General features: G+C 39.7%; 2 protein-coding genes across 2 annotated transcripts; one reads left to right on the forward strand and one right to left on the reverse strand.

Annotated features, from left to right (window-relative positions):
- The first annotated feature begins 9,782 nt into the window (after positions 1 to 9,782).
- Positions 9,783 to 42,762, forward strand: COPB2 (COPI coat complex subunit beta 2). The gene is made up of 22 exons (XM_005904355.2): positions 9,783 to 9,899; positions 15,108 to 15,245; positions 20,714 to 20,800; positions 21,004 to 21,130; positions 22,337 to 22,485; positions 24,298 to 24,444; positions 25,389 to 25,488; positions 26,148 to 26,290; positions 26,535 to 26,734; positions 28,065 to 28,175; positions 30,172 to 30,260; positions 30,353 to 30,459; positions 31,727 to 31,870; positions 32,743 to 32,873; positions 33,131 to 33,338; positions 37,811 to 37,921; positions 38,903 to 39,117; positions 41,334 to 41,426; positions 41,512 to 41,692; positions 41,878 to 41,946; positions 42,089 to 42,160; positions 42,398 to 42,762. Exons 1-22 carry the CDS (start codon positions 9,897 to 9,899, stop codon positions 42,491 to 42,493), a joined length of 2,721 nt encoding a protein of 906 aa, XP_005904417.1. The 5' UTR covers positions 9,783 to 9,896; the 3' UTR covers positions 42,494 to 42,762.
- Positions 42,763 to 42,970: 208 nt separating this feature from the next.
- Positions 42,971 to 56,744, reverse strand: MRPS22 (mitochondrial ribosomal protein S22). The gene is made up of 8 exons (XM_005904357.3): positions 56,547 to 56,744; positions 52,359 to 52,523; positions 51,127 to 51,291; positions 48,685 to 48,828; positions 48,298 to 48,381; positions 46,939 to 47,084; positions 44,421 to 44,529; positions 42,971 to 43,442 (listed from the first exon to the last, which is right to left on the reverse strand). The coding sequence occupies exons 1-8, from the start codon at positions 56,676 to 56,678 to the stop codon at positions 43,347 to 43,349; spliced, it is 1,041 nt and encodes a 346-aa protein (XP_005904419.3). The 5' UTR covers positions 56,679 to 56,744; the 3' UTR covers positions 42,971 to 43,346.
- Between the last annotated feature and the right edge of the window lie 15,345 nt (positions 56,745 to 72,089).

Consider the following 72,089-nt stretch of genomic DNA (forward strand, 5'->3'; position numbering starts at 1 on the left):
AGTGACTCAAGAAAAACATGTATTATTCTTATGTTTTGATTTGTTCTGTAGATTCTTTTGGATTTTTTTCTTTTTTTCTTTTCTTTTTATTCCCCCCTCTATTGTAGTTGTCGATTTTATTGGCACTATGAAATCTAATTAAGCTTCTGAACTTTTTTTTTTCTCAGTCACAGTTTTTTTTGCTGTTGTTATAAACCTCTGCCTCTACATTGGGCTTTTGCAGTGCTGTGGAGTTTTCCTTTGTTTTCTTTTTTCATTTTAATTTTTTAAATTAAACCCAGCATTATTGTTTTTCATACTCAAAATCCCTTCATTAAGACCCAATTATAAAATCGCTCAAGGCTTCTGGTTTCTGTTAATATCAAGCTGGTATACTCAGATAAAAACTCTTGATGAGAAAAGAATAAATATCATATAGTAATGCCTACATATGGAATCTAGAAAAATGGTACTGATGAACCTATTTGCAGGGCAGGAATAGAGACACAGATGTAGAGAACAGACGTGTGCGCACAGTGGGGGAAAGAGAGGATGGGACAAATTAAGAGAGTAGCATTGGCGTGTATACACTACCACAGCCATGTGTGAAATAGATAGCTAGTGGCAACTTAAACACAGGGGAGTCAGCTTGGTGCTCTGTGACGACCAACAGGGGTGGGATGGTGGGGGGCAGTGGGAGGCAGGACCAACACGGAGGGGATATGTGTATACTTATGGCTGATCCATGTTGTTACATAGCAGAAACCAACAAATCATTGTTAAGCAATTATCCTCCAATTAAAAAAACAAACGAAAACAACCTTGGGTCAATATCTGAATGAAAACCTCTATCAAAATGGTAGGAAGGAAGACTTATGGGATGATCAGAACTCCTAAGATCATCTGCTATTACTGCTGTGACCAGTAGGAGCTAGATGGGCACATGTCAAAGCCTGAGACTCACCGAAACTGAAGTCTCACTTTCCCCAAATCAATACACATACAGACTGAGGATAAACCAGATATAAAGCTGCCTCCTCCTACCCATCAACCTCAGGGGACTGCAGGAAACCCTACCATGGCTATAAGCAAGGCAAAAGAATTCAAAAGAAAAGGAACTAAATGTCTTTAAGAAGGGATAGCCACAGAATACCCTGTTGTGGATTTGTACTGTGGGTACACTTGACCTGGGTGGGACAGAGGCATTTAAGTCATGAATTTGGTGTGAATAGATCTCAGTTGCTATCAGGTGCATGGCAAAACCAAATAAAGCCTCTTTGAAGGGCACGCATCTAAACCAGGCTTCAGATATCCCCCTAAATAATTTAAAGATGGGCTTGCCTGGTGGCTCACGGGTAAAGAACCTGCCTGCCAATACTGGAGATGAGGTTCAATCCGTGAGTTGAAAAGATCCCCTAGAGAAGGAAATGGAAACCCGCTCCAACTATTCTTGCCTGGAAAAATCACATGGACAGAAGAGCTTGGTGGGCTAGAGTCCATGGGATTACAAAAGAGTTTAACACAACTTAGCGACTAAACAACAACAATTTAAAGGCAATGACTAGTTATCCAATCAGAGATGACTAAGCATCAAGGAAACAAGAACCAGCAAAACAACAGAGAGAAGAAATAAACCCACACATACTTCTGCTATTAAAGCCAGATTTTAAAACCCAGGCTTCCATGTTCATGGAAATAAATAATAACCATGAAAATAACTATTCAGAGACTATGAAAAATTACATACTATATCTGAAAAAAAGAACCAAACTAAAAATAAAGATAATAATTGAAATTTTAAACTCAATGATCACATTGACAACATGGTGATACTATGAGGGAGAAATGAAGAACGGGAAGGTGGGGTCAGAAGACCTTATACAAAATGCAGGACTGAGAGAAGAAAATGGAAAAAATTCACACTGGCTAAAGAAGTGTGTAGAAGCCATGGGAAATGTGGTACAAGGTTGGTGCAAACATTGGCACGCTAGAAGATATAAAAGAGCGAAAAGCAGATGGGGTCAAGAAGTTTTCAGGACTGATAAAAGAGACCTATTCTCAGATTTAAGAGACTCAGTAGATTCCAGCAAAATAAAACCCATTCCTAAACAGCTCATACTAAAACTTCATAAAATCAAGACATAGAGAAAACCTTAAAACAATCAGAGGAAAAAAAGATTATCTTCAAAGAAGGAACTGACAATGGACTTTTAACAGCAAGAGGGAAGACTGATAGAGCTTTAATGTGCTCAGAGAAAATTAGTGCTAAACCTATAATTCTATACAAAACCACAAATGAATGAATTTGGGAAGAAAAGAAAAAAATGAATTTGGTCCCTTTCCCTAGAATGTGGTCCCCCATAAAATTCTTGACACTCTGAGAGGGGCCTGAAAAACCCATGTTGGTTGATTGCACTTTAATATGATGGGCTAGGTGATGAGTTTTGTTTGAGAAAGTCATAGAACAAGGCCCTGTAATGGCACACAGAGTTGGTGGGAAAGGGAGGAGAGGATACTTGAGAGGCTGAAGTTGCCAAAGACCAACCAGGCTTACCTTATAATTTAAAATACCTGCTTTCTCCTTTCATTGATTCCTCAAATAGATGCAGCAAGGACCAGCTCATTATCCTTACCTTACAGGCAGAGTTGATACTCAGAATACTAAGATATCAGCACTCATCAATTAGAAGAGATGCCTAATACCAGACTAGCTGCTGGCTATTGCATAAGTTCAGGGGAGTATGTTGTTACTCCTTTAGTGGCTACAATAGGGAAAAACCCAGGGGAGACACTTGATCAGCTTCAGCTAAGATGATAGAGACATTCAAGGTAGCAGCTATCTAATAATTGGTATATTAATACATTTGTTGGCATCCTAATACATACCTGCTAAATATAACCCTTCTAGCCCTTCCACCAGGCTCCTTAGTGGGTCTCATTCTTCCTCTCCTCCCTGATCACTGCCTCATCTTGCCCCACCCCTGCCCACAACTTCAAACATTTCAACAAAGCTGCTTCCCTGTATTCTATGAGGAATACACCTTAGCAAAAAAAACCTTTCTCAAAACCCTCAGACAGGTATTGCATATTCTGCTTTGGCAACTGCCTGGATATGACTATACCATTTTGCAACTCAAAAGTTGAGTTGCAACTCAAATGGACTTTATAAAATGAAAAGCAGGATTTATGCAGAAAATAAGATGTATTTATTTGCTTTATAGTCAGATTGAAACTAAGGTTCCTTCATATGACAAGCTCCTTTGCTACATTTTACATTTGCATAAAGTAATTTATTTTCTTTACTATACAGTTTACATTCATAAAAGTTAGAAAATATAAATAACCAAAAACACCTGTAATTTTTTCTAACTCCCTCAGATACTGACTTTACCTCTATATGTAAATACATCTGTATATATGTATGGATATATATATATATGATTCAATTAACATTCACTTTATATGTAAATCTTTTCAGGATAAAGTTATATCTGTATTCATTGTCAATGTCAGAGGCACCAAAGTATGGCCATATTTAGCAAAGAAAACACTTTCTTCTTCTATTTAGATTTTAGTGAACGGATCAAGCACTATCCATGTGAAGTTGCTTTGACATCAAATGCAAAGTCCTGAAACAGTGCGGCTCAACGTGATTTGGATTATCATCTTCAGGTACAAAAACATCATGAGCTCAGAGCCCAAGGACTCCATTTTTAAACCTTGGGGCTTGAACTGCATTTGAATTCAAATCAAGTAATGCCCTTAGATCAACTTGAGCTGACAAATTCTTTAGAAGAAAGTGGAATAAGGCAATTTGATGGAAATTTTACTGTGCAGTGCCTTGTCACTCCAGATATTTCACCTTTACATTAAATTTTTTTTCAATTAACTTAAAGGTAACTGCTATATGCCTGATATTCAGGCTATCTGTCATTATTATTCATTTATTTATAAGCAGAACTATCATTTACAAGGACCTAATTCTTAAGGAAACATAATTGTTCTAAACTGATCAATTTGCTTATATAAAACTTTGTAAAATCTTTCCTCTGGAAAGAAAGTTAAACATTGGTTGTCAAAGCATATTCCCTGGGGATCCTCAAGCGTATACAGCATTGTTCCAAGGATAATAAAGCTTCAACAAAAATTTGCTGACTTAAGTGACTTCCCGAAAAAAAAAAAAAGAGCAATGCATGCTATAAAATATGCAGAAAGAGCTACTTCACTGGCACCCGAATGAAAAAAAAAAAAAGTCTATTAATATATCCTGCACCCACTCCCTTCACCCATTTCATTTGAAAAGAATATAGAATCACAGACTTAAAATTCTAAAGAAACTAAATAGAAAGGGAGTTTAGAGTTCATTTTTCCAAAATAAATGTATTTTGTAGGTAACAAAATTGAGACCCAGAGAGTTCATTCCACAAGACCACCCTGAGCCAAAAAGAGTCTCCAGAACCTGCTGGTCATGACTTAACCATGGATAGTCTTAGCACCCCACATATGAAGAACTGATAGAAAGTCTAATGTGTGGACAGCTGTACAGGTCACTAAATGACAAACTCCCAAAACTCTGCTGCCATATTTTCAATGTCTAGCAATTCCCACCTATGAAATCACCCCCTTTATTCATTCAAATCTCACTTTAAACTCTGCCTCCTCTAAACATGTTTATTAAAAAGGTTTGAAAGTGAACTCGCTTGGTCGTGTCCAACTCTTTGCGACCCCATGGACTGTAGCCTACCAGGCTCCTTCGTCCATGGGATTTTCCAGACAAGAGTACTGGAGTGGATTGCCATTTCCTTCTCCAAGGGATCTGCCCAACCCAAGGATCAAACCTGGGTCTTCCACATTGCAGGCAGACACTTTACCATCTGAGCCACCAGGGAAATCTAAAAGATATGAGGCTAATGCAATTTTTAAAAAGGTAAAGCTATACTTGTATCAAAATCAAAACATGACTAACGATCTGGATATTTATGCTTTCAGGTAAACAAAAGAAATCATTCCATCTACCCCAAATCCCCCAACAAGCTGGCATGGAGTAAATTTAACAAGTTTTAAAATTTTGGAAGGTAATCATACTAAGTGTACAGCATATTGTAGTCGAACAATGCTTTTGCAATCAGTCAAAACTTTGCCTCTAGTGTCAGGCAACCGTAAGTTTCATTCTTCTTAGAAGACAAGTCAGTGGTTCTCCAACTCAATTTAGTCTCCTGCTGGTTAGTATGTGATTATGTGGTCAAGACCCATTCACTTCATGAAGAAATCCACCTGAGAACCTTAACATTTCCTTTAATAGGAAAAGTAACTGACATGCAATGATGAATCAGTAATAGAGCATGAAGATTACCCTACTTGACATTCTTCAATGGTTCCCTAGAGCCTTCAAGGTAAAGTCCTGACTTCTTACCCTGGCAGTCAGGGACTTTCAGGATCTGAGCTTCATCTATCTTCCTGTCCCATTTCTCAATCCTCTCCCTTCTTACTCTTTGGCCCAAGCATGCTTAACTACTTTTAGTTCTCTGGAAAAATCGAACTCTCAAGTCCTTCCACTTAAAATGCCCTACATATACCCTTTGACATTTGTCTTGCTAGCTCCTACTCAATACTGTAAAGGTTTACTCTATCCATGTGGAGTAGTTATCACTAGGTAATTAATGTCAACTACACCCCAAATACAGGAACAATCAATCCACTTTCAGTGAGACATCAACATTTGTCTTTTCATGACTAAACTTTTGGTAAAATATTTTATACTCACCACTTTCACTGCTTTATCATTCAATCATTTCTTAATCCTTTGCAAACCTATTCCCTCTAGCATTACTTGACTGAAAAAAAATTTTTTAAGGCTACTGCTGCTGCTGCTAAGTCACTTCAGTCGTGTCCGACTCTGTGGGACCCCATAGACGGCAGCCCACCAGGCTCCCCCATCCCTGGGATTCTCCAGGCAAGAACACTGGAGTGGGTTGCCATTTCCTTCTCCAATGCATGAAAGTGAAAGTGAAGTCGCTCAGTCATGTCTGACTCTTAGCGACCCCATGGATACTGACAATAGTTTTTCCCCCCCAAAACCAAGTTTCCTTAAATTCTCTAAAGCCATCTAGACTACTGTCAATGAATTGAATGATTATAAGTCACCCTATTCTATTCTATCTCCCTTTCCTTCTGTAGCATACAGTTTTTCTTGCTGTCTTATTCTAATTGTGCCTTTTCTGTATCATTTTCTGGCTCCACTTCTTCCTCTAAGTAAAGATATTCCTCTTGGTTCACGAGATTCAAAATATTAGCATTAGAATATCTCCCAATCCCTTAACTTCAAAACAAAGTCAAATCATTTGTGTATCTTGTTGATTCTAACTTCTTAGTGAAAAAGAAAAAACTCATAGTCCAGTAGAAAAAGCAGTCATTTTGGAAATAAACTTGGGTTCAGATCTCAAGTATGTCACCAGCTCTTGAGCAGTGTGGCACAGAGCTTATTATTTAACCCATTTGGGCTTCATCGTCTCATGTATTGGGGGCTACCCAGGTAGCATTAGTGGTAAAGAACTGCCTGCCAGACATAAGAGAATGGGTTCAATCCCTGGGCCGGGAAGATCCTCTGGAGGGCATGCTAACCCACTTCAGTCTCATCTATTGGGCTTCCCTGATGGCTCAGACAGTAAAGAATCTGCCTGTGAAGTTACAAATTGAAGAAAATAATGACTATATGTTAGTATTACTATATAAATTGTAGCATGCAAAGTGCATACTTCAATTAAAAAAGTAAGCACTCAATGAAATTTATTCAATATTACTGTTATTTCCATACCCACTTCCTCCAAACTTGTCTCACTGTTCCAATCCATTTCTTCATACACAACAATGAAAGATAAATCTTACAGAGTACATACATAAACATGTTAATTTTCTGGCTTAATTGTTACCAACTGCTTACTGAATCAAAGTCCAATTCCTATTTCAGTAAATTTTCGGATTTTAGCACCATCCTTTCTTTCTAGCCATCTGCTTCATGCACTTCTAAAGAATACCATTCTTCAAGCAAACTAGACTTTTTGTGGTCCAAAAGTCCAGCTCAAATTCTGCCTCCTTATAAAAATTATCTCCCCAGTTGGATATTTTATGCTGAGTATTTTCACTCGTACTTCTTATAAATTTGTAATCCCTTTTAGTTTGGCCACACAGCATGCAGGATATCTCAGTTCCCTGATCAGAATTCAAACCCTTCACCCCTGCATTGAAAGTGCAGAGTCTTAACTGCTGGACTTCCACAGAAGTTTCTTAAATTGTACTCCCTTTGAAGGGAGAAACTAGGCTCTTATTCTTCTACTCACCAGTTTGCTAAGTGATGAGACATGTATATATTTTAAAAATACCAACTAGATTTTTCCTCAAGGAATTATTCTCACTTCCTCAACTTTTAATGAAGGGGTGGGAACAGAAAAGGGAGGAAAGGATGTATGTAGGGTATTAATAGAAGCACAAGTGAGCTTCCACTTGGAAAAAGGAAGAGTTGAAAAGTCACCCCAGAAATCCAATTGTGTCCAATCTTTGGGAAACCATTTATCAATTTGCTAAGCTTGTTCCTATTTATTTTCTTCCCCAGAGTTATTTTCTAACCTTCTAGTCTTCTCTAAACCAAAGAGTAAATGGTTTTACTCTTTACTTTTAAACCCACAATTGAACATACAGGGATACACACACACATAATGTAATTTTATGTATTGGTTCATATTTGAGAATCTTATTCCTTTAAAATGAAATTTCTTTCAACCCAAATCCAAGAGGTATAATCTTCAGGCAGCATCTAGTATAGTGCTTTGGATATAGTACAAATTCAGTATGTACATTACATGAAATAATGTATAATGCACAACTACAGAACTTAATGGAAAATATATAGTCCAAGTGAGTATGATACTTGGGGCTAAGCCTCTCATCAATACCAACTAGGTAAACTCTTGGGTGCCTAGTGATGTACAAACATTTTTTTTTTTAAGGTGAGGAACACTAAGACCCACAAAGAAATTACATTAGCAATAAAGCTCCTGCTAAAAGCCAAATTACTTGATGCAGAGTCTATATGTCTCCCTCTGAATATTACTTTCTACACACACACACACACACACACACACACAAACTCTTTTCCTTTCTGATAATTTAAAGGTCTACAAAAGCTCCAAGGCTACTTTCAGGCCTTTGCTACACATTTACGTGTAGCAAAAGGTCAAAGTTATTTGGCCCACTGTGTTTAGAAAATTAAAAACTAAATTTATTTTAAAAAGTGGGAACTCAGAAGGTAGTGGTAGGCAAATGCTCTAGCAGTTCATTTTGCAATCCCTACGGCTCAGGTCCTTATGCTAGAGTTCAACTACCTTAATGAAGATGTATTTCAGTGGAGGAGAAAGAGCACAGGACTTTGAGGACATACCAAATCCTAACTCTACGATTTACTGTGTGGCCTTGGCTGGGACACTTCTTTGAACTTTAGTTTCCTCATTGGTTTCCTGAAATTCAAAGACGCTTGCTCCTTGGAAGACAAGCTATGACCAACCTAGATTAAAAAGCAGAGACATTACTTTGCCAACAAAGGTCCATAGAGTAAAAGCTATGGTTTTTCTAGTAGTTATGTATGGATGGAGGGTGGACCATAAAGAAAACTGAGCACCAAAAAACTGATGCTTTTGAACTGTGCTATTGGAGAAGACTCTTGAGAGTCCCTTGGACTGTAAGATCAAACCAGTCAATCCTAAAAGAAATCAGTCCTGAATATTCATTGGAAGGACGCATGCTGAGGCTGAAACTCCAATACTTTGGCCACCTGATGTGAAGAGCTGACTCATTGGAAAAGACCCTGATGCTGGAAAAGATAGAAGGCAGGAGGAGAAGGGGACAACAGAGGATGAGACGGTCGGACGGCATCACCGACTTGATGGACATGAGTTTGAGCAAGCTCCGGGAGTGGGTGATGGACAGGTAAGCCTGGTGTGCTGCCATCCATGGGATCAGAGACAGGACAGGGCAACTGAACTGACTGAACTGACTTCCTCATCAGTAATATGGAGGTAATTCAGATTTGATGTGAAGGTGAGAGGAAAGTATTCTGGCACATAGCCGAAGATTGATATATAATTATAAATGAATGAACAATGAGGTCGATGCTCGACAAAAGGAGATCCTGCAGGCCGTGATGATACTCCTATCTCCTCAGTCAGTTCAGTCGCTCAGTCGTGTCCGACTCTTCGCGACCCCATGAATCGCAGCCAGGTCTCTGGGGGAGCTCCAAAGCTGAAGACTCTTCGCTGCCCTTCGATCTCAGAAGTATGAAGCTCAGCCCTGAAAGCCGCCCACATCTTTCCAACAGAAATCGGTGCCCCGAGCAGGGCCGGGAAAGGACTACATGGGCCTCATTCTCAGGCCGACCAAGGTAAAAGTGGGCTGAGAGCCTCGCTTCATCTTCCCTTCTCTCCTCCGCCCTCTCCCTCTGACAGAACTTCTCAGCTCCTGTGACACAACTCCACTGTGGGGGAGTTTCTCCGGCCGTTAGCACTCGAAAGTAGCATTTCGCTTTTTCTTGTTTTTTTTTTTTTTTTAACTCTCAGTTTGTTTCTACTCCACTATGAGCTGCCCCAAGGCACTGCAAAGGATTCTAGAGGCCACACCCCGCTTTCTCCGGAGGCGCCAGGTCCGCTTAGGGCAGGTTGGAGGCCCTGTTGCCTAGGAAACTGGGGCGGGGCTTAGGAAACCAGCCCTGCGCCGACATTGCGCAGGCGCTCGCTCTGGTCTTTACTATCGCGAGAACTCCGCCCGGAAGTTCCACGTCAGTCAGTCGCCTGGTCAGCGGGTCGGTGGGTTTCTCCAGGACTTCTTGGTCTGTAGCGAGTGAGGGCGCCCGGGCTCGGACCGACGGAGCCATGGTAAGTCCAGGCCTTGCAGGAGGCAGTGGGGCCCCATGTGGCCAAGGCCAATTCTTGGGGCTCCTGGCCTGGGACCCGCAGTTGTCCGCGGCCTGGGTTCCTGCTGCAGCCACCGCCTCAGGCCTTGAGGGGTCCTGGTCCAGTTTGAATTCTGGAAGGGAAGAGGCGGCAGGTCGTTTGGGAAGACAGTGCCTGGAGGGTCCCTGATTTCGGTGCTTACGACGTTTGCTAGAGCTTCTGCGGTTTGCAGTGTAGGGAAATATAGGAAGCCGAAAATGTTGAATTCTGTAGGTTTTGATGAAACTACCTCATTGTGCCTTTAAAACGGTGACAGCTGATTTTGCACTCTTCTGCTTGTTTTGGTATAGTATGCCGCAAACTACGAACTTAAACAGGGAGGCGCCCCCATCCCCCCACCTTTCGAAATGTGAATGGATCCTATAGAGTCAAAAGTGGAATTTCAGATGCTTTGGAATCCCAGCTTAAGTGTCAAGGGAGAAGCGAAGAGTTGGGACGTATTTTATAAAACTGGTTGGCCTGCTTGTCTGCATTTGCAAATATAGTGACTGAAGAATGACCCTGAAAAGATCCTGATGCTGGGAAAGATTGAAGGCAGGAGGAGAAGAGAGCGACAGAGGATGAGATGGTTGGATGGCATCACTAACTCAATGGACATGAGTTTGAGTAAACAGGAGTTGGCGATGAACAGGGAGGCCTGGCGTGCTGCAGTCCATGGGGTTGCAAAGAGTCGGACACGACTGAGTGACTGAACTGAAGAATGACAGTCATACAGCATTTTTGACAAATGACAGATCATCACACCGTTTTTTTATTATCACCCCCAAATATGCGCTAAAATATTTTTGCATTTAAGTTATAATAGTAAGAAAAACAGTGCGATAGTGTGAGAATTTCTTTCCAAAAGCATGCAAGAGATTGTGTATTTTGTATTTAAACATTTTCTTGCCTTTTTTTTTTTTTTTTAACTTGTTAGGCAACACAGGTTCAGAGATTTTGGAGCTTGAAGACCTTAGGGATTAATAAGTCCAGGTCCCTCACCTTGCAGTTAAAAGGGGGGAAAAAAGTTTAAGGCTAATTGCTGCAGAGTTTTAACTGCAACAGAAGTTGATTCCCTGGGGAAACTTGTGAACATTATGAATATTTCCATAAAAATGCATAAACATAAAAATTTAATGGGCTCACTCACAGATACTCTCACCCACCAATACTCATTCATGAGCCTTCTTGGGTCCCCAGATAAGAGCCCCAGAACAAAACTTGAGTCCTCCTACCTTGTATTACCAAGGACCTGCTCTGGAGTGTGCTGTGGTTTTCAAAATGGACATTTTTGGAAACAGCCCCTTGCATCTGCCTAATTTAGTTTTCTTTTGCGATTTTTAAGAGTATTTTTATAATTAAATATTTCATTCTTTAATACATTTAAAATCTTTTACAAAAGATTTTAAATGTAAATTTGTTCACTCATTTACCATAGAGCATTTACTGTGTGCCATGGATTTTGCTAAACATTTGCTTCCTAATTCTCGTAGCAGGTGGGAGAGTGAGTTATAAATGTTCATGGAGTGGTTAAAATAGGCAAGGCACTGTTCTTACTGCTTAATACTGAATTTAATTCTCATTACACTAAGGGATAGATAGTAGTCAATAGTTTTGTATACATCAAACCTGAGGGAAGTTAAGTAAACTTGCCCACTGTCATGCATTTGAGATGAGCAGTGGAACTGAAGCTTGAGTGCATCATGATTCTTTAGATCTTGATTATCCTATCTGTTCTTAAACCTCTTTTGTTGTTGTTTAATCGCTCAGTCACGTGACCCCATGGACACACCGAGGCTCCTCTGTCCATGGGATTTTCCAGGCAAGAATTCTGGAGTTAATTGCCATTTCCTTCTCCACGGGATCTTCTCAGTTCAGGGACTGAACCCATGTCTCCTGTATTGGCAGGCAGATTCTTAAGTGCTGAGCCACCACGGAAGCCTCCCATACCCAAATATATAAAGTGCTGAATATTGCACATGAATGAGCTCTTAAGGAGCATCTACTCTAGAAACCAAAAAGAGACGTGCACAAATATTAAACGTTAAATTCTGTAGGATCCTGCAGGAAAGGATACTTCTAGTAGGGTAATCCAAAAGATTGTATGATGGCAGTGACGTTTAAGCTAAGTCCTAAATGCCTTCGGCCTTGGGGAGATACAAGGAGATGTTTAGAGTTAAGGCTGTAATATGAGTATCTTTCCTGATAGCTCAGTTGGTAAAGAATCAGCCTGCAATGCAGGAGACCCCGGTTCGATTCCTCAATTGGGAAGATCCCCTGGAGTAAGGGAAAGGCTACCCACTCCAGTGGAAAATTCCATGGATGGAGAAGCCTGGTGGGCTACAGTCCTTAGGGTTGCAAAGAGTCAGACACAACCGAGTAACTTCACTTTCATTTTCACCCACTCCAGTATTCTTGGGCTTCCCTTGTGGTTCAGTTGGTAAAGAAGCCACCTGCAATGCTGGAGACCTGGGTTTGATCCCTGGGTTGGGAAGATTCTCTGGAGAAGGGAAAGGCTACCCACTCCAGTATTCTGGCTTGGAGAGTTCCATGGTCTGAATAGTCCATGGGGTCGCAAAGAGTCAGACATGACTGAGCCACTTTCAGTCACTTTTATGAGTACCTTACTCGTCTTGGTATTCCACAGTCCCTAGTACGATGTCTCATTCAAAGTAGGCACTAAAATATTGGGAGAAATGCAGCAAGAGCCCTTGGCTCTTGAGATTGTGCACTAGGGGCATGTTGTTATACTGGTATTGCTTTGTACCTTGGGCCACCTTCACTTTTACTCAGTAATCAATCATTTAAAACATTTTTTAATGGTAAAATGTGCATAGTTTAAAAGTGTACAATTTCCTCATTGGCTGGAGAAAAAGTATGAGATATGCTGGCTTATGTTAAACTCCCACCATGATTCCTGGCATATAATAGACACATCATGTTTGCCAACTATGGAGAGACCAGAAAAAAAGTTAATATTTGTGAAGGTAATTAATGGGGCAAGATTCAGAAATAGATGAAGTGAAAAAGTCCTGCTTCAGGAAGGAATGTGAAAATAATGGTTTAAAAGTAGAAAGTTTGAGATGGAGAAGACATTTTTGTGGCGATTGTGAAGAGCCAGAGAACTTAGATCTTTTAAAGGAAAGTAAGAGGTGGAGGTTGTTGCCAGAAGTAGGGGAGGCATTTATAGAAGTGAGAACCAGGTTTGAAGTAGTCAGTGACCCAGATTTAATAGATGTCCAAAACAATAAATAAGAGCTTTGTGAGGTGTTTGCTATGTCTCAGGAAATTACCTCTGCTGAAATCGTTTAGCATGCTTCATTTGTGTAGAAAAGTAATGTTAAATTTCTCTCCCATTCATGAACATCACAGAAGATAGCAAAAATAAAAATTTGATGGTAACTAAACTTGCCAAGTAAACTCTTAGGTTGTGTTTAAAACCTGCTGAAGGAGAAACAGGTTTTAAATCAGTCTTCCTCATATCTGCTTCCAAGAGAGAACTGAGACTACTGCCATAAGCCATCAGTGTGTATAATGAATTAACTTTTCTCCTAAAAAGCCATCCTTGGAAGAACTGAGAAAATAGTTATTCAGATCATTTTTTTTTCTGTGGTTCGGATGACAAATCCAGGTTGAAAAATGCTGTTTTAAACTCTTAGTATTTATGACAAGAGAGTATTTTAGCTTTGGTTCAAAATTCTTCTAATTTCCATTTGGTTATTATAACTTAAATCCATTAAAATATTATAAACATTCCCATTTGACTCCAGAGCCCTTCATGGACATGGCCCTTATTGATCCCACATTACATTGTCTAGCATTTACTATAATAACACTGTTGCCAAAATACATCTACGATTCTCTGAAGAATTCAATTTAAAAAAATAGTAAAGGTATAATTGACATATTATTATGTTAGTTTTAGGTGTCTAATACAATGATTTGATATTTATATATAGTAAAACAATCACCACAATAAGTCCAGTTAACATTTGTCACCATACATAGTTATAAAATTGTGTGTTTTTGTGTTTTTTTTCTTGTAATGAGAACATTTAAGATCTACTCTCTTAGCACCTGTCAAATACACAACACTGTATTAACTGCTTTGCTGTACAATACATCTCCATGATTTACTTTATAAGTGGAAGTTTGTACCTTTTGACCCCCTCTACCTATTTCTCCCTCTTCTACACTCCACCTCTGGCAGCTACCAATCTGTTGTTCTCTGTATCTATGAGCCAGTTTTTTTTTTTTTTTTTCTCATGTATCAACCAGAACAACATATCACAACATATTGAGGGCCAAAGTAGATACGAGAAATGAACTGTCTTGTTAAGTCAGAATTTAAAGAGTTCTGCAGAACTGTAAACATTGCTACTCTTATCACTGAATTTCTTTCAAAGCTGTAGTTATTTTGTCTAAGTTAACGTGAATAGGTTTAGTTTGTTTTTGAAAATGAATTAATACATGAATATTTTAAAGTTGTCTTAGTTTTAATTTTTAACATGATAAATATTAATAAATATAAGCTACATAAATAAGGTGGCTCAAACGGTAAAGAATCTGCCTGCAATACAGGAGACTCGGGTTCGATCCCTAAATTGGGAAGATCCTTTGGAGAAGGGAATGGCAACCCACTCCAGTATTCTTGCCTGGCGAATTCCATGGACAGAGGAGCCTGGCAGGCTACAGTCCACGGGGTTGTAAAAGAGTTGGACACAACTGAGCCTTTCACACCCTTCACATAAACAGAAGCTTTTTAGTGTCCTCAAAAATTAATACTGTAAAGGTGTCTGTAAACCAAAAAGTTTGACAAGTGCTGCTATGAGTTAAAGTTTTTTAAATAGTCGTATTTTTTGTATGTATGAGTGAATAAGTAGGTGCTTTAGACTTTAAACCGTGGCTACAGTTCGCAAAGTAAAAACTGAATTGTTTTGTATGCATGTTCAGTTCAATTCAGTTCAGTCGCTCAGTCGTGTCCGACTCTCTGTGACCCCATGAATCGCAGCACGCCAGGCCTCCCTGTCCATCACCAACTCCCGGAGTTCACCCAGACTCACGGTCTGTTTTTACTCAAGATTGCAAACATGTTTCATTTGACATGGCAATATAACATTTTGTTTGCTTGTTTTTCATGTTTCTCCTTAGCCTCTGCGACTTGATATCAAGAGAAAACTTACTGCTCGATCCGATCGAGTTAAGAGTGTGGATTTGCATCCTACAGAGCCATGGATGTTGGCCAGTCTTTACAATGGTAGCGTGTGCGTTTGGAATCATGAAACACAGGTAGAAATTTTTAAGGACTTTATTAGAAATACTGTCTTAGACTGTTTATAATGAAAGAAAATAAATATAATGGTAGTGTGTGTATGTGTGTGTATATATATATATATACTGCTTTTCCAAATAAATTGGTACAAAGTATTTTTAATAAAGATAAGCTAACATTTATGAAGATAGAGCTTGTGGTAGAAACTGTTCTGGGCTCATTGTATCCAATATTGAAGTATTAAGTTCTCATGTAGGTAGTATTAGCTCTTCTTTGAAGAAACTGACCAATATAAGATCACTTGCTCTAGATAATAGTATTTAATGGTGCTTAATTTGCCATTCAGTGAGTATTCTAAAAATCTTAAAAATGGGATTTTTACTTTTACTAATTTTCCCCCACATGCTTAATATAATGCATGGTGCAGATAACTTTCAGGCAGCCATACAGATTATAGACAATATCAGAGAGATGTTTGCAGTCAGCTTTTCATTACATGTGGAAATATGTCTTTACAGATTATCTGTCTTAAATGCTTTCCTCTGAGTAAGTAATATATTTTTCAACTTAGTTTATCTTTTCCAGTCTTTTTTGGCCATCCTTAATCTTTTTCTTTCAACGTATAGAACATATAGTCAGCACTATACTATACAGTTTTGTGTCTATTTATACAGTAATTATCCCCAACATCCAAGGTTAAGTTTTTAAAATCCAGATAAAATTCACATTTGAGGGGTTTAAGATGGCAAAAATAGGCCTTAGGAGGAACCAAGTTCAAAAGTAAACTTAACAGCTTATATCATTCTAATGAAACAGTAAGGACTGCACATTCAACTAGGACCCCACCAGTGATATTTTATTCACATTAACATTTTGTTTTCTGCTGTATCCAGTGTCTATGATGTTACCTGACATACAATAAGTGCTCAGTAACTATGTGTTGAACTACTGAATAATAAACTTTCCTATCAGTATATCACTAATTCAGAATTTCTGTCCTCTGCAGTTTCAAATCTTGTGAATTCCTTTTGCCTTGCTGTGGAAAGGATGCTTGCTAACTGCTTTTGGTGGGGTAGGGGATCTATTCTATCCAAATGTTTAAAATCTTTCTGATTTTGTGCTTAACAGATATATTGGTGCCTCCCCCACCCCCGCCATGCTTCTTAGGGGTTCCCTCTGTCAGCTCCATTTTACCATCGCTCACTCTCCTTCCTCTCACTATGGTATGCTCTAAAGCCCAGGTGTACTTCCCTTACTTTTACTATAATGTAACTGCTTGATTCAGGTCATCTGCTTTGCTTCATCTTTGTGTTTGTACCCTTCTGTGCCCTTCTGCAGGACCATCTGCTTCCCCCTTCATAATTCATCTCATTGGTAATTTTTAAAATTTCCTTTTTTCCTTCAAGAAAATAAGGTTCTGTGAGGACAGGGCTTTTCCTAGTGTTAATTCCCATTGTTATTTCAAGTGGGCACCTGACAGTCAGGCTCGCAGTAGATACTCAGTAAGTCTTATTGAATGGTTGATTTGTTTTGGATGTCCCTGCTTTTCTTCCTTTATCACCAACAGAAGTTACTTGGCACTCATGTATATGGAGAGCAAGATGCTTGAAAGAGCCGAAAAGGTTTTAGGGAGTAAATTCAAATGTTCTTGAATTTCAAATGAGGAATTATATACTCTTTGCGGTGATGGGTGCAGCAGTTAAAAAATCAGTATGTTAGAATTTGAAGCCATCCTGCTAATTAAATGATGTGGGGAAGACTTAACCATGTTGAGGCTTGATTTACTTACCTAAATGAAAATGATATGTTGCCTTTCTTACTTCACAGGATTGTCAGAATGATTAAATCAAATTAGATTAAATTGTGTATGAAACCTGTCAGGCACCATACAAGTATTTCTTTATTTACTTACTTCTCATTGGTGATTTATATGTTGAGTGTGTAGTATTTCATCCTTTTTATCTTGTTTAGTTTCTGGAGTAGGAAGACCATCCCTTAGGTCATTTGTATCAGCCATAGCACTTAACGTAGACCTGAACCATGACTGTTAGTGCTATGGCTGCTTTATTTTTTACTGCTCAGCAGATCCCTGAGTTTGTTGCCTCCTTAAGAGGCCTTACAAATAGCTGTGAAAAGAAGAGAAGTGACAGGCAAAGGAGAATAGGAAAGATATACCTATCTGAATGCAGATCCAAAGAATAGCAAGGAGAGATAAGAAAGCCTTCCTCAGCGATCAATGCAAAGAAATAAAAACAACAGAATGGGAAAGACTACCGATCTCTTCAAAAAATTAGAGATACCAAGGGAACATTCATGCAAAGATGGGCTCAATAAAGGACAGACATGGTATAGACCTAACAGAAGCAGAGGATATTAAGAAGAGGTAGCAAGAATACACAGAAGAACTATACAAAAAAAGAACTTCACAACCCAGATAATCACAATGGTGTGATCACTTACCTAGAGCCAGACATCCTGGAAAGTGAAGTCAAGTGGGCCTTAGGAAGCATCAATATGACAAAGCTAGTGGAGGTGATGGAATTCTAGTTGAGCTATTTTAACTCCTAAAAGATGATGCTGTGAAAGTGCTGCACTCAGTATGTCAGCAAATTTGGAAAACTCAGCAGTGGCCACAGGACTGGAAAAGGTCAGTTTTCATTCCAGTCCCAAAGAAAGGCAATGCCAAAGAATGCTCAAATTATTGCACAATTGCACTCATCTCACACGCTAGTAAAGTAATGCTCAAAATTCTCCAAGCCAGGCTTCAGCAGTGAACTTCCAGATGTTCAAGCTGGTTTTAGAAAAGGCAGAGAAACCAGAGATCAAATTGCCAACATCTTCTGGGTCATCGAAAAAGCAAGAGAGTTCCAGAAAAACATCTATTTCGCCTTTACTGACTATACCACAGCCTTTGACTGTGTGGATCACAATAAACTGTGGAAAATTCTGAAAGAGATGGGAATACCAGACCACCTGACCTACCTCTTGAGAAACCTATATGCAGGTCAGAAGCAACAGTTAGAATTGGACATGGAACAACAGACTGGTTCCAAATAGGAACAGGAGTACATCAAGGCTGTATATTGTCACCCTGCTTATTTAACTTCCATGCAGAGTACATCATGAGAAACGCTGGGCTGGAAGAAGCACAAGCTGGAATCAAGATTGCTGGGAGAAATATCAATAACCTCAGATATGCAGATGACACCACCCTATGGCAGAAAGTGAAGAACTAAAGAGCCTCTTGATGAAAGTGAAAGAGGAGAGTGAAAAAGTTGGCTTAAAGCTCAACATTCACAAAACTAAGATCATGGCATCCGGTCCCATCACTTCATGGCAAATAGATGGGGAAACAGTGTCAGACTTTATTTTTGGGGGCTCCAAAATCACTGCAGATGGTGACCACAGCCATGAAATTAAAAGACGCTTACTCCTTGGAAGGAAAGTTATGACCAACCTAGACAGCATATTAAAAAGCAGAGACATTACTTTGCCAACAAAGGTCCGTCTGGTCAAGGCTATGGTTTTTCCAGTGGTCATGTATGGATGTGAGAGTCAGACTGTGAAGAAGGCTGAGCGCCGAAGAATTGATGCTTTTGAACTGTGGTGTTGGAGAAGACTCTTGAGAGTCCCATGGACTGCACGGAGATCCAACCAGTCCATCCTAAAGGAGATCAGTCCTGGGTGTTCACTGGAAGGACTGATGTTGAAGCTGAAACTCCAATACTTTGGCTACCTGATGCGAAGAGTTGACTCATTTGAAAAGACCCTGATGCTGGGAGGGATTAGGGGCAGGAGGAGAAGGGGACGACAGAGGATGAGATGGTTGGATGGCATCACCAACTTAGTGGACATGAGTTTGGGTAAACTACGGGAGTTGGTGATGGACAGAGAGGCCTGGTGCTCCGGTTCATGGGGTCGCAGAGAGTCGGACACAACTGAGCGACTGAACTGAACTGAACTAAGAGCTTTTGTGCGTTACCATGTCATCTTGTAGGTTGCATGTTCTGCCTGCTCAACGTGTGTCTGTATCACAGTCAGCTGGTAATGATTGTGCAGGTTGGAGCTCATGTCCCCACTTATTCAGTCTTTTCTGAAGAATCTTTGAGGTCTTGCTCAAGAAGCCAGATTGGGCTCAACAGTTGTTACGAACCAATTCCTATTTTTAAATTTGGTACACCTGGTTAATCAATCATAATATGCTCTTTTCACTATTCTCTAGTACAGAAACAGATACAGAAATGTGATAGTTTGGGGCTTCCCTGGTGGCTCAGTGGTAAAGAATCCACCTGTCAATGCAGGAGACATGGATTCGATACCCAAACCAGAAGCGTACCACATACCGCAGAGCAGCTAAGCCCGTGCACCACAGCTATTGATTCTGTGCTCCAGAGCCTAGGAACAGCTACTACTGAGCCCGTGTGCCACAACTGCTGAAGCCTGTGCACCCTTGCGCCTGTGCTGTGCTTTAAGAAAGGCCACTGCAATGAGAGGCCCATGCACAACTAGAGAAGAGCCCCCAGTCTCCACAACTAGAGAAAAACTTGTGCAGCAGGAAGACCCAGAACAGCCAAAAAATAAATTGTATATATAAAAAAAGAATGAAATAATTTTTTAAAAGGGGTAGTTTGACTTTCAGAATTTTAGAGAACAAAGTATCAAAGTGGGAGGACAAAGAAATGCATTCATTGTTGTTCTTTCTGGCACGGTCTTCTAGTTTTCCACCTTTATCCTGTGTGTATCATTCTTTTCTGAGCAGCTTTCTATCCTGTGTATATAATTCTATTCTGAGCAGCTTTAAAGGACATCTTAATCACTGTGAGGAATTAGAAATCACTTAGTTCATCACTAAAAAGAAACAGCTTCTGTATGGAAGTATATTGCTGAAGTATACAAAAGAATTGTATATTGTTTATAAGTTTATTTTATGAATTTATGGGTTTAATTTTTAAAAGAACAAAACTACGAGCTAATTCATTCAATAAATACTTATTACACATGGGTTGTTTTTCATCCGCTGTTCTTAGGCTCTAGGTATACAGTGGTGAACAAGATTCCCACCCTCAGGGGTCTTAGCAGGAAAGACTGACATTAAGCATGTAATTATGAAAGTGCTATGTTGTAAAAGTGGAGTATAAGGTTCTTTGGGTGGGTTTTCAGGTGGAGGGAATGGGAGCAAAGGTAAGGCTGAGAGTAGCTAAGGATGGGGCTAGAGAAGTAGGGAAGGACTGGAGCACAGAGGATGGGGAGATTCATCTTGTGGATATTTGCTTTCTTTTTTCTTTTATAAGTATTTTAGGTTTGAATCTGTTTAAGAAAAGATGATTGGTCAATGTTTTCCATTCGACTGCTTTTATATTTTAGCTAGAGAATATTTTTAAGATTAGAAGTGATCTAAATAATTGGATGTTTTAAATATAACAGAAAAGATTTTTCAGTTGTTTTTTCATAACTCAAAGTGGTATGTTCTTGTTACATTTTTAAGACACTGGTGAAAACATTTGAAGTATGTGATCTTCCTGTCCGAGCTGCAAAGTTTGTTGCAAGGAAGAATTGGGTTGTAACAGGAGCGGTAAGTAAGCATATGAATTTCTAATCCCATTTCTGAATTGGTCAGTGATTACCTAAATGAGTTGCAGAATTTTGATTCTTGCTTTCTTTTGTTAATTAGTGCAATGTTTTGAAGCCTGAACTTTATACCTTGAGCCTATAGTATATTTTTTTGTGTAGTTTACTTCATAAGAGTAATGATGGTTTTTAAATTTTCATTTCTAGGATGACATGCAGATTAGAGTATTCAATTACAACACTCTGGAGAGAGTTCATATGTTTGAGGCACATTCAGACTACATTCGCTGTATTGCTGTTCATCCAACCCAGCCTTTCATTCTAACCAGCAGTGGTAAGAGATGACCCCTATTGGTCATGTAGGTCTCTTTGAGTAATTCATTTTCATTTAGTGAGACATGCAATTCATTTACTGCTGTTACAAGTAGAGTTCTGATTTCAAGCAGCCTTTAAACTATTTAAATCCATTAACATGCTATCAGTGCTGCTTGCTTTTGTATTTTAATGCATGTCAGCTCTACTTAGGATTTGTGTAGCAGTTGCTCTGATTCCTGTCAGGGAAGACCTGAAGGTCTAGATGTGGAACATCTGCTGAACAGAAAGCTAATTTACCTGCTGAGTGAGTGAGTTTTTGGCAGATTGCCATATACTCTAGTCAGTTTTATCTTTATATTCAGACTAGTTTGCACCTTGGTATTATGTATAAAGCAGTGGAGCTTTTTGGAAGGCAGTTAAAACAAGTTGCCGGAGAAGGCAATGGCACCCCACTCCAGTACTCTTGCTTGGAAAATCCCATGGATGGAGGAGCCTGGTAGGCTGCAGTCCATGGGGTCGCTAAGAGTCGGACACGACTGAGCGACTTCACTTTCACTTTTCACTTTCATGCATTGGAGAAGGAAATGGCACCCCACTCCAGTGTTCTTGCCTGGAGAATCCCAGGGACGGGGGAGCCTGGTGGGCTGCTGTCTATGAGGTCACACAGAGTCAGACACAACTGAAGTGATTTAGCAGTAGCAGTAAAACAAGTTGCACTAAATTGGTAATAGCTCTTTGAAACATTTTTAAGTTAGAAATTGAGAAGTATTTCAGAACTTTTTTTAACCAGTTGAAGCCTGGCGTGCTGCAGTCCATGGGGTCTAAAAGAGTCAGACATGACTAAGCAACTGAACTGATTAAAAGGGAAATGCTTGTTTCTGAAATAGTCATTGTCATCATTATTCAGTCATACTTAGACTCTAATTAAACTTGTTACTCTTTTATCATTCTGTAAAACCCATTGAGTCTATTTTAAATTTTTTCCATGAAAATTGTATATTTGCTATTAGTAATCTCTTTTATCTCCATTCTTCAGAAAGTTAAAAGTGTTCTTAGAATAAGCATGTTGAAAAAATCTGTTCAATTCTGATTCGGTGTCTGTAAGTCATGGAATATATGATTTGTGTTAGATTTTCTTCCTTAAAAAGGCACAGAGATTCTGCACCTTAGTTCTGAATGAAAGAAATAGATATTGCAACTAAGTGGAGACTTTCTTTTGGTCTAGATGACATGCTTATTAAACTCTGGGACTGGGATAAAAAATGGTCTTGCTCACAAGTGTTTGAAGGACACACCCATTATGTAATGCAGATTGTGATCAACCCTAAAGATAACAACCAGTTTGCTAGTGCTTCTTTGGACAGGACAATCAAGGTAAGATGCCCATTGTTTGTGTCAGTTATGCTTGTTGGTGAGATATAATTGTGTTAGGTATTTTACTGCTGTCTTCCCAGAAAGTTATTCCTATCTTAGAAGTTTCCCTCAAAAGCTCATTTTGAAGCAAAATAGGACTTCTTATTTTGATTCAGAAGGGCATATTCTGTTTAGAAAAATGGTGTGGCAACTCAGTGCTCTTAATGGAGGGGTGTTTCTCCATGTGGAAGCAGTATATTGTAAGAGTTTTAAACCTCTGCAAACCCAGAATAAGAAAATGCCTGTGTCTTCTCTAGGTCACTGTTTTCCTCTTTGTTAGTGTATTTGCTGTTTCCTTCTGCTGATTATTAATCTATTTCATTTGCCTCCATTCTCTTTTTCTTACTCTATTTCTCCATACCACTGCCAGTTATCTTTCTAAAACATGGGTTCCGTCTTGTCAGTTCCCAATCTAAGGGTAAAGTCCAGATGCCTTGGTGTGGAATACAAGGGTTTGCAAGACCAACCTTAGCTAATGTTAGGAGTCATGTCCTGTAAACCTGGTCTCCTCACCATTTTCTCAAGAAGCCATGAATGTTCACGGAACCTTACCTCATTCAGCTGGTCCCTCTGCCTACAGTATTCTTTATTCTCCCTTTTTGATTTCTTTCCTCTGGAGAATTACTCATCTTTCAAGGCTTAGCAGTTATTTACTCTGAGAAGCTCCCTTCAGACATCCATTTCACCCCTAGACAGAGCCATTCTCATCCCATTCCTTCCATTCTTTTTGGCCTCTTATGGCCTTCCTGCTGAATAATAATGGGAAATCTTTATTCCTGAAATGTTGATGTTTGGGGCAGGAACCGTATGTTACCCTTCTCCCACAAGCAGACACACATTGGCAAGCAGCACAGTGCCCTGTCTGTATTAGATGCATGTTGCAGTGAGTGCACATATATTCCTTTTCCCACTGCAGTATTTAAAATATTTCCATATGCATAGATTTAACTTCGCTTACATGAACAGGCTTACATCTATGTAACATTTTTATTAGTTTTCCTTTAACTTATATAAACTGTTGTCTTCTGTTTGACAACTTATTATTAAATAGTACATGTTGAATATCTTAGGGCTTTGAATTACTTTATTATCATTTTTCTTTTACTAAATTATCCTTGTTTTTGACATAGGTTGAAAACTTTGTAATTAGTTTCAAACTTTCTTCACTAAATTCGATATAACTTGAGGACAAAATTGTCTTACCTTTGGCCCTAGTAAAGTTTGTTTACATATCTTTGTACTCCCCACGGGGCCTCCCATGAAGTGGTCATACAAAATAAATATTTGTAAAGATAAAGCTCAATAGCAGTGCTGTAGTAATATTTGACTGCTTTTTCATACTTGAAATTTTTTGATTAAAGCAGTAATTTTTTTCCTTTTAATACATCTCACTAAGTCCATTTTCATTAGCTTTGTGTTACTAATAACTCTCTCATAACATCATTTCCTACCCTTACAGTAGTGTTTCTCAAAGTCAAGACACCTGGGGTGTCTGTTGAAAATCTAGATTCCTGAATTTCATTGTAGTTCCACTGAATCATAATCTCTAAGGATAAAGCCTGGAATTTGGCATTTCAGAGAATGCCATAGTGATTCTGCCCTCTGGAAATTCAAGTAAAGTGAGAAAGAACCCAAACACGTGGGTGAAAAACTGAGCATTCTTCAGCTTCTCTGCTGGGCTTTGGCATTTCTGTGACCTGTCAGGGGTGTGGTGGAGCTGCCTTCTGAAATGAAGGCCCCATGTTGACTGGCAGATGCTGTTGCTCTCTGAAGGTGTGGCAGCTGGGCTCATCGTCCCCAAACTTCACTCTGGAGGGACATGAGAAAGGTGTGAATTGCATTGATTACTACAGTGGTGGTGACAAGCCATACCTCATCTCAGGAGCAGATGACCGTCTTGTGAAAATATGGGACTATCAGGTACAGTTTTTTCATAGCTTACTTGCCTTATGTTAGATGTACGTCTCACTGTTTCTTACAGGACAGTTCAAACTTGGGTTGTTGAACTCTGTTTTGAGCATAATAATAAGGCATCAGGAATTGCACCTAAACTGTGGTCTCAGAATTCCCCATGAAAATAACAACAAATGCTTATTAAGAGTTTAAAAATAAAATGCCATCATGTTCATTTTTCATTTACTACTAGAAGTGAGAAATTTCAAGGTTTTAATTAAAATGAGTTCTTATATCCTTTGGTATCCTCATTGGCAGACTTCCATTTGTATTTCAGAACTAGCACACTAGTGACCAATGTCAGACATCACAATAGTGCTATCATTTTGCCACATAAACTCTTGTAAACCTGATTATGAACTCTTGTTTCTACACTTTTTATCTCCAAGATTTTAAATTTTAATTTTTTTGTTTCTCACCCACTCCAGTGTTCTTGCCTGGAGAATCCCAGGGACAGGGGAGCCTTGTGGGCTGCCATCTATGGGGTCGCACAGAGTCAGACATGACTGAAGCGACTTAGCAGCACATCAAAATAACCACGAATAGTTAATAAAATGAGGCCTAGAAAACCACTTATCGTGAGATACTCAAATCTGTGTTTAAATGCAGGATAAAAACATTAAAGACATCTTAGGAAATGGGGGCACTGATACTTAGATGAAAACCAGCTCTTTCAGGGTGTGTGTGTGTGTATGTTTTCTTCTTTAAATATGATAGTTACTTTTGCCTGTACTATCAAATAATGAGAAAACATGTACACAATAAGATGATTCTCTTTAAAAAATCTCTGTATTGAATACTGTTTAGATTTTTATGACCATTATCATTGATTGTGTATCTGTGCTCGGGGAAAATTAAGGATGAGTTATTGTTTTCCACTAATAAGAGTGTTTTCTGTGTATTGACTATAGAATAAAACTTGTGTACAGACACTGGAGGGACATGCCCAAAATGTGTCTTGTGCCAGTTTTCATCCTGAGCTGCCCATTATCATCACAGGTTCAGAAGATGGTAAGTTAGAAATGTATATTTATTCCTATGCTTATCATTCATTGCTGAGTGGATACGTAAGCCAGCTTAGTGCCCTACACTTTCATTGGAAGTTTCAAAAGATTTTGCTATTTTTTAATAGAGTAGATTACTTAAGCTATAGTAGAGTACAAGGACATTGTTACTATCATTATCATCATCATGATTCTGATGTGTTTTGACTCTGTTAGGTACATAAGAGGACACCTAGAAGTGCTAGGGGAAGACGGAAAAAGCCTGTGCTTTGGAGTCTGAAATCCTGGGATCAGATTCAGGCTCTGCCACTTCATAGATGTGTGGTTTAGATACATTATGAAATGGGAATAGATATACCTGCCTCATAGGATCATAGTGCAAGGATGTGGAGAAATAACATAGAAAGCATCTGGCATGTAGTAGGCACTGTACCCAGGAATCCTGTCATTATTTCACACATAAAAATGACATTTCTTTGTTTTAGCTTGTTATGTACTTTCTATTATATGTTTATGTTGCTCTATAAAGTCACAGACTACAGATCAAAAATGAAGCTTCCAGGAAGTGTGTTGTGTTTGAATATAAAGACTTCCACGTGGCTGGTCCACCTGACAGTTCACTTTTGGGTATTCAAGTCAAATGGCTGATTCACATTGTTTTTTCAGGAACTGTGCGTATTTGGCATTCAAGCACCTATCGCCTTGAGAGTACTTTGAATTATGGAATGGAGAGAGTATGGTGTGTGGCCAGCCTGCGAGGGTCCAATAACGTTGCTTTGGGCTATGATGAAGGGAGCATCATTGTTAAGGTAATCTCTCATTGCACTGTCTCTGAATAGGGTATACAGGGGGAGCAGTTTTCTTCTAAGTCACCAGCTTTGTTAAACTGGCACTCTGTCATTGAGCTATGTACTTAAAAGAGATTAGGTACTGGCGAGGAGAGTTAAGTGGAAGAAAGGAGCCCTCCATTAAATGAAAATAGAAAATGTTTATTTTGTTGTAGTTTCATTTGTTCTCCTTTTTGTGGCTAAAAGTCATTTGTCATTCCTCCAGCTTGGTCGGGAGGAACCTGCCATGTCCATGGATGCCAATGGAAAGATAATCTGGGCCAAACATTCAGAAGTCCAGCAGGCCAACCTAAAAGCAATGGGAGATGCTGAAATTAAAGATGGAGAAAGACTGCCACTGGCAGTAAAAGATATGGGCAGTTGTGAAATATACCCTCAGACTATTCAGCACAATCCTAACGGGCGGTAAGCTACCACCAGAATCTCCCTCTGGACCTCTGTGTGTGTTTGCATATCCACAGCTTGTCTCGCAGCCCTGCCTGTGATGCGCATTCCTCATGGAGCTTTTGCCCTGCCTCACAGTCCTCAACACAGTGGCAGGCAGCCAGGCCTGTTGATCTTGTCTGCATGCACAGTGAAGCATAATTGCCTTCCTGGCCTTTCCCACTACACAGTTTTGAACAGTGAAATAGTTTGTGTTGACTCTGTTTCATATGTGTTGGTATGCGTCCATATGACATGTCCTTATGCTCTTTCAAGGGCAAGAATCCTGTTTTACCCAAGACTTAGTAGGTGCTCTCTACATATTTGCTGACTCATTGCTCTTAAGAAGAGTTGTGAGGTCTTTGTCTTTTGAAAAAGTTTTGGGAAAGGTAATAATTCTGCTTCTTCTCTGTAATTTGTACCATCAGCTTTGTTTCTCCCTTAAGATTTGTAAAGCACTGAACATCTTGTTTCTCATACAATGAGTTTAAACGTGTAAGCTTTAAAAATTATTTTAAAGTAGATCTGAGCATTTTATAATGCTGTCCTGAGTATTAAAAAAGACCAAGTATATAAACCAAGTATGCTGCCTTGTTCAGTAAATGGTCTCCATAATTACTTGCAATAAAGTTTTCTTATGAAGAATAAGAACACATTACATATTTTCCCCTTAATATCATAAAACAATTTTTGCTTAAGTTTTACATTTCACCTTTGGCAGTCTAATAACAGCCAATATGTCTGTTGAGAAAGTTTTGACCATGCAACATTCTTTTTTTCTTATCAAATGTTAAAAATACCCTGTTTATTACAAATATCATAAATTTAACAGTCATTGAAAAGTGGGGTAAGATATTTTCATTTATTTGAATGATCAGCTTTAAAGTGATGGTAGCCTTGCAAGAAGGTCATGCCTTCTTATTGTGTAGATGTAATGAGCAAAATGCCAGGTATCTGAGTACTCAACAAATGCTAGTTGAATTATTGGAGTCCTCTCCTATACGTCTCCAGCCTTTCTTATCTTCCTGACCCTTTGTTTGTAAGAGAGGCCATTGCAATAATATTTTCAGCAGTAACCCCATCTTCATAATCTGCTTTTGATTTGTTAGGTGTAGTATTTTTGTCTAGCTCTGTATTCCAAGAAATATATAACTTTAAAAGATATTAGGTTCATTTGTAACAGTCAACTGAACTAACATTTGTTATTAGAAATATTTCACCATATTAGAAACAAGATAAATCATTGTTTCTTAACTTCTGCATGTCATTGGTCCTCTGTACTTCTCCCCACCCTGGCTTTTCTAACTTGTAGGTTTGTTGTGGTGTGTGGTGACGGCGAGTACATCATCTACACGGCAATGGCACTGAGGAACAAGAGCTTTGGGTCTGCCCAGGAGTTCGCGTGGGCCCACGACTCTTCAGAGTAAGTTTTGTCTGTGTCATATCAGCTGCCCCTGATAACCAGTGGGCATTCTGTATGCAGCTGTATTGAAGAGGTCTGCAAGGCTCAGTAGGCTGTGCTTCTCCATGTTGAAGACCAGTTCTCACCAGACCTGTGTTGGAGGATTAGTCAGGGGCAAATATGCAGCATGAGCTGCATTTAACATTTTATACTCGGTTTTGAGCTGGCTCACTCAATCTGACCCAATAATAAACTGGGGACCCAACACCTATTTTTTCTTGGTGGAGCCCATGGCAGGGCTGAAGGCAGAGTAGTCCCTCAGATAAAGACCTTGGCAGGTCCCACCTCCCCCCTCAGAACCTGCATCCTGAGCTGCTGCTGCTGCCCTCATCTGAACCACTTGGAGAGATACTAGATTCTAATGTAATCATGATAAAAACTTAATGAATCTGTGATAAAACATCACAGAAATGATGATGTTACTTATCTCCCATTCTTAAATTCTGTCTGAATTCAAAATGTTCATAAAATTGTCTCGTTAAAAACAGAAAAAAATCTACCTCTCAATATTATACTAGATATTTACTGACTGGTTCCTTTTTGATTCCTGTTTGGTGCATGTAATAAACATGGGGGTTTTGGTTTTTTCCAGACTACACACTGAGTTACATCTTCATAGTTTTCTTGGTTTTGTTTTCTCCGTATTTTGTGTTGCCTCTTCTGCCAACAGTGGGCAACTTAGGCCTCAGCATTGCTCAGTAAGATGCATGCTTTTTAGTTTTTAACAAAAAGGTCCCTGAGAGGTAAGATCTTTTCATCAGTTTCCTAAATAAACTCATTTATGCACAGTTCCATATACTAAAAAGTACTTTGTTACCGTGAGCACGGTTATGGTTTGTGACTTGCCATACCTCTCTCAGCACACGTCTCCCTCTGTTTTGATAGTTCCCTCTTTTCAGGTTTATCCAGCCCAGGCCCTCCCTGTTCAGCATCTTTCCTATTGGAGCAAAGTACTTATTCCATCCCTTTCTCATAATACTCTTGAATATCCAGCCATAGCCCCCTTCCAAGAGAGAAGCCAGAGTATACACAATTTATAAGTTGTTGCTAAGCATGACTGACCTAGTGAGCCACTTATAAAAGTTTTTGTTTTTTTAAGTTACTTTTTATTGAGGAATAATTTATACAAAATAAAAGGCACTGTTTTAAGTGTATCTTTCAGCGAATTTGGACACATGGATGTAACCTGTAACCACCAGCACAGTCAACATTTCTGTCACCTCAAAAACAATCCCCTTGTTTCTCTTATAGGCAGCACCCCACCCTTGTTCCCCACTAGATTAGATTTGTCTTCTTTAGGATTTCATCAGTGGAGTTGTGCGGTATATACTTGTCGTCTGGCTTGTTTTGCTCAGCATAATGTATTTGAGCTGCATCCATGTTATTACATGGGCTTCCCGGATTGCTCAGTGATAACGAATCTGCCTGCGATGCAGGATATGTGCAGGTTTGATCTCTTATCTGGGAATATCCCCTGGAGAAGGAAATGGCTACCCACTCCAGTATTTTTGCCTGTGGAATCCCATGGACAGAGGAGCCTGGCAGGCTACAGTCTGGGGTTGCAAAGAGTCAAACACGACTGAGCGACTAAACAGCAACTTACGGTTGCATGGATCAATAACTGGTTCCCTTTTTGGCAGAGTAGTATTCCATTGTATGCATAGACCACAGTTGGTTTACTCATTCACCTGTTGAAGGACATTTGGATCTTTTAAAATGGTTTGTAAGCCCTAGTAATTTGTGTAATAGACATTGTGAAGCCTGTTCATTATTTGTCCAACTGTAAGCAGTTCACTGATCTCTTAGGAAAAAAATATATTAGTGAATCTTCAGATATTAATTTTATATTTTTGTGTAATTCACTACTTAAATACATTTGAAGATACTTGTAATATTTGGTGGAATTACAGTGTAGTACATATGTAATAGGCTATAATTGCTTTCCTTTTCCCCCTAGGTATGCAATAAGAGAGAGCAACAGTGTTGTAAAGATATTTAAGAACTTTAAGGAAAAAAAATCATTTAAACCAGACTTTGGAGCTGAAAGTAAGTGCTGTTTATATATGATACAATTTTAGAAACTTTGTAATGCCACAAAAACATCTAAAGATCTGAAAATATTTTGTTGTTCTTTGTAGGTATCTATGGAGGCTTCTTACTGGGAGTCAGGTCTGTAAATGGTTTAGCTTTCTATGACTGGGAAAATACGGAACTCATACGCAGAATTGAAATTCAACCCAAACACGTGAGCTTCCGTCTTTGCTGTTTTTGGAATGTACCTCTTTGTGACAAACTCTGGGTCCCTGAGGCCAAGAAATACCCTGGTACCCTGCTGTCCCTGTCCCATTGTGATGGACATGGGGCCATTTACCTCGGGATTGCTTTTAAAAGGAGGATTGGGGTATTTGAATAAGGTAGTAGATGTTGGGCTTTTTGAAAAGTATAAAGAGTTGTACAAATGCCAAGTGCTAGTCGTATTTTAAATGGCTTTAATGCTTTGAAGACGAAAAGTCAATGAGTTCTTCACGTGGCAAGACCTGCAAGTCTCCCACTCAGTTCAGAAAGCCTTTGCCTACGTTATCTGATAACGGCTGTTTAAACTTTAGGTGGCCGTTCACCAGTGATGGTTTTCTACCTTTAGATCTGCCTGCTTCTTTGAGAGCTTTCATTGTCAGGAAGTTATCTCTGGAGACAGATATCTCCCAGGGTCCTGGTTCTGATTGCTAGTGTCTGCATTGTCTCAGCAAGGGAGGCATCATCCTCAAGGGGGCAGACATCGGTTCCTGAAACCAATTGATGAGAAAAAGTACTCTATTTTATCTATAAAACATAGATGTTCATATGTTCATACATGTTATGTGTTTGTAAACTGTGTGTATGTTTATGTATTACATAATGTATAGATGGATAGTGGGCGTCCTGGGTGGCTCAGTTGGTAAAGAATCTGCCTGCAACGTAGGAGACCTGAGTTTGATCCCTGAGTTGGAAAGATCCCCTGGAGAAGGGAACGGCTACCCACTTCAGTATTCTTGCCTGGAGAATTCCAGGGACAGAGGAGCCTGGTAGGCTACTGTCCATGGGGCCGCAAAGAGTCGGACACGACTGAGCAACTTTCACTTTCAGATGTGTAGTATCTGTGATATTAAAACTTCATAAAGGAAAGTGGGAAAAAAATGCCTAAAAAAGGTTTGGTGTGGGGGTCATAATGGGGGGGGGGGGGAGAGACACTGTTGTAGAGCAGCTAGAAATAGTCTGTACTCCTCTGAATCTCACTTACTGCCAGCACTTACTGCCAGCGCTCCTTCCTGCCTCCCTAGGGCTTTCCATTTCTGTAAATAAAATAGCAGCGCCCTGTCCAACCTCCCAAGTGTGTGTGTGTGTGTATCAGATTAAGTGCTTACTTTTTATTCTAATGTAAGAAGATAAATCTTGTAGGAAACAGCATATGCAGTTTGTCACATTCACATAGACTCCAAAATCATTTATCTGTGTTTTTGTTTGTCATGTCACAGATTTTCTGGTCTGACTCTGGAGAGCTAGTCTGTATTGCAACTGAGGAGTCATTTTTTATCCTTAAATATCTGTCAGAAAAAGTCTTGGCTGCACAGGAAACACATGAAGGAGTTACTGAAGATGGCATTGAAGATGGTTTTGAGGTAATTGCATCAGTGAAACTTTAGCTTTGTTTTTAAACAAATTATGTACTTACAGCTGAACTTCACTCAGTGTAACATTTTATTGTAAATTAGGTTTGGGAAAACTTAATAAACACTTAAGGAGTTATGGTAAAATGTGGAAATTAAAGTCTTGGCTCAAAGATCAGGGTCTGAAAGTATTTGTTAAAAGAGATTTGTGCTTTGATTATAGGAAATCTTTAGACCAGCTTTGACAGTTTTTCAGTAAGGAAGTTAGAAGTTGTTACGATCCTAAGACAGTTTAGTTAGAGTTATTTAAAATGGGTTTTCAAGCAGAGGGAGCCTATCCTGGTACTCTCTGATGACTTAGAGGGGTGGAACTTGGTGAGGAAGGGATGGAAGCTCAAGAGGGAGAAGATATATATATTAATTATGGCTGATTCACTTTGTTGTACTGCAAAAACCAATACAATATTGTAAAGCAATTTTCCTCCATTTAAAAAATAAATTGAAAGTCTATAATTATCTTTAAAAAAATAAATTAAATGAACTTCCAAATATAAAGATAAATCATCCATGGTAGAGGTGTCTTAGAAGATTTTGTGAAATACTTATTATGCCAGTCTCATGTATGTTAGAAATTTCAATCAGCACTTTCTTAGATTATAGCTTTAACTCAACAGTAAGACTTTATAGATGCTCATTCAGGAATCTGTTCTTAAATGAAGAAAGAAGATAGACGTTCCAAGAAAGATTTTCTTTCTTGAAATAGGATTCTTTCTTTGCATCTCTTTTTCTATCCATCACCCCTAATTACATTCAGTTTTTTGTTATTGAAAGTTTGTTATTTGTTGTTGAATAAGATAATAACAGGCTTCATTTTCTTTCTGTAGGTTCTTGGTGAGATTCAGGAAATTGTGAAAACAGGGCTGTGGGTAGGCGATTGCTTCATTTACACAAGTTCTGTGAACAGATTAAATTATTATGTCGGAGGAGAAATAGTCACCATTGCCCACTTGGACAGGTAGCTGACTATCGTTTTGCTTTTGTTTTTAATATCCTAAATTTAAAAGTATACTTTAAAAATAAAACCAGTTGCTGGCTTGTAACAATGATAGGCCTGGTTTTTCAGTGTTATGGTTTTAATAGGTGGCAATTTGCTAACTAAAACTGCATCAATCAAATGAAAAGATTTTGAGCAAGAAGCAGAGGGAAGAAGGGAGGGAGAGAGTATGTACTGATCTGGGCTTAATTCTAAATTAGTTTCCATTTCTCTTACAGGACAATGTATCTCCTGGGCTATATTCCTAAAGACAACAGGCTTTATCTGGGGGATAAGGAACTGAACATCGTTAGCTACTCCCTGCTGGTTTCAGTGCTGGAGTACCAGACAGCCGTCATGCGGAGGGACTTCAGCATGGCCGATAAGGTCCTCCCGACCATCCCGAAAGAGCAGAGGACCAGAGTTGCACACTTCTTGGAAAAGCAGGTAAGGGGGGTTGTTTGTTTATTTATGTGTGTTTTTAAAGCCAGCAATTTGAAAGAATGTTTGTATGAGTTTGAACTTTCTTTCTTTATTGTCACTGTAATTGTTTCCTTATGGCAGTGGACTTTCTCTTATAAATTTAGGTCACTTAGTAATATGCTTCCTTCTCCTTTCTCATTGTCCTTCATATCCCCTTTATATGTTGAAGGTGATTTATTAGTCTTCCCTTTCTCTAGACTTCTTTTCCATTCTATGAGTATTTTCATTTCTATGCTGTATTTTTCTCTATCCTAGCTAGCTTCTCTCTTTCTGTAAAATACACATAAAATTTATCATTAGTGATGAGCGTTTTCCTTAAAGTAGCATTTTTATAATCAGAGTTTGTTTATTCTTGAAACATAGTTGATTTACAGTGTTGTGCCTGTCTGCTGTGTATGACTCAGTTATACACATATATACATTCTTTTTTTATAATCTTTTCCGTTGTGGCTTATCGCAGAATATTGAGTATAGTTCTCTGTGCTGTACAGTAGGGTGTTGTCTATCCATTCTGTACAAAATGGTTTGCACCTGCCAACCCCAAACTCCTAGTCCATCTCTGTCCCTCTCCCCTCCTTGGCAACCACAAATCTGTTCTCTGTGTCTATGAATCTGTTTCTGTTTCTTAAATAGGTTCATTTGTGCCATATTTTAATTCCACATATAAGTGATACTATGTGATATTTGTCTTTGTCTTTCTGACTTACTTCACTTAGTATGATAATCTCTAGATCCACTGGCATTATTTCATTCTATTTATGGCTGTGTAGTATACCATTGTATCTATGTACCACATCTTTATCTAGTCCTCTGTCGGTGGACATTTCAGTTGTTTCTGACTCTTGTGAAAAGTGCTGCTTTAAAATCCAAGTTACGTGCACAAAAGCTTTGGAAGGCTTAGGAGAACACAGCCCTCTCCCTTCTCTCATTTACGCTCCCTAGTGGTAATCACTTAATTCTTTTAGCTGACTATTGGCATTTATTTCCACATGTCTAACATGCTTATTATGGAGAAGGCAATGGCACCCCACTCCAGTACTCTTGCCTGGAAAATCCCATGGACGGAGGAGCCTGGTAGGCTGCAGACCATGGGGTCGCCAAGACTCAGACACGACTGAGCGACTTCACTTTGACTTTTCACTTTCATGCATTGGAGAAGGAAATGGCAACCCACTCCAGTGTTCTTGCCTGGAGAATCCCAGGGACGGAGGAGCCTGGTGGGCTGCCGTCTATGGGGTCGCACAGAGTCGGACACGACTGACATGACTTAGTAGCAACATGCTTATTATATTGCTGTTTCTCAGTTTTAGGTATTTTTTGGGACCTCCCACTCTGTAGAAAATGAAGAATTTATCTTTCTTTCACTCCCCCTGCTTCAACAACTTACATGCCACTTAAATCGTTACATCATAATTTTGATTAGATCAGTATCCATTGTTTATATTATTATGACTATTTAAACCCTGTTGACAGCTGAGCCATATTATAGCTTCCCCTTTTTTCAGTTGTTTTCCCTGAGTTAATAACTGATTCTTTTATTAACGTTGCTTATTTCTCTATGTGTTTAGGGTTATTTTTCCTACTTTGCTGCTTCTCCAGACTTCCTTGCTATCTCCTTTCAGTGTGTTCAGTCTCCTTCAGGCTCAGCTGACTTTTTCCCTCATCATGAGTATCCCCTCCCCATCATGTTGGGGCCTCCCTTCGGCTTGAGCCATTGTTTCCTATATCCCCTATCTTCTTTCCTGGTTTACTCCCTCATTTTGCTGGAGTATGTCCTTCAGTAGTTTTCTGAGAAAAGGGTTTTTTATTGATAGGAAGTAAATGTTTTTGTGACCTTGAATATCTGAAAGTGCCATTGTTCTACCCTAGAACATATTTGGCCACTTAATTGGATATAGAATTCTAAGTTGGAGATAGTTTTCTCTCAGAATTTTGAAGAAAAAATTCTATTTTGTCTTCTGGTTTCTAGTTATTGTTGAAGTCTAAACCATTTATATTCCTGAGTCTCGGTGCCTGATCTGTTTTTTTCTCTTTGGAAGCTTTTTGGATCTTGCTCCTGTTGTTCTGTAATGTTATCATGATGGTGGGCCCTGGCTTAGGAGTCAGTCATCATTCATTCTGCTAGGTATTAGATGAGCTCTCTTAATTGGAAGATCATTCCTTCATTTTTGAGAGATTTTGTTGAATCATGTTTCTGTTGATTTCCTTCCTATGTTTTCCATATTCTCTCTGTGGAACTGTTATTCAGATGTTGGACTTCTTGGCACTGGTTTTCTCATTTTGTTATTCTTGGACTTTTAAAATCTTGTTTATTGATCAGAGTTTCTCTTCATACCCTCTGTTAGGGTATAAGTGATAGTTGGAGTTTTCTTTTTCCCTTATTGGTATGCTTTCTTCAGATTACTGTTACTGGTCCTGCTATTATTGGTTTGATTTCTGTCTTTCCTTTTAAAGATTTTCCTCAGGTATCTGATGATCTTTGAGCACTCCTTTAAGAGTGGAGGTCTAAGAAGCAGGTCAAAAGATCTGAGTTCATGGGTGAACTTATTGAGTATGAACTTAAAATATGTGATGTGGCTGGGCCAATTGATTGGGAAACCTCAATGTCAGTTTCTTCATGTAATGAATTTGTTCATTTAGTAAATTTAATGAGCACTTAATATTGTACCAAGCACTGCTCAGGCTGGCATATGACCCTCATTGACATTTTAGTATTTTTAAGTCTAGCCCCTTGGGTTAGTTTACAGAGAAGCTCCCCAATCACCACCATTCTGGGGGTGGGGGTGGGGGTGCGGTGGGTAGAGTACAGCTTGATGTCTCAGTATTTAGTATTTCAAACATTTAGTTAAGTATCCATTCTCATAATCTCCTGTTTTCCTTTTGCCACTCGGTATTCCTTCTGGGTGTGTAGGTATCCCTCAGGCTGGAGACCCTCTAGTTTACCTTCTCTAGACATCAAGCCTCGTCTTCCATGTGTGTTGAGAGGATGTGGGGAGGCGTGAGGACCTGGGGTGTCTAACTGCTTCTTATATAGACCTAGGCAGTTTGATTTCTTTGCTGGCTTTAACACTGCCCTTCACAAGACACAGCTGAGGTGTGAATTGAGTTATTTCTATGCTGTCTTGACTCCTGGTTTAGTCTTCTCTGGTGTTTTAACTGAATGTTTATTTCAGTAAGTTTAACTCCTTCACCAGCTTTCAAGCTTCACAAAGTGTTGTTATTAAGACTGATTTCTCCTCTGCCTTTTTATGTGTCCTTGGGAGTTTGTGCTTTAAAGAAGAATCCCTTTAGTGTCATTTCAGTGGAGATTTGGTGGAAAACAAAAGTAAACATATATAGTCCACCTCATTTCATTTGCTTCGCCCTCACCTATATATGACTAGTACTATGGATTATCTATCCTCCACTCTTGGATTGTATGTTGTCTGCATTAGTGCTAGGGGAGAAAAGGAGTAATGCAGATTATTCAGAATTTCTTGTTACCTTGTACCTCAGGGGTGAGTGGAGGGAGGGGCAGCTTGTATAGTCTGGGAACTTATTTTGAACACAGTGATACAGCCATGCTGACTATTTAGTGAGACAGAACTGTCCAATTTCTGCATCCTGACTTAACAGCATTCACCCTCAGTCTGAGGAAGTCTTCTGCAGCTTGAACTTTTTGTCTCATTATACCAATCCCCTGGAGCTGAAGAATTTGCCCATAGGGCAGACCCCATCAGCACCGTATTGTGGGAGAAGCTAATATAGTGATTATAGTAGTTGGCTTAAAAGCTTGTTTCTGATGGCTGACTGGAGCATGGGAAGGAGGTTTTAGACTTCTGCCCTCTGGAATACTTGCTGAAGAGTAAACTGGACATGAGACCAACAGTAAAGGCATAGGTAACACCCAGGCAGTGTCTGGACCTGAAGGCAAAATGTTTGCTAAATGACCTGCGGATGATTGAAAATCGTAAAGTTTTACATTTGATTTTCCTTTCTTTGAGGCCCAGGACTAGATCTCTAAGGCCCAGCTTGGGCAATTACAGACAGCTAGGTGTACACTACTGTGCCTTTTCTTTTTTAAATGGCCAGTCAACTTTCTAGAATCATTTTTGATATTTACTTTTATACTTCTAAATTTTACTAGTTGTTGTTTTACTTGAGTTTATCAAGCATTGGTCAGCTTCCATGCTTAGAAAACAGGCGTGCAACTGAATTTTGTCTTTCCTGTATGTTCTTACCAGTTGATTTAATGGCTCCTTAATTTTTCTGTCTTCTTATTGAAGAGTAGTTGTTGTTATTGTTACTTTTGTTTAAGTAACAGGGCTTCCAATGTCGGCAGCGTATTTAGTTTTGAGGGGAAAATGGATTATTTGCCATGTGTGTGCACTGTATATGTAGACTACACACACAGGTTTTGCTGTACATAAACACACACACATATCTTATCTGTTCAGGGCTTCAAGCAGCAAGCTCTTACAGTTTCCACAGACCCTGAGCATCGCTTTGAACTTGCTCTTCAGCTTGGAGAACTAAAAATTGCATACCAGTTAGCAGTGGAAGCAGAGGTATGTACTAATTTATCATTTTTTGTAACTGATGGAAAGGTCAGTAGATATTTGTATGTGTTTAGTGTAGGTTGTGTTATTTAACTTTTCTGAAATGCAAATTAGTAACTAATTTTGGTGAGGTTATTGCCTCTCTTTGGTCTTTTTAAAAATGATTAATTCTATATTCTTATTAATATATTCTTAGCATTCTAATTTAAGCTAAAGTTTTTTGTTTTTTTAATCTTAACATGGGATCTATTTTGGAAGAGAAGAATAGCTGGAAGATAGTAGATAAAGGAATCTGGAACTCTCAAATAATGCAGACAAGCAGTAATGTGTCAGTATCCCAAACTAGTGAGGAAGATGTTAGTTTTAAAGAAGGGTTCTGACATTTTGAATTTAATGACATTTTTATGGATCCTATATTGAGGGCTCCAGTTATGGTTTCAGTCTAGCTTTTACAGGTGAATTCATTTCAGATGTACTAAAGAAATTTTAGCTATGTTAAGATTATCCAAATGAGCAGCATTTTATTTGATTTCTGAGACACTACCAAATGACAGAAATAATATTTATTATTAAATATTTAAGGACATAAAATCTTTTTCTATTCTTTTTAAAAAGGGTTATAAATCATTCCTTAAATTACAATCTAATCACCTGAAAACTTATTAGTTTTAGTTTCACTATATAATTACAAGATAAAAATATAATGGGCTAATTATTCATACAGCATTAAAATTGATTTGTGTTTGAATTAATTTTGTGTATGTGAATAATTTCCATTTCCTAATTACATATTTTGTCATTCTGTTCTTATTTTGATTGACAGAACCAACTTAACAAGCACAGCTCAGTATACATAAAACATGTATTTTATAATTATAGAAAATATAAAATTGTCAGCACAGTAATGCTCAGATTAACAGAATAATGTTGGTATTGGAAATTCAGATGTTGATTTAAAAGATATTTTAATGTGGAAACTCTTTCTTACAGTCAGAACAGAAGTGGAAACAGCTTGCTGAACTTGCCATTAGTAAATGCCAGTTTGGCCTAGCCCAGGAGTGCCTGCATCATGCACAGGACTATGGGGGTCTGCTGCTTTTGGCCACTGCCTCTGGTAATGCTAGTATGGTGAACAAGCTAGCAGAGGGCGCAGAGAGAGACGGCAAGAATAATGTGGCATTCATGAGCTACTTTTTACAGGGCAAGTAAGTATTAACCCACGGTCTAAAGGCAGGCAGAGTAATGAGAAGCACTGTCTGCACTGACTTTTGAGGGTGGTCTTTCGAGAGCAACGTGAAGAGGAAACCCTGGAGAGTGAACATGCCTGGCCAGGGGGTATTGCTGGTAGGAGCAGGCAGGGGGACAGGGCTGCTTCAGCAAAGGATGCTTTTACCACAGTTTGTCTAAATGTTTGAGCAGAGTTGAGCTTCAGAGAAGAGAAATGTTAAACCCCTTTCTCAATAGCCCTGCCACTTCCTGGCTAAGGTATTTTATTTAATGACAGCAAGAGGCTGTCATTTGGTACCTGAATGGCAGGTGATTTTGCCCAAATTGAATAATTCTGATCTGTTTACAACAAAAAATCCAAAAGGGGGATCAGGATGCTAGTTACTAGTTACTAGCTAGTTACTTTTAGATTTGCATTTAAAGCATTAAAATGTCATATATTTTCAAAAGTGTAGCAGTTAGTACATATCAGATCTTTTCATTAGTTGACCATTATGAAATAAAATGCAAAAGTATTCATTAATTTTGCCTTACAGACTTTCTGAACCTCACAGTTCATCATAAAAACTTTGGTATAAAATACATACACATTCAAAGTTTTTATGATGAACTGTGAGGTTCAGAAAGTCTGTAAGGCAAAATTAATGAATACTTTTGCATTTTATTTCATAATGGTCAACTAATGAAAAGATCTGATGACACCCTACTCCAGTACTCTTGCCTGGAAAATCCCATGGACGGAGGAGCCTGGTGGGCTACAGTCCATGGGGTCGCTAAGGGTTGGACAACTGAGCGAATTCACTTTCACTTTTCACTTTCATGCATTGGAGAAGGAAATGGCAACCCACTCCAGTGTTCTTGCCTGGAGAATCCCAGGGATGCCAGAGCCTGGTGGGCTGCCGTCTATGGGGTCGCACAGAGTCGGACACGACTGACACGACTTAGCAGCAGCAGCAGCAACAGCATGCATACATTTATATACCTGTGAGAAAAGGTCTGGGCTTCCCTGGTGGCTCAGTGGTAAACAACCTGCTTGCCAATGCTGGAGACATGGGTTAGATTCCTGGGTTGGGAAGATCCCCTGGAGAAGGAAATGGCAACCCACTCCAGTATTTTTGCCTGGTAAATCCCATGGACAGAGGAGCCTGGTGGGCTTCAGCCCATGGGGTCGCAAAAGAATCCGACACGACCGAGCAACTTAACAAGAATAGGTCCACTGTTTTTTGGCTGCACTGGGTCTGTCTCTGAGCAGGGGCTTTCTCCAGCTGCAGTGAGTGAGGACCACTATAGTTGTGGTGCACTAGCTTCTCACTGTGATGGCTTCTCTCACCGGGGAGCAGGGACTCTAGAGCATGGGGGCTTCAATAGTTGTGGCACATGGGCTCAGCTGCCCTGCAACACATCCCCCCTGCATTGGCAGGCAGATTCTTAACCATTGGCCCACCACGGAAGTCTGGTTCTACTTTTCTTATCAATTATTCAAAAACCCAAAAAATTCTGAAGAGAGTTATTTGGTGGCATAATCAGACCTAAACTCTTAAGTTGTTAGTTGTTTTTAATGTTTTTATGCCACTTGGTATGTTTTTATTGTATTTAGTAGTCACGTGTTTTTTGCAGAATATTAACGTTTGTGACTTTGGTGCTGAGGATATTATGTAATATATGGCATATTACTTTGTAATATCCAAGTATTACCTTTTTAAAATAAAAAAAAATTCTTAATTCTAAAACACAGTATCCACTTTATCAAACTTACACAGGAAAAAACTGAAATAAAGAGAATGGACACTTGGATATTTTCCTACTGGGCACCACTGCATTGTCTAGCACTGTTCATCTTAGAGATGCTGCCCTCAGCAATATACTTGAGAAACGAGTTTCTCCTCTGTATCTCCTGAAGCCCTTAAATGTGTTCGTATCAGCTACCTTGTCTTAAAAAGCCCCTTTAGTCTGCCTAGGACAGTGAAGCAGATTGAAAATGGTCACAAAAGCTATCTTATTTCTCACACTCCTGGAGTCCATTATGTAACTCACAGGTGATAAGTTAATGGCTCAGTGACAGAAAAGAGGTATACATGTGGGAGCTGGAGAGGGAATGCTGACTTTGCAGCACTAAATTCACATTTCTCTAATGTGCTAAGTGCCATTATTACGGTGTTTATTCATGGTAACAGTGCCTGTCTTTAATCTGTAGGCTTGATGCTTGCCTGGAGCTTTTGATTAGAACTGGACGACTGCCAGAAGCTGCCTTCCTGGCACGGACTTACCTACCCAGTCAGGTTTCAAGGTACAGACTTTTCATTTTGGGAGGAAATATTTCAGATAAAAACAGAGTCCTTACCAATCTCCCTTTGGTTCCATATCTGTAACAGGGTGGTGAAACTCTGGAGAGAAAACCTCTCAAAAGTCAATCAGAAAGCAGCAGAATCCCTTGCTGATCCAACGGAATATGAAAACCTTTTCCCTGGATTAAAGGAAGCCTTTGTTGTAGAAGAATGGGTGAAGGAAACGCATGCTGACCTATGGCCGGCCAAACAGTACCCACTTGTCACCGTGAGTGCCTGGGGCGCCTGATTTTGCGTAACTGCAAGTAGAAGGGCATTCACAGCTTAAGGTTTTAAACTGTACTACATACGTTCTGATTTGATTGAGAGCTAGTATTTGGGATTTGGGCTAAGTTCATAGATGACTTATGCTTTCAGAATATTTCATTCCATCATTGCTTCATTCCCTGATAGCCAAATGAAGAAAGAAATGTTATGGAAGAGGCAAAAGGCTTTCAGCCCTCAAGATCTGCAGCTCAGCAGGTCAGTAGACTGCTACACAAGATAGTCTGGTTGAGATTTGTTGATTTTAAGTACCATCTCCCACTTCCTAATCCCGATCAGTCTTCCCTTTGGCAAAAACTTCGAATTCCTGAACAAATTCCTTTGTTTTGTGGATTTTCAGGAACTTGATGGGAAACCTGCTTCTCCTACTCCTGTTATCGTGACCTCCCAGACAGCCAACAAAGAAGAAAAGGTATTGACATCATACCCAGCTTCCCGCTGGACCCCAGCCTCACCCTCTTTCCACGTGAACGTGTGCTAGCTGTGCAGGCCTGTGTTTTAAGTGATGTAATCAGTTTCAGAGCAGAGGCTTTGAAATGGAAAGATACCCCTTTCTGACTGTTGGTTTAGTTCTCTTTGGATCATGAATCACAGGTAACTCTTCGTTAACACAGTACTACAGAACTCACCCTCTTCCTTTTGTTTGCAGAGTTTACTTGAGTTGGAAGTAGATTTGGATAATTTGGAAATAGAAGATATTGACACAACAGATATCAACCTAGATGAAGATATTTTGGACGACTAAATAATATTTCCCGTTTACTCAACTAAACAGATGATTATTATGGACAGGTATCGATCGTCACCCTGACCACCATGCTTTGGACTCTGAGAAACCCCTTACATTTTTTACATGTAGACGCTGTTGCCCACTAGGAGCACAATGCCCTCATCTTCGGAGGAGTTTCTGTGCAGCATCTAAAGCACTGTTCGCTTAACTAAAACAGCTGTGGGCTTTGATTTTTTTCATACTGTCATTGGACCGTATCTCATAAAATCTTTTGAAATAATGAAGATACTTCAGAGTTTCCTTTTTGCAAAATGAAAACAGGATTCCAGTTTGGCTGAGCCAAAACTACACCTCTTCTAGGTATCAGCCCATGTTCTCTTCTCTTTGAATAACTATTTTCAAATAGCATCATTCATATTTTTCTTAGACTTGAGTATCGGTGCTAGACCTCACTGCATTATTCCCCTCATTCTGTATAACTTTCTTATGCCTTCCTCTGACTTTGTCTGGTAGTACCTATTGCTAGAGTCAACTCCCCTGACCACATTAAGCTGGGCTCTGTTTAAATTACCAACTGATCCATTTGGTAACACAGAGACATAGTACTTTTATTCTTTCTTTTTACACTGGACTCATCTGACATGATTAGAGAAATTCATAACCAGGCATTTAAATATACTTCAGTTATCCTCTCATAGCCTCAGAAAGTGAGTGGAGTAAATAGTTTTTTCTTTGTATTTCTGATAGAGGCACTATTTAGAGTCTAAAAAACAATTTTATAAGGAACTCTTAATTTTGACATTTTTTTTCAGTATTGACAGAAAACCAGCTAGAATTTAGTAAAATGAAGTTTATTTAAAAAATATTTTTAGGAAGCTGCAGAACTGCTAATGAATGCTTCTTGGTAAGCTTGCAGTGTTAATTCTATATATGCTCCCTTCTGTGCTTCTGTTTTTGCAAAGACCTGTTTAAAAAAAAAAAGTTTTAAAATAGAGAATATACTATTGATAAAGTTCCTAGTGAAGTCCCAGTTTAAAAACCCTCCACATTTCACAATATTTTTCTGATTACCAAACAATAAGCATACTACATGGACAGAAAAACAGTATCACAGTTAAAGCAACCTAATTCCAAACACCAGAAGTTTCCAAACATGATTGTCATTTTTCAGAAAAAAATTAAGAAAACCTACACTGCTGGATCAAAATAAGAAGCATTAGGTTCAAGAGAAATCCAGAGGATGGAAGTTAGCAAGATGATTTTTCACTTTAAAGAATGGGCTTTTCCTACTCCACCTATAATGTCATCACTGGTTGTTTTTATCCTCAGTAAGCCTTATAACTGCTTTGCAGTAGCATAAAGTAATATTAGGAGAGAAGCCAGATCCACAAATACATGTCTATTGTGAGCATCAGAAAAGATGAAAATCATACAATGGTTTCCCCGCATCCTGAAAAAAAACCATCTCAACATTTACAGAGAAATCTGTGTAATCCCATAGTTTTGAGAGCGATACAGTTCCAAAATGAGAACGCACTATCCTCCCTGCTTCTGGACAGGAATGTGACCAAACTGGGCGACATGTGCTCTAAAGAGCACAGGAGCTGCCGCCCCACTATCTGAACTCCTTGGACTCCGGTGGCAGCTGTTTCTATTGTCCAGGCTGAAGAAATACGGGGCTCTAATCACTCTGGTTTAAGACCACGAATCTGTGTGTGTGTTGGTCACTCAGTTGTGTACTACTCTTTGCAACCCCCACGGGGTGTAGCCCTCTAGTTTCCTCTGTCCTAATCTCCTAATCTCCTCTGGGATTCTCCAAGTAAGAATACTGGAGCGGGTTACCATTCCCTTCTCCAGGGGATCTTCCTGACCCAGGGATTGAACCCTATGATTTCTTCACTCAATCACTACATGATAATGAATGTGAAAGAAGTCCCTTTACCTTAATTAACTGTAATCCCTCAGCAGCCTGCTCTTTGGCCTCTTGAGCTGACTGGCCATCAGGATGGAGGATGTGATAGAGCTGGACCAAGCTGGCGGCATCATCAACTCTGGAGGGAAAGGGTTTACTGTTACAAAGGGTTTGTTGTTTTCATTTTCTTTTTACATATTTAAGTTTATAGTTTTCTTCTTCGGCTTCACAGTCCTATAAAAGTATATGCTGAACTTTACATTTCAAACTTCCTTTGGGCCAGGGGGAAAAAAAACTTTTACAGCTTTCAGTTTCATATTTTCAAACCATTTTCAGGAATATTGGCTAGTTTAGGTTTCACAGGACAAGAGTCAATACAGACAGGTACCCAGATAATGAAAGTGAATATATTAAAAATGTGGCTGTATCCTTTCTGAAAGCAGAGCATCATTTCTCATAGAAACAGTGTTCTAACAGTGGGTGATTTCCAGGCTGGCCCACATCACCAGCAGATAGTAATAGAGAGGGTGGGTCTGTACCCTCATCCCACATAAGCCAGAGGCTGGTGGACATGGGGATGCTCAGTCCACTTGCCTTCAGGTGCAAACTAGCAGTGACATCTGCTGAGGAATTTTCATTGAGACTCTGAATTAGTGGATAAATGCTTCTGAGAGGCATCTAGAAGTCCAAGGAAAGACTCCCAAGCCACCTGTCAATTCACAGGATCCCATTAGTTAAAAATCAGCATCCTAGAGAAGCAAATTTGAAATTATGCACTCTAGATAGAAGAGAATTCAGGTTCTTCCTCAGCAATCTGTCTTGTCTGTCTCTTGTCACACAACTACCCATGATGAAGCCAGAACAAGAGCTCAATTCTTACAGTTTGTACTTAACCTTTTGAGAAATCTATAGGCAGTTTTTATCAACATTAAAACTTTGCCTTCCCCAAACTAAATAACCTCTATCCTCTCACACAGTCAACACCTTCCTACCATTTGCCACCTCAAAGCCCTTCTAGAGTGGAGTGGGAGTGGGGTAAAGAGTTTCTTAAGCCACGGTGACCTTAGAGAAATGCTCTGGGCTCATCCCAAAGCCTGTTCACCCTAAAGGTCATCTCTTGGTGAAACTGAGAAAACCAGAGCTGAGAAACCAAACTTTCCAGAGGAAAAATATTTGTTTAATGTTCATTATCTACTGTGTTTGTTGTACTCTAATAGTTCAACAAATGTGGCAACAAAAGATAACAGTCATTCTCTTAAAAGCTAAGCATGTGAGTCCATAAAGAGCTTAACTGGGTTTCTATATCTTGGTCACAGCAGGGCTTCTTTATGTTCATGCTACTGTATAATACCTGTTTCACAGGACGATTTAGCTTCAAACCCAGCCTGTATTTGAAATTAAAAGCAAGTAAATCCTCATGTAAAAAAATGTTTTAAAGCACCTCAATTCAAGACCAACAGTGGAACTTAAGTTTGAAATCTGTGCAGAATTCTGGCATGGGCTCCATTTGCCAAGGACATGCACCCTCTACTGTTTAACCTGGGATTTGCAGCAAACTGTCCTGCTGAGAATTCCCACAGGAAGTTTTACTTACACAGAGCAGGAAAGGTTAAGTACTCAAAATTCCCTCCCAGTATGCAAATATGGCAACCCACTCCAGTACTCTTGCCTGGAAACTCCCATGGACAGAGGAGCCTGGTGGGCTGCAGTTCATGAGGTCGCTTAAGAGTCAGGCACGACTGAGCGATTTGACTTTCACTTTTCACTTTCATGCATTGGAGAAGGAAATGGCAACCCACTCCAGTGTTCTTGCCTGGAGAATCCCAGGGACAGAGGAGCCTAGTGGGCTGCCGTCTGTGGGATCACACACAGTCAGACACAACTGAAGCGACTTAGCAGCAGCAGCAGCATGCAAATAAATTGCTTCAGATGTAAAGCTTACATGTGATAAGTATTTCTATAATAACTTATGAGTACACCTTGATAAATAATTTTCAGCGAAATACATTCTGTGTTGCTCTAATTTCTTGCAAAAAATGTTAAATAATTTCAGAACATTTACAGCTGAGCAGCTTTAAATTCATTCACAGCTAATGCACCTAAAGGCAAGTAATTTTTGAACATGCTCATGATCACCAGCAGCCTCCTGCTTATGTGGGATGTGGACTGCAAGGAGATCCAACCAGTCCATCCTAAAGGAGATCAGTCCTGGGTGTTCATTGGAAGGACTGATGCTGAAGCTGAAACTCCAATACTTTGGCCACCTGATGCGAAGAGCTGACTCATTGGAAAAGAGCCTGATGCTGGGAAAGATTGAGGGCAGGAGGAGAAGGAGACGAAAGAGGATGAGATGGTTGGATGGCATCATCGACTCAATGGACGTGGGCTTGGGTGGACTCTGGGAGTTGGTGATGGACAGGGAGGCCTGACATGTTGTGGTTCATGGGGTTGCAAAGAGTCGGACACAACTGAGCGACTGAACTGAACCGAAATACAGGTTTACTGTAATGATAGTGAGAATTTCTTTACTTACTAAGATCATACTTACAAATCTCTCTGAATCTGGTCAATCAATAAACCATCAATCTTTTTCTTATTTACAAAATACCAGGCCATTCCACCAAAGTGTCTTGTTGAACGTAAAAGGTCATACTTTCCATATTTATCTATATCTTCATAGGTCTGATGATGAACCTATCCATACAAAATGCAATTTTTCAGAAATACAAAAGTAAAAGTGAGCCAACATTACTGGATATACATCCACTAGCATTCGAGCTGTCCAAGAAAATATTAGTAAACCAGGTCTCCTGATCCTGCATCCACTATCAGTCATTAACTAGCAGGTATGATTAAGGACAGCTCGCCACTGGAAGTGTGTGGAACCTGGAACAAGTCTGCCAGACATTTATAACCAGATCAGTTACTCTTCAGCAGCCATGCACTACATATGAAGCACCTATTATATATATGGACCACTGGAAATAACGGACTTCCACTTCTCCTTTCCCCTACCCAGTCAACTATCCCACTCCATCTTACTAATTAATGTTCCTTTAGTTCTTCCAGACTGATCTTAAATGAGGACTCTGATGAGGGCATTCCTATATTAAAAAGGCTGCTGACTGAAGTCCAGATTCGTCAGCCTAGCATCTGAGGTTACCTGTGATATGGCCCCATCTACCTTTCTAGCTTAATCTTGAACCACTTCCCTAGGTATTCACCACATGTACAAGCAAAACAGATGACTGGCCATTTCTCAAGTCTACTTTTGTGTCCTGCCTATTGTTCGTACTTTCCTTTCTACCTGAAATACTTCTCCATCCACTTGCCACAATGTTCCCTATCCTCCTAAAGCCCTCTTAGGCCTTCCCTAAGAGCATGTTGCAGCCTTCTCTTAGCACCCAACATCTTAGACCTATGGTGGTGATTATACTTCCCCACAATCTTTCCTGGACTGCAAGCTTCGACAAGGTTCCCTATCCTAGTTCATGTCATCACCTCCACAGTAACACCTTACACACAGAAGGTACTATATGATTATTAAATTGCAACATAAGGCACATACACTGCATTTTGGCAAACTTTAGTAAATAACTTTCCTGTACAATAAACTGAAGAAAAAATCTCTGCCATCAAGTTTGGGTACTAACTCTATCACTTATTAGCTGTGCAACTTTCAGCGAGTTACTTGACTCTCTAAACTTAAGTTCTCTCATCCTTAAAGGGTTGTTGAAAGGATGAAAATATCTATTTTGTGTACATCCAGCACTGGACAGGTGTTCAGGCATTTCCCTTTTCCTCCCCCTGTATTGAAGCTTATAACCTAACTCATTGTGTTGGACTAAAAAATCTTAATCATAACCATACTGACACCCATACTTTAGATACTATAAAATATACTCACTTTGATATAGTCAGCAGAATCTGGCTCAAACTGGGCAACGCAGAGATTGAGGACATCAACATGCCGGTCCTGACTGTACATGGTCTAAACCCACATAGCAGAGTTGGAATTAAATGAGAAGAAAGTGCAACACCTGTCCAGACACCATGACAGCCCTGCCCCTCCACACACAGGCCACATCTGTGCCCAGCACGAGGGAGGCAGAAACCACACACAAACCACATGTCACACCTGGATTCAAATCCCAGCTAACCCAACTACAAGACAATGACCCTACTTATCATTAGAAATGCCTGTGTTTATCAAAGCAAAATACCCAGCAGCACCAGAGCCAACAGGTTCAACAAAGAAATCACCACCGCCTCTATGACCCCAAAGTCATCTTACCTGAAGATTTTCTTCCCTAAAAATTACTGGTGTTAAAACTCTACGGCCTTCTTTGGGGAAATAAATTTGAATCATGCGGTCCCGTTCTTCCCAAGAGGCTTTGCGTAGCGTGCCACTTGGTTCTCTGACAACAATAAAACGCTCCTGAAATAGAAAACACAAGGATGAGTTTGTGAGGGCTGATTTTTAGTTCCAGTGTCCCACTAAGCACCATTATAAGAATAGTTTGCAATCAACAATATAAAATGCAACGGGCAAACAAAATGCAATCGTGTATGATTTCAATAATAATTTTAAACCTCAGATTTGGCGAGATTTGATACTTCCTTCACTAATCATCCCTGATAGCTCAGTTGGTAAAGAATCCGCCTGCAATGCAGGAGACCCCGGTTTGATTCCTGGGTTGAGAAGATCCCCTGGAGAAGGGATAGGCTACCCACTCCAGTATTCTGTCCTAGAGAATTCCATGAACTGTATAGTCCATGGGGTCGCAAAGAGTCAGACACAACTAAGAAACTTTCAGTTCAGTTCAGTTCACTAATCACTGCAGTGCCTCTGACGATCAAAAATCTAATGAGAGTATTTACTAAATATGAACTACAGTGGTAAAGTGAGTTGAATGCATAAAATGATTCAACTAAAAAAAGTTGATTTGAGATTCATCTAAATCCATTTCAGAAAAAAGAAGTGCTATAAACCTTTTTAAATTGTTTTCTCATCCTAAAGTCTCACCCAGATTAAGACTTGACTATTTTATGGTCCATATTTAAAGTGACAAGGATAAATGGAACAAACCCAAGAATGTGGAATCTTACTTCCACACCTCTGCGAGTCCTCATTCTGGCAAGAGACAAATGTGTCAGAGAGACTGGTGCACCTGCCTCTGGTCTCTTCACTCTTTTTTTTTTTTTTCTAAGGAAATTCTTGTTTTATTTATGTATTTATATGGACTCCTTACACAAATAACATTCCTGTTCTCCTAAGGGTTTCTTCTATAAATTGGAATGGCCAAGGAAAAGCATTGTCTAATTTTGACTTGATTATACACGTTCAAAAGAGAAAGAGGGAGTGAAGAGAAAAGCGTTGGAAAGTCTTCGACTCTGGGGCTCAGCATGTACAACAGACGTCTCGGACTCAAGATTCATCCAGGTTGTCGGGTAGTTCCAACGCCAAGGGAAAACTAGGAGCCCACCCCACCCCACCCCACAGAGAGAATTTCTACAGCTACTCTAGCAAGGTGATCTAGCTAAAGCATAGGTTTCAAACTACAGAGTTTCAACTTAACATCTAAAATTTTAAACTGTAGCATTTCTGCGACAAATAAGCTCAGAGAGCTCATCTCAGAAGAAAAATTAAAGAACTATTGCTCTGATGAATGTTTGGATAAACAAAGTACGGTGACCGCAACCAAGGTGTTGAGGGCAAAATCAAAGATCATCCCAGGCCAAACGATGCTTCCTTCACCTACTGGGTGAATTCCACTCACTGTCTGTACCACTCAACTGGCAATCTAATTTAGCACAGGCAGCATTCTTGACACCTCATAGATACTGTTAACTTTGTTTCAGAACTAGAAAAGGTCAGGAACTGGATTATAATTCTTTACAAAACCCAGAAGGACTTACACAGAGTTTTGCACACAGCTGATAAATGCTACACATCTGATTAATGTTTAACCAGATGGTAGTGACTCTCAACTCTTCAGAACTTTAGTAAGTCTCTGAATGTGTTTTAAGCATAATATAATTAAACCTTTCATCAAGCACTGCAAACAGAAAAAAATAAAATAGATGGTAAAGTAACACAATTGTTCCTCAAACGGATTTTGGCAATTTGAATTCCAAGTTCCTTTCTCCCTTTCAGGTTATAGAATGCTCCCATAACCAGCCTTCACAGCACTGTAAACGTATATTAAAATACTTCAAAGCAAAAATTCTAATAAAATGAAACTCTGATCCCATTCATTATGTCAGATATACAGGTGACTGACTACAGACATGGACACTGCTCACATCGCGTCTTCTAACCATAATCAATATGATAAAAAGATTAGCATGGGGTGGCCCTTTTTTCAACCCTATCACTATTAAATATTCTACTGCAGTTTGTGGGCTAAAATGCAAATTACTCTTTTCACTCATTACTTGAAAAGGCTCAAACACAAAACTAATGTATTTTATTTTATAAGTGCTAGAGTGTTCTTTTGGAACTGCCAATCAAGTGAAGAGGAGCTAGACAATAAAAACTACAGCAGATGAAGTGGTACCTAAAAATTATCTGGGCAAGTGGGATATTTTTACTGCAAATTCTGAAAAGTGAAAATCCTTTGAGAAGTCTGAGCTTTGGGGGCATCAGCAAGCATTCCATCTTCTCAAAAAGCTTGAGCTTTTTGAAGTCAATCTAGCTTGGGCAGAATCATTTTGTGATTAGACATATACTTACCCGATGTGGTATGCTGTACGATATATCAGTAAACACATATTTGGCTGTTTCGGTTCCTTCCAAAATCTTATCTTCAGCTAATACATCATTTATTGGTGTTCGCTCTTCCAGAACTGGTGGCATTTTTAATCTGACTTTAGCTGCCTCAATCGCCTGTCTTGTAGCCTAATGAAATAAAATATATCTTAGGGAAAGCCACAAAGTTACAGACCAAAAGGATCATCTGACAAAAGCAGATACTAATAAAGAAAAGTGCTAAAGACTTCAGACAGAACCTGTAGGTACAAATAAGTGAGTGAAAAGCCAAACTTGGGCTCCTGGGCCCTGGCCTTTGTCTCTGTGATGACAGCATCCGTCACAGGCTCAACCACTCTCAAAAACAGAAAAGGGAGGCTCTGAGACAGAGCCAGGCCACAAGAGCCACCCAAAACAGGACAGAGGATTTCACTTACTGGGTGCTTACTATGTTCCAGATATTGCTCAAATACTCTGAGTGCATCTGGCTCCTTTAATGCCACAACTACCCATATGAGCCAAGCGTTACTATTTAGAGGTCATTTTATGAGAAAGAAAATAGAGGCACACAAATGTTAAGTAAATTGCTAACAAGCTGCAGCACTACAATTTGAACCCAGGCAATTTAACTCCAGAGCCCATGCCCTTAACCACTGAGCACAGTGCTCCATGCCATACTGCTAACAGTGGTTCTCTGAGAGATGAAAGGGGCCTTTCACTCTTCATGTGCTATATACTTTGGGGTATTTGAACTCTGCTATGGCTCTCAATGATTTTTGAGTTGAAAGAAAAGCAACAATATTTCACATATTCATACATGAAAGGGTTTTCCACAAAGCACTCAATACCCATGACTGCAGGAGGACACCTGCCTGGAACAGAATACTGTTCAGAAGGATCTCACAATCTCACCAAGCCTCAGCCTTAAAGCAGCTCACAACCAATGTTTCTGCAGGAAGGAGGCTGGAGCAAGGAGAACAGAGGAAGGATGCTAGGCTGGTTTTGGAGCAGAGGTGGTTCCGCCTGATAGCCAGACCTGACCCATATGTGCAGTCTGTCTAATTCTGGCAATCTTCCCTACTCCTCTCTGCCAGACTGCACAAGTTTCTTTTCTCAGTTCTGTGCCTGGAACTCCCCCTCAAATCTGGAGGGACCCTGAAAATTTTGTTTAATCTTTTAAAGAAAGATATTCTACCAATATTCCTACGTTCACATACCTCTTCCAACTGTGCCTGGGTCATTAGCTTGTAAGTTGGTGGTTTCGTTTCTTGTACTGCTGGCTTAAAAATCTTCAGTAAATCCAAGCCTGTCATCTTGATGAGTATGCTTTGGACTTCCTCATCCATAAAAGTAGGTTTCTTTGATCTTTGGGCTACCAGATTCTGTTAAATAAATTTTAGTAAATAAGATGGCAAAAATGACAAGACAACAAGACATCTAAATGGAAAAAGTCAATGATAAAAATGATTAACACCATGTCTACCTCAGTATGCACAATGCTAATACCTACAAGACTCATTCATTCATTTAAAATTTACTGGGCATTCACGATGATCAAGATACAGTTTCTGCCAAAAAGGCACTCAAAGTCTAGTGAAGGAAGCAACAGGATAAAAGTAGTTAATGCAATATTAATGACAATAACGGTTACTGCCAACCAAAGAATTGTTTCCTATTTGACAGGAGTTACACACATTTTCAGGAAGGCTTACACCAAGCCACAAAGTATGTACTGATATCCCAGTTTTGTATATGAGGATACTGGAGGCTTGCCAAAGACAATTAGCTATTAAATGATATACCCAGGATTTAAACCAAAGTTTATCTGATTCTAGAACCTAGATCAATTTCAATTTACCATCATGTTCCTCAGAGTAAGTGCTACATACAAGGGAGGTACAGGGGGTTGTATGATAACAGAGACTGAAACTAAACTTAGCCTGGGAGCAGAGAAAGGCATGGTAGAGTCAAAGAATGCTTCCCGGGGACCCTGAATAGGGCAGAGAAAAAAAGGGAAGGAAATTCTAGGCTGAGGGGTTCCATAGGAAAGAGAGGCCTGGATCACTGGACACGATACTGAAAAGGCCATGTGATGTTATGGAAGAAAGCTGGACAGGAGCGAGACGCAGATCTCAGCTCTGCCCGCCCTAGTATGCCTATCCCTTTGCCCAGCCTCCACTGCCATTGGGGTGGGGGAAGCCATTCGTCCCAACCACCTCGTCCTCTGCTGGCCCTATAAATGCTGGTGTCCCACAGGATTCTGAACTACATTTTTCTCTCCCTTCTCACATTCTTGATGGATTATCTCCTAACCTTCTGTAACTATTAACTACCTAGAAACTCTAAAAGCTGAATATCCAGCCAGATCATCTTCCATCCAACTACCCAACGGACATCTCGCATGTACGTCATACTGCCAAAGCAGAACTCGTAACTTCTCTTCTGTCACAAACCTGCTTTTCCTCCTATCCTTAGCACCATCCAATAGGTCACGTGGGCCAGAAACCTACAGTCATTCTTGACTTCCCCACTACCCTCCACATCTAGCCAACAGCATCAATAATAAAAATGGTAATGTTAACAGCTAACATCTGTTAGATATTTACTATGTGCCAGTACTGACTAATACTTTTACATACTTGGTACATTTAATCCTCATAACAACCCCGTAAATACTATGATTAGTCCCATTTTTACAAGAGGACACTGACACAAATCAATTGCCTGTTACATCTTATAAATCATTCTTTAACTCTCTATTTCCCACTGCCACTACCCTAGTCAAGGCCATCCTATCTCTTGCCTCAGCCTTCTAACCTGTCTCCTTGCCTCCATTCTGACCATTCTCCACAGATCAATCACAGTCATTTATTAAATATGTAATCCAAACAACAGAAAAGAGTAACAAAATAAAGAGGTGGTTCTTTGAAAACAAAACAAAACTGACAAACTTTTAGCTAGACCAAGGGAAAAAGAGGACCCAAACTAACAAAATTATAACTAAAAAAGACATTACAACTGATACTACAGAATTACAAAGGATCATAAAGGACTACTATGAGTAACAATATGCCAGAAATTGGACAACCTAGAAGAAGTGGAAAAATTCTTAGAAACATACAATCTACCAAGACTAAATCAGGAAGTAATAGAAAATCAAAGCAGACCAATTACTACCAAGAAGACTGAATCCATAATAAAAAATCCTCCAGTGAAAACAGGCTCAGGACCAGATGGTTTCACAGGAGACTTATCAAACATTTAAAGACAAATTAATGCCAATCCTTCTCAAACTCTTCCAAAAAACTGAAGAGCAGGAAGCACTCCCAAACTCATTTTATAAGGCCAGCATTATCCTGATACTGAAATCAATAAAGGATACTAACAGAAATCTACAGGCCAATATCCCTGATGAATACAGATGCAAAAATTCTCAATAAAATACTAGCAAACTGATTCAGCAGAACGTTAAAAAGATCGTTCACCATGATCAAAGAAGATTTGGGATGCAAATACGGCTCAACATACTCAAACCAATCATTATGAAACATATTCATAGAAAGAAGGAAAAAGATTTCTTTGATAGATGCAAACAAGCACGTGACAAAATTAATGATTTTAAATTTCTAACAAATCAGGTAAAAAGGAACACACCTCAACACAATAAAGACCATAAATGACAAACACACTGCTAACATACTCAGTCAGGAAAGGTTGAAAGTCTTTTCTCCAAGAACAGAAACAAGACAGGGTTGCCCACTCTCACCACTCCTTATACAACCCAGTACTGGAAGTTCTAGTCTGAGTACTCAGCCAAGAAAAAGAAATAAAAGGCATCAGAATTGAAATGGAGTAAAACTGTCTCTCTCTGCAGACAACATGATGTTATCTATAAAAATCCTAAAGACTCCATCAATAAACTGAGATCAACAAATTCAGCAAAGTTTCAAGATACAAAATTAATATCCCAAAACCAATACCATTTCTATACACTAACAACAAATTACCTGAAAAAGTAATAAAGTATCAAAAACATTATAATATTTAGTACTAAATTTAACCAAGGAGGTGAAAGATTGCGTTGCTGAAAACCACAAAACGTTGATGAAAGAAATCAAACGTATAATAAGTGGGCAGGTACTCTGTGTTCATGGATTAGAGAATTAATATCATTAAAATGTCCATACTACCCAAAGCTATCTACAGATTCAATGCAACCCCTACTGAGTTCAACAGCATTTTTTACAGAAGTGGAAAAAAACAATTGACAAATCTGTATGGAATCGAAATCACAAGAGACCATGTGATTGCCAAACCAATCCTAAGAAGAACAAAGCAGGAGGCATCACACTTCCAGACTTCAAGCCATTAACATGAAATCAAAACAGTATGGTCCTGGCATAAAAAAAGACACACAGACCAAGAGAATAGAGTGCAGAAATAAACTCATGTATATACAGCCAACTAATAATTGAAACTGTGTCCCCAGTAGACTTTGTGCTCTCCCAAGGCAACAGCCCTGTCTTGTACTGATCTCTGGCACCCAAGGTCTCTTACAGTGCCTGACACACAATAGCGCTCAGCACCACCTCACCCATTCCCCCCAGCTTCTGTTAACATTTTTACTCCAATGTTTCTCACCTTATATGTAACTGCATATCTGACACCTCCACTTGAATTTCAAAGGCATTTCAAATTTCAAATGTAATGCATCCAAAACAGATATTTAATTCCACTCCCTCTCCCATCTCATTTCTCCTGCCTCCACAATGGGTTCCCAAACTACCTGGGTTCAGTCTCATTTCTGGACTTTTGCTTATGCTGTTTCCTGCACTTGAAATGTTTCTTGGTTTTCTCAACACGATTAACCAAGTTTCAACTGTGGTCACATTTTCTAGGAAACCTCCCCTGCCCTTCCAGCCTAGTTTAAGCGCCACTCTTCTCTCCATTGGAGAAGGAAATGGCAACCCACTCCAGTATCCTTGCCTGGATAATTCCACGGACATAGGAGCCTGGCAGGCTACAGTCCATTCGGGCGGATATAGTCGGACACGACTGAGCGACTATTATTCACTCACTCCTCTCCATCCCCAATCACAGTCCAGGTCACACTGCACTGCCTCTTCTCAATGGACCACGACTTCCCTCAAGCAAAAACCGATGTCAGTCTTAGTCCCCCTTAACCCCTAAACTTAGCGTGGTGCTCTACGAAGAGCGGAGCTCAAGCAGTGCTGCTTAGGCAAGGGAACGAATCAACAAACGCGGGTGACGTCCGACAGGATAGAGCCGCCTGGGTCTAAGGGCGCGCCACGGGAAGAACTGGGGCCCCCGCGTGGGTCTCGTCATCTGAAGGGCTCTAGATCTCCCAGAAGAACGCTCCAGGGGACGCCTAGCAGGTCACTCACCGGCCTCGGAACAGAGCCCACGGCATGGCGTTCCCGCCCCGCAGACCCCGGGCAGAGGCTGGAACAGGTCGCCGGGCCGGGGCCGAGCGCGGGCCCGGAAATAGACTCGCCCGGCACCCCGAGAACCTGCATGGAGATTCCACAGCGATAAAGACACTCTGAGGGTCGCCATCATTATCCGGGCCACTTACGCCGGAAACGGCTGAGAAAGATTCTGGGTCTCACGCGGTTCGCGCGGCACCCTGGGAAATGTAGTCTGGATGAAGGAGAAGGAGGAAGCGACGCAATTCCTATTTATAAAACAATAAACTTGTTTATAAAACAATAGATTGTTTCTTGTAAACAGCTCGTTCACACGTAAAAGGTGTTTATATGACCTTTTTCTGGACCTTTCCTTCGTTTCCATGGCTCTAAATAACAAATTCCCACTTCCTGCCCAAACCTTTTCTCCCAGCCCCAGGTTTAAATCCAACTGCCTCAGCATCCTACTTTTCCATTCAAAAGTCTCACGCCCCCAACCCCCGCCCCCACCCCGCCCCACTGCTGCTACTGCTACTGCTAAGTCGCTTCAGTCGTGTCCGACTCTGTGCGACCCCATAGACGGCAGCCCACCAGACTTCCCCGCCCCTGGGATTCTCCAGGCAAGAACACTGGAGTGGGTTGCCAAATAATACCTGATTCCAGACCCCGATTGCCATGGCACCTATCATTCCCCTTCAACTCACACACCTTTTTCTGTCTCAGAATCTCAAGTCTCTTTTGCAGCTCTTTTCTCAATTTGTGCTCAATTATTTTGCTCATTTATCTGCTTGCTTATTTTTCTCATGCCATGAAATCAATGACATTATATATTGTGTTATAAGATCACCCAGCCTGGTACATATGCACACAGGAAACATTTGTTGAATAAATGACTAAATGAACGATTAGAGGATCCTGTTATGTTCTTCCCAGTTGTCCAGGATGTGCAGGTTTTATCCTCCCCTAGCCTGGTGCCCGTGCTAACTTATTCCCAACATCTGACTAAAAAGAGGCATTAAGTAAACAACTATTTGAATTTGCTAGACAGATAAACTCATCTTCTAACCTGACCTCATCATTGCCCAGTTAAGAGCTCTGTTTAGGAACTCATACCCTATTTGGGCAGGGAAAGAGAGAGCCCTAGGCTTGGTGCTGCATTCAGGCATGACCGCTGCCCAATATGTCCCAACACTTCCTCTCACACCTACAAGATAAAAGGTGTCAGGGAGTGCTAGTGGGATGCACGCAAGTGTCTCCCAGCCGTGTCCTTTCTCTGAGAATATACCACCTACTTTCCCAGAGGATAGGCTTCTGTGGTTGTGTTTGTCTTATTAACATCCTCCTAGATAAAACTGATTGGACAATGAGTGGACACGTAATGCAGGAGAAATGACTCGTTGGACGTTGCATTAGTTCCCTATAGCTTCTGTAGCAAATTATGACAAATTTGGTTACTTATAACAACAGAAATCCTCTCACAGTTCTGGATACCAGTCATCTAAAATCAGTATCACTCAGCTAGGTCAAAGTATTAGCAGAGCTGTGCCCCTTTCAGAGGCTCCAAGGGAAAACCTGTCTCCCAGATTCTTGTGACTGCAAACACTCCTTGGTTTATGGCTGCATCACTATAATCTCTGCTTCACTGCACCTTCTGTTCTGTGTCCAACTGCATTTTACCTCACTCTGTAAGGTTATACATATGATTGCATTTAGGACCCACCCAGATAATCCAGGATAATCTCTCCATCTTCAAATGCTTAATCATTTTTGCAAAGATCCTGTTTCCATATAACATTCATAGGTTACAGGAACTGGGAAATAAATACCCTTTCAGGAGGAGGAACATTTTCAGCTGACCCCAGCTGTGCAGGCACCAAGCAGATTTTATCTCAATATTTCAAACTCAGAAACAGTTGATGGGTATGTTCAGAAAGGGTTGGGTAACTGTTCAGAAAGATTTGGAGCAGACTTTTCCAGCAATATGCTCACTAATCAACAAGCAGAGAGAATGCCAGTCTACAGAGAAAGGCAGGAAAAGGGATCAGAAACATAAATGGCAAACTAGGGTGCTTGAGAAAGAGAGGAAGGGAGGGGTGTGCTATCTTGTCCAGAGATGCTCCCACCTTCCTGTATTAACCTCCTTTTCTTGGGCTACACTAAATTACTGATGGATTACCAAGATTCTTAATTTCAGCTGTAACCTTGGGCAGATGCCCACATCTTTCAGAGCCTCAGTCTCTCACCCAAAAACTGAGTATGATGATAGTACTTATCTTGCAGACTCTGAGGACAAAGTACATTCAAGATCTAATGCCTGGTGTTTCCAAAGGGGACACAAGAAGCAAGAAGGTCATGTGGCAGCAAGTTGGTGGCTTTCTGAAGATCGTCACAGGGAAAGCTTTACAGCATTATATGGTCATCGGTTAAGAGTCTCTGGCTACAGAGTGACAGAAATCTTTCTTACAAAACAGAGACAGAAGTGATGGGAAGGATGCTTAATATCTCACAGAGTTAAAGAGAAAGCTGAACAGCCAAGCCTCAAGAAAGACTTGAAGGATGGAGGCTCCAATGTCCCCAAAGGCAAGAACTTAAGAGAAATTGCTTCAGGATGTCAGAATGACTTGATTCCAACTCAGTTGGCCCTCTGAATTACAAATCCACAGGTTCAACCAACTGTATGTCAAAAATATTAAAGAAACAACATTTTTAAAAGTTCCATAAAGCAAAGCTTAAATCTGCCATATGTCAGCAAATATTTACATATCATTTACATTGTATTTACAACTATTTATATAGCTTTGGACAGCAAGGAGATCCAACCAGTCAATCCTACAGGAAATCAACCCTGAATATTCATTGGAAGGACTGATGCTGAAGCTGAAACCCCAATACTTTGGCCACCTGATGCGAAGAGTCAACTCATTGGAAAAGACCCTGATGCTGGGAAAGATTGAGGGCAGAAGGAGAAGGGGGTGACAGAAGATGAGACGGTTGGATGGCACTACCAATTCAGTGGACATGAATTTGAGCAAACTTTGGAAGATAGTGAAGGACAGGGAAGCCTGGTGTGCTGCAGTCCATGGGGTCACAAAGAGTTGGACACAACTTAGCACAATACACAACAACAACAATATAGGATTTACATTGTATTGGGTATTATAAGTAATATAGAGATGATTTAAACTGTGAGAGTGTGTGTATATTATAAGCAAACAGTATGCCATTTTATGTAAGAGACTAGAGCATCCTTATACTTTGGTGTCTGAGAGAGTCCCAGAACCAGCCCTCTGTGGATTTTGAGGGATGACTCTACATGCTTCCCACCAAATTTAAGTTCCTGGTGAGAGAAGTGGATTGCCCTGATGGGGCTCTGTTTACCCAGAAACGGGAAGTTGATCCTCTGACAGTTCCAAGACAACGTGGCTGCATCTAGCAGTAGGATTCATCAGGTAAAATACGGGAGAGGGATCACCAGCTCTGTGGAGCAAGAATGAGTCCTATTATTTGTCAAGCAAAAATGTAGTGATGTTTCAGTTATTCAATTGTGATTTTACAAGGTCTGAACTTTTCATTATTTCTCTAAAGGGACTAGGATTTTGCCCTGGTCTTTTAGAATTCTTCAAGATAAGGGTGTGAGGATAGATGTCAGGGAGATGGATGACAGAGACTGAGGGAGAAGGGTAACAGTTTGGACAATCCAAGAACCCTTTCAATCTTCAGCAACACCCTTGCAACTTACACATAATCTTCAAAACCCTATCTTTGAAGCTGTCCCTAAGGGCCACATTTGCCCCCATTTTTATCCTCACCCAGAATGTTTTCCCCTGCTCCTGTTCAAGGTCCAAATCTCCAAAAGTTTCCCACACACACAAATTCCAAGGCCAAAGCTCCTCTGTGCACTGAGAAGGAACCATTAGCAAGGAAAAGAGTAAAGTGAGAAGAGGTACATGATGATGGGAGGTTCCCAAAGAAGCTGCAGCAAATAAGGTCTAAGTGGGGACAATGGCCATTGATGGGATGGGGCCTTTGTACCAGGAGGCAGGGAGGTAAAGATGGTGGAGTGTGGATAGGTTTTGAGTGGAGAATCAGAGGGCCTTCCTGATTCTCAGCCTCTCTTCTCTGAGCAGTGGAAAGCAAAGTCATTGGCTGAGAAAAGGCAGGGTTGTATTGGGAGCTGCAGGAGTGAAAAGTCTGAGGAGCTGGTGGGGGCTGTGCACAAGGCTCTGATGCTAGAACTTGAATCCACACAGTCCACCAAGTAGTGGGAGGGTCTGAAGCAGTGCTAGAAAGGAATCAAGATCTGGAAGCCAGGAAACTATTTCTGCTAGTTCCGGAGGAAAACAGAAAATACTTGAAGATGTGCCTGGAAGCCTGTGCAAGGCTGTACCTGAGCAGAAGAACCATAAGCAATGGTAAGGATGTTATCAGACCTGACAAAGCACCTTCCCACTCACTCAGAGCACTCACTCAGACCACCTTCCCACTCACTCAGAGCACAGACTTCTCATTAGTCCTGTGTGTCCTCATAGCAGACTGATGAAGTAGACAAGGCAGATACTGATATTCCCATCTTCTATACATAAGCTGAGATTCTGCAGAGTTAAGGGTCTTGCCTAGGGCCACCCGATTTAGAGACAAGGCTATAAACTTTGTGGTCCCTGGCAGCCGTTACAATAGAAAAGCTCTGCTTCACGTGTGTTTAGTAGGGTGAGGAAAAAACACTGATAGTTGCAGAAATAATAAAGACTGAACATGGCCCAAAAGAGAGCAGGCGGGGAGACTGTCCTCCCCCACAAGATGATGGGGTGGATGAGTCAGTTCTTCCAACCCTGGAATTATCTGTTGATCCTCAATTTTCCACATGACACTCTGTCTCTTTTCTTCCGACAGCACCTACTGAACTACAATTATACCCCAAACTGAACACTCAAAACAGAAAATGATTGCCCAAAGCCAAGGCTACATCTGTCTGTGATGACAGGCAAACTCTCTGTCCTATGGCACAAGGACATGGATATCAAAGGCACTTAGGCCAGCTCCTTCCTGCCATTCTGGAGCCCCATCATGATGCAGGCCCAGAGGATCACCGCCTGTCACAGTGGATATGATCTATGATAGCAGACACTTGGCTCTCCTACTCGCGAGAGCTGGCTGCTGTCAGGTTTGGTATGTGGAACATTTTGTCTGAGGGATATGCTGGCCTGGGTTGAAAGTAATTCCCATCAGCTCAGAACCGGGTGGTCTGTCACAAGGTTATTTTTCAGTTCGATCTGGACTCAGGAAGTCTTTCAGACTGAGAGCTGATATTTTCAAAGGTTAATAAGCCCATCAGAGATTTCTTTCATGGGAAAATGTGATGCATCTGATTGCCCTGACTTGTATGCGGTTCCCAGATCAGGACCTGAGCATTATTTCACTTCAGACTCAGGACTGCAGTGTCCTCAAGATGCTTGGGGCCCAAAATGGGAGAAGCATTGGCTGCTACTAATGGAAAGCCAGATAGGGCAGAATGTATGGTCTTAGGACGGCTTTAGTCTGTGCCTGTGTGTATGTGCACATGCAATGTGTGTGTGTGTTTGGCTATATGTGTCACACAAATGTTTATGTGCATGTTTGTCTGTCTTCAGGGGGCGTGTGTTTGTGCATATGTGTATGTCAGGGTGGCCAATTGGTGTGAAAGTGCGTGTTCAAATATGTGCATACATGCATGTATGTATGTGTTATTTTGAACGTGTGTGCATTTGGGTGGTCTTGTGTATGCACTGATGCACATTCGGTTCAGTTCAGTTCAGTTGCTCAGCCCTGTCCAACTTTTTCCAACCCCATGGACTGTAGCACACAAGGCTTCCCTGTCCATCACCAACTCCTGGAGCTTACTCAAACTCATGTCCCTTGAGTCAGTGATGCCATCCAACCACGTCATCATCCGTCATCCCCTTCTCCTGCCTTCAATCTTTCCCAGCACCAGGGTCTTTTCCAATGAATCAGTTCTTCACATCAGGTGGACAAAGTATTGGAGTTTCAACTTCAGCATCAGTCCTTCCAATGAATATTTACAACTGATTTCCTTTAGGATTGACTGGTTGGATCTCCTTGCAGTCCAAGAGACTCTCAAGAGTCTTCTCCAACACCACAGTTCAAAAGCATCAATTTTTTGGTGCTCAGCTTTCTTTATAGTCCAACTCTCACATCCATACATGACTACTGGAAAAACCATAGCTTTGACTAGACGGACCTTTGTTGGCAAAGTAATGCCTCTGCTTTTTAATATGCTGTCTAGGTTGGTCATAGCTTTTATTCCAAGGAGCAAGTGTCTTTTACTTTCATGGCTGCAGTCATCATCTGCAGTGATTTTGGAGGTTCCCCCCAAAATAAAGTCTGTCACTGTTTCCATTGTTTTCCCATCTATTTGCCATGAAGTGATGGGGCCAGATGCCATGATCTTAGTTTTCTGAATGTTGAGTTTTAAGCCAACTTTTTCACTCTCCTCTTTCTCTTTCATCAAGAGGCTCTTTAGTTCCTCTTCACTTTTTGCCATAAGGGTGGTGTCCTCCGTGTATCTGAAGTTATTGATATTTCTCCTGGAAATTTTGATTCCAGCTTGTGCTTCATCCAGCCCAGCATTTTGCATGATGTACTCTGTATATAAGTCAAATAAGCAGGGTGACAATATACAGCCATGACGTATTCCTTTCCCAATTTGGAACCAGTCTGTTGTTCCATGTCTGGTTGTAACTGTTGCTTCTTGACCTGCATACAGATTTCTCAGGCGTCAGGTCAGTTGGTCTGGTATTCCCATCTCTTTAAGAATTTTCCATAGTTTGTTGTGATCCACATAGTCAAAGGCTTTGGAATAGTTAATAAAGCAAAAGTAGATGTTTTTTTTTTTTCTGGAACTCTCTTGCTTTTTTGATGATCCAATGGATGTTGGCAATTTGATCTCTGGTTCCTCTGGCTTTTCTAAACCCAGCTTGAACATCTGAAAGTTCATGGTTCACGTACTGTTGAAGCCTGGCGTGGAGAATTTTGAGCATTGCCTTACTAGTGTGTGAGATGACCGCAAGGTGTGGTAGTTTGAACATTCTTTGGCATTGCCTTTCTTTGGGATTGGAATGAAAACTGACCTTTTCTAGTCCTGCGGCCACTGCTGAGTTTTCCAAATTTGCTAGCATATTGAGTGCAGCACTTTCACAGCATTATCTTTTAGGATTTTAAACAGCTCAACTGGAATTCATACATGTGTTCAAACACCTATGCTGGCCTGGAAATGGGGCAGTTTAACGATTAGAGATTTGGAATCAGACAGATATGGGTTCAAATTCTAACCCTACAATTTACTAGCTATATGAGCCCTTGCTATTCACCACCTTGGCTTCCTCCTCTCCAAGCTGGGAGGAGAACAGCTTCCTCATAGGCCCAGGGAGAGGGTTAACAGCCATGGAACAATACAGCCCTGGCACATAGTCAGTGCCCAGCAAGTGGTAGATAATATTACTGCCATGACTATCATCTCCTCCACCATCATCATCATTCTTGCCTCTTGCCATTTTGTTCCCTGGCTGTGTGGCATGCGTTTTGTCTCTTTAAAACCCACCCAGGGCTGCAAACATTTCAGATGTAAATGAACTGACTTGAACTAGAAGTCCAGAGAAATGAGTGACCACACCAATTCCCCTCATCCACTGTGACTTTGGCTACGTCAGTAAATCACAATTTCCACTCAGCCAAGTGGCACAAGTAACAATCCCCACTCAATGAGTTTTTTTCTGTGCTGGTACATCTTGCAGAGATGAAGGTAATTAAATGATTGTCAACTGCTTTCTGCACACCCAGGCCTGGCATAGGGCTCCATGGAACCTATGAGAAAAGAATACACATATCCTTGACCTTAACAATTTCCAGTGGACTTGCCCTGTTGTTTTGTTTTGTTTTGTTTTTAGGGATGTTTGTGCATGAAAATTTACTTGATATGATTCATAAATGAAGAACACACTAGAGCAGCTCTGTACTCAAAGATAATTGGAAGAAAATACATAATATATAAGCCAAAATATTCACTCAAACAGTCATTCTAATTGGTGTTCATAAATCTAAAATTTTAAATGTTTTGTAAATATGAAGAAAAGAAGATAGCAATTCACTATTCAATAAAATTAAAAGTCAAAGTTTTCAAAATATTACCTTTGACAATGCAAATACTGTTTAAATTATTATTAAAATTTTTAATATAGAGAATTCCTGGCAGTCCAGTGGTTAGGACTTGGTGCTTTCATTGCCATGGACCTGGGTTCAACCCCTGGTCAGGGAACTAACATTCCACAAGCCACATGGTGTGGCCCAAAAAATAATAATAAATTATAAAAATTAATGTAGCTATTTTTCACTATTCCCCTTATTCTTATCTCTGTAATTTCTTTGTTTATTTTTTAACTTTACAATATTGTATTGGTTTTGCCATATATCAACATGAATCTGCCACAGGTATACACGTGCCCTGTTGTTTTTAAAAAATAAACAATTAAACAGGCTTATTCAGGAATAATTGGTGTACAATAAACTACACACAGTTGAGCTATTTCAAATCCTGAAAGATAATGCTGTGAAAGTGCTGCACTCAATATGCCAGCAAATTTGAAAAACTCAGCAGTGGTCACAGGACTGGAAAAGGTCGGTTTTCATTCCAATCCCAAAGAAAGGCAATGCCAAAGAATGCTCAAACTACCACACAATTGCAGTCATCTCACACGCTAGTAAAGTAATGCTCAAAATTCTCCAAGCCAGGCTTCAACAGTACCTGAACTGTGAACTTCCAGATGTTCAAGCTGGGTTTAGAAAAGCCAGAGAAACCAGAGATCAAATTGCCAACATCTGCAGGATCATGGATAAAGCAAGAGAGTTCCAGAAAAACATCTAGTTCTGCTTTATTGACTATGCCAAAGCCTTTGACTGTGTGGATCACAACAAACTGTGGAAAATTCTGAAAGAGATGGGAATACCAGACCACCTGACCTGCCTCTTGAGAAACCTGTATGCAGGTCAGGAAGCAACACTTAGAACTGGACATGGAACAACAGACTGGTTCCCAATAGGAAAAGGAGTACATCAAGGCTGTATATTGTCACCCTGCTTATTTAACTTCTATGCAGAGTACATCATGAGAAAGGCTGGGTTGGAAGAAGCACAAGCTGGAATCAAGATTTCTGGGAGAAATATCAATCACCTCAGATATGCAGATGATACCACCCTTATGGCAGAAAGTGAAGAGGAACTAAAAAGCCTCTTGATGAAAGTGAAAGAGGAGAGTGAAAAAGTTGGCTTAAAGCTCAACATTCAGAAAACGAAGATCATGGCATCTGGTCCCATCACTTCATGGGAAATAGATGGGGAAACAGTGGAAACAGTGTCAGATTTGATTTTTGGAGGCTCCAAAATCACCGCAGATGGTAATTGCAGCCATGAAATTAAAAGATGCTTACTCCTTGAAAGGATAGTTATGACCAACCTAGATAGCATATTCAAAAGCAGAGATATTACTTTGCCAACAAAGGTCCGTCTAGTCAAGGCTATGGTTTTTCCAGTGGTCATGTATGGATGTGAGAGTTGGACTGTGAAGAAAGCTGAGTGCCAAAGAATTGATGCTTTTGAACTGTGGTGTTGGAGAAGACTCTTGAGAGTCCCTTGGACTGCAAGGAGATCCAACCAGTCCATCCTAAAGGAGATCAGTCCTGGGTGTTCATTGGAAGGACTGATGCTGAAGCTGAAACTCCAATACTTTGGCCACTTCATGTGACGAGTCGACTCATTGGAAAAGACCCTGATGCTGGGAGGGGTTGGGGACAGGAGGAGAAGGGGACGACAGAGGATGAGATGGCTGGATGGCATCACTGACTCAATGGACATGAGTTTGAGTGAACTCCAGGAGTTGGTGATGGATAGGCAGGCCTGGCGTGCTGTGATTCATGTGGTCACAAAGAGTCGGACAGGACTGAGTGACTGAACTGAACTGAAACTACACACAAATAAGCTTATGATCTGATAAGTTTTCACCTATGTATGTACATGCCACATAACCATCACCACAATCAAGATAATGAACATGTCCATCAGCCCATTTCTTCCTCCCATTCTTCCTGTACAACACCTTCCCCCAGGTAACCAAGCTTTCTTTCTCTACAGACTGGTTTGCATTTTTTAGAGTTCTATAAGCTCCAGATTATAATCATAAGCACGAATTCTTTTTTTGGATTTTTGCATTCAGCATAATTATTTTAAGCTTCATACATGTTATCATGTCAGCATATTCCTTTTTATTGTTGAATAATATTCCGTTATATGGATGTACCACAATTTGCTATCCATTCACCTGTTGAGGAACTTTGGGGGTGTTTTTCTCTGATTATTACAAATAAAATGCCTATGAACTCTTATGTAGAAGTCTTTGGACATATGTTAATATTTCTCTTGGTAAAGTATCTAGGAGTGGGATGGTTGAATCATATGATAGGTGTATATTTAACTTTCTAAGAAACACTCAAACTGTTTTCTAAGTAATTGTGCCATTTTACATCTCCACGAGCAGTGTATGAGAGTTCCGTCTCCTCAACATCCTCACCAACACTTGATATGATCAGTCTTCTCATTTTAGCCATTTTCATATGTGTGTTGTGGTGTCTCATTGTGGCTTTTAATTTGTGTGACCCGCTGACTAATGTTGTTGAATATATTTTTTTTCTTTCTAAAAAATATTTTATTGGAGTATAGTTGATTTACAATATTGTGCTAGCTTCACATGTACAGAAAGTGACTCAGTTACACATTCATATATTCATTCTTTTTCAGATTCTTTTCTCATATAGATTATTGCAGAATATTGGATAGAGTTATCTGTGCTATGCAGTAGTACCTTGTTGATTATCTTATATATAGTAGTAGTTGTTGTATAGTTGCTAAGTCATGTCTGACTCTTTGTGACCCCATGGACTGTAACCAGCCAGACTCCTTTGTCCATGGGATTTCCCAGGCGAGAATACTGGAGTGGGTTGTCATTTCCTTCTCCAGGGGATCTTCCCAACCCAGGGATCAAACCTGCATCTCCTGTATTAGCAGGTGGATTCTTTACCACTGAGTCACCTGGGAAGCCCATATATAGTAGTGTCTGTATGTTAATGTGCATATTTGCTATTCATGTATCTTTTTTGATAATTTGTCTATTCAAATCTTATGCCTATTTTTAAAGTTGGGTTATTTGTTTCCTTACTGAATTTCAGGAATTCTTATATATTCTTGATACGAGTCTTATATTTAAAATGTTTGCAAATATTTTCTCCCACTTTGTGGCTTGCCTTTAACAATATCTTGTAAAGAGAAATTTTAAATTTATCACTGTGTTCTTTTATGGGTTATGCTTTGACTAACCCAAGGTCACAATGTTTTCTTTTAGAAGGTTCATAGTTTTATATTTCATGTTTAGGTCTATGGCCCATTTTGGGTTAATTTTTAAAATATAGCATAAGGATTGCTAAAATATAGCATTAGACATATCCTTAGGGTTTATATATTTGATGTTATTTATAAATGTTATTTTCATTTTGATTTGTCAGTGTTGCTAGTCTATAGAGACACTATTGATTTTTGTATATAATATCCTGAAAACCTGCTCAACTCACTTTTTTAGTTCTACTGGGTTGTCTGTAAATTCCATCAGGTGCTTTACATTGTCTGTAAATAAAGATAGCTTTAATTCTTCTTTTACAATCTGGAGGCCATTTTTCCCTTTTCTTACTTGATTGCACTTGCTAGAACCACTAGTACGATGTCAAATATCAGTAGCGAGAGGTAACATCCTTATCTCATTCCATTGATCTTCGAGGGGAAGCATTCTATCTTTTATATTAAGTGTGATGGTAGCAGTAGTTTTTCATATATGTCCTTTGTCAGTTTGTAGAAATTCTCTTCTATTTCCAGGCAGCTGGAAATTTATTTCAGGAATGAATACTGGACTCCTATAAATTTTTTTCAAACCTGTTGAGATGATCATGGGACTTTATTTATATAGTTTAATACAGTGAATTACACTGATTGATTTTTGTATGTTAAACCAACCCTGTATTCCTGGAATAAACCCATTTGATAAGAATGTACCATACTTCCATAAATATTGTTGGATTGATTTAATAAAACTTTAACAATTTTTACTTTATGTTCATGAAGATAGGAGTCCATTGTTACCTTTTCTTGAAGTGTTTGTCTGATTTTAGTATTAGTGTGAGAGTAATGCTAGCTGCCTAGAATGAGTTGAGAAACCTTTTCAGTTCAGTTCAGTTGCTCAGTTGTGTCTGACTCTTTGAGACCCCATGGACTGCAGCACGCCAGGCCTCCCTGTCTATCACCAACTCCTGGAGTTTATTCAAACTCATGTCCATTGAGTCAGTGATGCCATCCATACATCTCACAATGAAGAAACCTTTTAGTCTCTTCATTTTTCTGGAAGTGTTTGTGTAGAATTTGTATCGTTTCCCCTTTAAATGTTTGGTAGAATTCACCAATTAAGCCATCTGGGCCTGGAGTTTACAGTGAGGGAAGGTTTTTTAAACAAAATTTTAATTTCTTTAGTAGATATAGGGTTATTCAGGTAGCTTTTATATTTATTTTTTTTGAGTGAGCTTTGCTAGTTTGTATCTTTCAAGGAATTGGTCCATTTCATGTCAGTTTTCAAATTTATTAGTAAATACTGTCCACAGTATTACTGGTAAATTTTTATTATCTATATATTCTATAATGATATTCCTTCTCTTATTCCTGATATTAGTAATTTGTATATTCTTTTATTTCTAATCAGTCTAACCAGAAGTTTATCAACTTTGATTTCTCAAAGATCCAGTTTTTGGTTCTTATTTTGTTTTGCTATTGTTCTTCTGTTTTATATTGATTTCTGTGTTGATTTTCTGTTTACTCTCTTTATTCTGCTTCTTTTTCTAGTTTCTTAAGGTGGAAACTGAGGTTGTTTTGAGATCTTTCTTTTTCTCCAATATAAGCATTTCATGCTATAAGTTTCTTCTTAAGAATTGCTTTGTCAACATCCCGTAAAATTTTTATATGTTGTTTTCTTTATAATTCAAATAAAAATAACTTAAAATTTTTCTTTTTAAAACTTCTTCTTTAATCATGGGTTATTTACTAGTATGTTACTTGGCTGCTCTATATTTGGTATTTTTCCAGATATTTGCCTGTTATTAATTTCTAATTTAATTCTATTATGGTCATAGAATATATTTTGTATGACTTGAAACTTTTTAAATTTATTGAGACTTGTATTTTGTCCCAGAATACAGTCCATCTTAGTAAATATGCAGTGTACATTTGATTATCTTTTTGTTTTTAACTTCTAGTTCAATTCCATGGTGACCTGAGAGTAGGCATTGTATGATTTCTATTCTTTTAAGTGTGTTAAGGTGTGTTCTATGGCCCAGAATGTGATCTATTTTGGTGAATGTTCCATGTGAGCTTGAGAAGAATGTGTATCCTACTATTGTTGGAGGAAGTAGTCAACAGATGTCAACTATAGCCAGTTGATGGATGGTGCTTTTGAGTACAACTATGTCCTTACTGGATCTGTCCATTTTGTTAAAGGGGTACTGAATTCTCCAACTATAACAGTGGATTCATCCTATTTTTTTCTTGCAGTTCTATGTTTTGTTTCACACGTTTTGACACACACACACTAAGGATTATCATGAGTTCTTGGAGAACTGGCCCCTTTATCATATGCCATACCCTTTTTCATCCCTGTATCACAGCCATCATTCACTTCACTTATACATTAATCTACTATATTGTTGCTTTATTTTGAACAAACTGTTATGTTAGATCAATTAAGAATAAGAAAAAGGAAAGATTTTCTTTTACCTTCACTTACTCTTTCTCCAATGCTCTTCCTTTCTTTATGCAGATCTATCAAGATTGCCGGGAGAAATACCAATAACCTCAGATATGCAGATGACACCACCCTTATGGCAGAAAGTGAAGACGAACTAAAAAGCCACTTGATGAAAGTGAAAGAGGAGAGTGAAAAAGTTGGCTTAAAGCTCAACATTCAGAAAACGAAGATCATGGCATCTGGTCCCATCACTTCATGGGAAATAGATGGGGAAACAGTGGAAACAGTGTCAGACTTTATTTTGGGGGGCTCCAAAATCACTGCAGATGGTGATTGCAGCCATGAAATTAAAAGACGCTTACTCCTTGGAAGGAAAGTTATGACCAACCTAGATAGCATATTCAAAAGCAGAGATATTACTTTGCCAACAAAGGTCCGTCTAGTCAAGGCTATGGTTTTTCCTGTGGTCATGTATGGATGTGAGAGTTGGACTGTGAAGAAAGCTGAGTGCCGAAGAATTGATGCTTTTGAGCTGTGGTGTTGGAGAAGACTCTTGAGAGTCCCTTGGACTGCAAGGAGATCCAACCAGTCCATTCTAAAGATCAGACTTGGGTGTTCTTTGGAAGGAATGATGCTAAAGCTGAAACTCCAGTACTTTGGCCACCTCATGCGAAGAGTTGACTCATTGGAAAAGACTCTGATACTGGGAGGGATTGGGGGCAGGAGGAGAAGGGGACAACAGAGGATGAAATGGCTGGATGGCATCACCGACTCAATGGACGTGAGTTTGAGTGAACTCCGGGAGTTGGTGATAGACAGGGAAGCCTGGTGTGCTGCGATTCACGGGGTCGCAAAGAGTCAGACATGACTGAGCGACTGAACTGAACTGAACTGAAGCTTCTGACTTAATTCATTTTACTTCTCTAAAGAACTTCTTTTAACATTTCTTGCAAGGTAAGTCTACTGGCAACAAATTCCCTCAATTTTTGTTTTTCTGAAAAAGTCCTTATTTGCCTTCATTTTTGAAGGATAATTTTTGAGGATACAAAATTCTAGATTTATGCATTTTTCTTTTCCTCTTAACACAAATATGTCACTGCACTCTTTGTTTGTTTGCATGGTTTCTGAGGAGAAGTCTGCTGTAATTCTTATCTTTGCTTTTCCATTGGTAAGGTGTTTTTCCTCTGGCTTCATTCAAGACTTTGTATTCAGTTTCTGCAGTTTGTGTATGAAACACTTCAGTGTTAATTGTTGGAATTTATCCTACTGTGTGTTTTATGAGCTTCTTGGATCTGTGGTTTGGTGTCTGACATTAATTTGGGAGAAACGCTCAGTCATTATTGCATCACATATTTCTTGTACTCCTTTCTTTTTCCTGTCCTTCTGGTATTCCTGTGACACGTACGTTACATGGTTTGTCGTTTCTCCATAGTTCTTGGATAGTCTGTTCTGTTTTGGGTTTTTTTCAGTCTCTCTTTTCTCCTTACTTTTCCATTCTGCAAGTTTCTATTGACATATTCTCAAGGGTAGAGACTCTTTCCTCAGCCATGATAAATCCAGTCTACTTAGTCATCAAAGGTATTCTTCATTTTTGTCACAGATTTTTGATCTCTGGTATTTCTTTTTGACTTTTTCTTAGAATTTCC

This window comes from Bos mutus, chromosome 1 (genome assembly GCF_027580195.1).
Source record: "Bos mutus isolate GX-2022 chromosome 1, NWIPB_WYAK_1.1, whole genome shotgun sequence".
NCBI lineage: Eukaryota > Metazoa > Chordata > Mammalia > Artiodactyla > Bovidae > Bos > Bos mutus.

What these genes read in the sequence shown, in the direction of transcription:
- COPB2 (XM_005904355.2), top strand. An exon ending in TTTCATTCTAACCAGCAGTG is followed by an intron (nt 21,131 to 22,336) that starts GTAAGAGATGAC and finishes CTTTTGGTCTAG; the next exon opens with ATGACATGCTTATTAAACTC. An exon ending in CTTTGGACAGGACAATCAAG is followed by an intron (nt 22,486 to 24,297) that starts GTAAGATGCCCA and finishes TGCTCTCTGAAG; the next exon opens with GTGTGGCAGCTGGGCTCATC.
- MRPS22 (XM_005904357.3), bottom strand. Translation starts at nt 56,678, where the DNA reads ATGCAGGTTCTCGGGGTGCCGGGCGAGTCTATTTCCGGGCCCGCGCTC. An exon ending in CCCAGGCACAGTTGGAAGAG is followed by an intron (nt 51,292 to 52,358) that starts GTATGTGAACGT and finishes TTATTTCATTAG; the next exon opens with GCTACAAGACAGGCGATTGA. An exon ending in TTAGGGAAGAAAATCTTCAG is followed by an intron (nt 48,382 to 48,684) that starts GTAAGATGACTT and finishes ATGTGGGTTTAG; the next exon opens with ACCATGTACAGTCAGGACCG.